Source organism: Macaca nemestrina, chromosome 12 (assembly GCF_043159975.1).
Source record: "Macaca nemestrina isolate mMacNem1 chromosome 12, mMacNem.hap1, whole genome shotgun sequence".
Classification (NCBI taxonomy): domain Eukaryota; kingdom Metazoa; phylum Chordata; class Mammalia; order Primates; family Cercopithecidae; genus Macaca; species Macaca nemestrina.
In genome coordinates, this window is record NC_092136.1 from 59,342,907 (window position 1) to 59,396,574 (window position 53,668).

The 53,668-nt window shown below is 39.4% G+C and overlaps 2 pseudogenes; one reads left to right on the plus strand and one right to left on the minus strand.

The window, feature by feature from the left end:
• Nucleotides 1-2,636: 2,636 nt before the first annotated feature.
• LOC105488786 (interferon-induced very large GTPase 1-like) lies at nucleotides 2,637-31,078 on the minus strand (annotated as a pseudogene).
• A 5,158-nt stretch (nucleotides 31,079-36,236) lies between these two features.
• On the plus strand, nucleotides 36,237-49,378 carry LOC105488698 (interferon-induced very large GTPase 1-like; annotated as a pseudogene).
• The last annotated feature ends 4,290 nt before the right edge of the window (nucleotides 49,379-53,668 follow it).

The following is a 53,668-nucleotide window of genomic DNA, read 5'->3' on the forward strand; positions in this document are numbered from 1 at the left end:
TCATATCCTTTGCCCACTTTTTGATGGGGTTGTTTGTTTTTTTCTTGTAAATTTGTTTGAGTTCTTTGTAGGTTCTGGATATTAGCCCTTTGTCAGATGAGTAGATTGCAAAAATTTTCTCCCATTCTGTAGGTTGCCTGTTCACTCTGATGGTAGTTTCTTTTGCTGTGCAGAAGCTCTTTAGTTTAATGAGATGCCATTTGTCAATTTTGGCTTTTGCTGCCGTTGCTTTTGGTGTTTTAGACATGAAGTCTTTGCCCATGCCTATGTCCTGAATGGTACTACCTAGGATTTCTTCTAGGATTTTTATGGTATTAGGTCTAACATTTAAGTCTCTAATCCATCTTGAATTAATTTTCATATAAGGAGTAAGGAAAGGATCCAGTTTCAGCTTTCTACTTACGGCTAGCCAATTTTCCCAGCACCATTTATTAAATAGGGAATCCTTTCCCCATTTCTTGTTTCTCTCAGGTTTGTCAAAGATCAGATGGCTGTAGATGTGTGGTATTATTTCTGAGGACTCTGTTCTGTTCCATTGGTCTATATCTCTGTTTTGGTACCAGTACCATGCTGTTTTGGTTACTGTAGCTTTGTAGTATAGTTTGAAGTCAGGTAGCGTGATGCCTCCAGCTTTGTTCTTTTGACTTAGGATTGTCTTGGAGATGCGGGCTCTTTTTTGGTTCCATATGAACTTTAAAGCAGTTTTTTCCAATTCTGTGAAGAAACTCGTTGGTAGCTTGATGGGGATGGCATTGAATCTATAAATAACCTTGGGCAGTATGGCCATTTTCACGATATTGATTCTTCCTATCCATGAGCATGGTATCTTGAGGAGTATCTTTGTGGCGTTCTCTGTATTTCCTGGATTTGAATGTTGGCCTGCCCTACTAGGTTGGGGGAGTTCTCCTGGATGATATCCTGCACAGTGTTTTCCAACTTGGTTCCATTTTCCCTCTCACTTTCAGGCACCCCAATCAGACGTAGATTTGGTCTTTTTACATAATCCCATACTTCTTGCAGGCTTTGTTCATTCCTTTTTCTTCTTTTTTCTTTTGGTTTCTCTTCTCGCTTCATTTCATTCATTTGAGCCTCAATCACTGACACTCTTTCTTCCAGTTGATCGAGTCAGTTACTGAAGCTTGTGCATTTGTCACGTATTTCTCGTGTCATGGTTTTCATCTCTTTCATTTCGTTTATGATCTTCTCTGCATTAATTACTCTAGCCATCAATTCTTCCACTTTTTTTTCAAGATTTTTAGTTTCTTTGCACTGGGTACGTAATTCCTCCTTTAGCTCTGAGAAGTTTGATGGACTGAAGCCTTCTTCTCTCATCTCGTCAAAGTCATTCTCCATCCAGCTTTGATCCGTTGCTGGCGATGAGCTGCGCTCCTTTGCCGGGGGAGATGCGCTCTTATTTTTTGAATTTCCAGCTTTTCTGCCCTGCTTTTTCCCCATCTTTGTGCTTTTATCTGCCTCTGGTCTTTGATGATGGTGACGTACTGATGGGGTTTTGATGTGGGTGTCCTTCCTGTTTGATAGTTTTCCTTCTAACAGTCAGGACCCTCAGCTGTAGGTCTGTTGGAGATTGCTTGAGGTCCACTCCAGACCCTGTTTGCCTGGGTATCAGCAGCAGAGGCTGCAGAAGATAGAATATTTCTAAACAGCGAGTGTACCTGTCTGATTCTTGCTTTGGAAGCTTCCTCTCAGTGGTGTACTCCACCCTGTGAGGTGTGGGGTATCAGACTGCCCCTAGTGGGGGATGTCTCCCAGTTAGGCTGCTCAGGGGTCAGGGACCCACTTGAGCAGGGAGTCTGTCCCTTCTCAGATCTCAACCTCCGTGTTGGGAGATCCACTGCTCTCTTCAAAGCTGTCAGACAGAGTCGTTTGCGTCTGCAGAGTTTTCTGCTGCTTTTGTTGTTGTATAGTTGTGCCCTGTCCCCAGAGGTGGAGTCTACAGAGATAGGCAGGTTTCCTTGAGCTGCTGTGAGCTCCACCCAGTTCGAGCTTCCCAGCGGCTATGTTTACCTACTTAAGCCTCGGCAATGGCGGGCGCCCCTCCCCCAGCCTCGCTGCTGCCTTGCCGGTAGATCACAGACTGCTGTGCTAGCAATGAGGGAGGCTCCGTGGGTGTGGGACCCTCCCGGCCAGGTGTGGGGTATGATCTCCTGGTGTGCCTGTTTGCTTAAAGCGCAGTATTGGGGTGGGAGTTACCCGATTTTCCAGGTGTTGTGTGTCTCAGTTCCCCTGGCTAGGAAAAGGGATTCCCTTCCCCCTTGCGCTTCCCAGGTGAGGCAATGCCTCGCCCTGCTTCAGCTCTCGCTGGTCGGGCTGCAGCAGCTGACCAGCACCGATCGTCCGGCACTCCCCAGTGAGATGAACCCAGTACCTCAGTTGAAAATGCAGAAATCACCGGTCTTCTGTGTCGCTCGCGCTGGGAGTTGGAGACTGGAGCTGTTCCTATTCGGCCATCTTGCTCCGCCCCCCTTTTTTTTTTTTTTTTTTTAAGATGGAGTCTCGCTCTGTCACCCAGGCTGGAGTGCTCCTCCTTCCTTCCATCATGATTGTGAGACTGCCCCCCCCCAGTCATGTGGAATAATAAGTCCAATAAACCTCTTTCTTTTGTAAATTGCCCAGTCTTGGGTGTGTCTTTATCAGCAGTGTGAAAACAGAATAATACAGTAAACTGGTACCAGTAGAGTGGGGTGTTGCTGAAAAGATACCTGAAAATGTGAAAACAATTTTGGAACGGTGTAACAGGCAGAGGTTGGAACAGTTTGGAGGGCTCAGAAGAAGGTAGAAAAATGTGGGAAAGTTTGGGACTTCCTAGAGACTTGTTGAATGGCTTTGACCAATTCTTCCTAGAGACTTGTTGAGTGGCACAATCTCGGCTCACTGCAAGCTCCACCTCCCAGGTTCATGCCATTCTCCTGTCTCAGCCTCCCGAGTAGTTGGGAATACAGGCACCCACCACCATGCCTGGCTAATTTTTTTGTATTTTTAGTAGAGATGGGGTTTCACCATGTTAGCCAGGATGGTCTCGATCTCCTGACCTCGTGATCCGCCTGCCTCAGTCTCCCAGAGTGCTGGGATTACAGGCATGAGTCACCATGCCCGTCCTACACTGACTCTTTTATTCAGACACTAGGGCTGTTTTGTGGTCATTGAGTATCACTGTTTTCTTCAAATCTTCAAGCATGTCCTTCTTTTGGATTTTGGCCCATGAGTTGGGGATTTTACCTTTACCTATCATTTTTTTCTGATATTTATATTCTAGCTTTGATCTGAAGTGAGAAAAGCCATTCCCAAGATGGCTGGGTGGAAGAATCTGGAGTGATGCTCCAAGTGGCATAATCCCCTCCTGCCTTTTGATACTTCTTATATGGGATTTTTCCACCATTGCTCAAAACCAATGAACAATCACTTGCTACAAAACTAGTAAAGCAATCAATGACAGAATGGCCTGTTTTACACCACTCCTCTCCATAGACAGCCTGAGGTCAGAGGAAGGGAACACCATGGTCTCCGTGTGTAGGAATTGTGTTTGTACAAATTGCTCCACAGCAGGGACACTGTTTCCAGCAGCCACAGAGATGTTCAGAGAGCATTTTCTCAATTTTAGAAACCATTACTTTCATACGCATACTTGAATAATGCTGCTCTATTCTCTTCATTGTGAGATCCAAAGTTGCACTCATGTCTTCTCTGAGAAACTCAGTATCTTTTATCTCCTGGTGTTTAATCCTTGTCAAGTCTCTCTGTGAAAAGATCAAGTTGTTCCCCAGGTGATCACAGAACAAATCCAACCATCCAGTGCTGCTTTTATCTTTACCTACTGATGTGAATTCATGAAGGGCAGAGAGGATGCTATTATTAATGTCAGCTAAACTTTTCTCAAAAAAATCTTCATTTTTTTTCCTGCATTGTCTAAACTGTATCTCTTTCTATTGATTTTGATGTAATTCCTTAAAAAGCTATTCTTATTATGAAAGTATTGCCAATAATGATCAAAGTTTTCTTCTTCTCCCAGAGAGATGAGAATGTGTTTCTCCAGGTTAGTTCTGTTTCCACTGAATGCAGGGCACGTAGCTCACATGCCCCCACAATTTTAATGGTTATTTTTTCCCCATATGATGGTAGAGACAGCAAGAATAAGCTTGTGCCACACAAAATCATAAGTGTTTTGCTGGCGGCTTCTTCTTGACAGGAAATCTTAAACCTCATGAAGAAATCATTTTTCTTGCTTTCTAGATAGTACAGGATCATTTGCTCTCTTGAATGCCCTGTGCATTTCTTTACAATTCTCTGTTGCTCATTAGAATAAACACAAACATAAGCTGATAATATATTTATTTTTAAATGTGTATCTTTCCAGAGTAGATGCAGATTTCACTTCTTCCTCTATTGTCTTTAGAATTTTCTGGAAATATTTTGGATTGTAATCACACTGTTTTTTCCAGATATTGTTAATAGTTTTATTAAATCTTGAAACAATGTGATCAGTAGTCATATTCACGAACTCTTTCTCAAAGATGATTAATGTCATTTACCTGTAATTTTTTTCTGATGATTAATGTCATTGAAAAAGAGATCATGAATATGACTACTGATCACATTGTTTCAAGATTAAGTTGGGGGCGGAGCAAGATGGCCAAATAAGAACAGCTCCAGTCTCCAACTCCCAGTGCGAGCGACACAGAAGACCGGTGATTTCTGCATTTTCAACTGAGGTACTGGGTTCTTCTCACTAGGGAGTGCCAGACAATCGGTGCTGGTCAGCTGCTGCAGCCCGACCAGCGAGAGCTGAAGCAGGGCGAGGCATCCCTCACCTGGGAAGTGCAAGGGGGAAGGGAATCCCTTTTCCTAGCCAGGGGAACTGAGACACACAACACCTGGAAAATCGGGTAACTCCCACCCCAATACTGAGCTTTAAGCAAACGGGCACACCAGGAGATTGTATCCCACACCTGGCCGGGAGGGTCCCACACCCACGGAGCCTCCCTCATTGCTAGCACAGCAGTCTGTGATCTACCGGCAAGGCAGCAGCCAGGCTGGGGGAGGGGCGCCCGCCATTGCTGAGGCTTAAGTAGGTAAACAAAGCTGCTGGGAAGCTCGAACTGGGTGGAGCTCACAGCAGCTCAAGGAAACCTGCCTGTCTCTGTAGACTCCACCTCTGGGGACAGGGCACAACTAAACAACAGCAAAAGCAGCAGAAACCTCTGCAAACCCAAACGACTCTGTCTGACAGCTTTGAAGAGAGCAGTGGATCTCCCAACACGGAGGTTGAGATCTGAGAAGGGACAGACTGCCTGTTCAAGTGGGTCCCTGACCCCTGGGTAGCCTAACCGGGAGACATCCCCCACTAGGGGCAGTCTGACACCCCACACCTCACAGGGTGGAGTACACCCCTGAGAGGAAGCTTCCAAAGCAAGAATCAGACAGGTACACTCGCTGTTCAGAAATATTCTATCTTCTGCAGCCTCTGCTGCTGACACCCAGGCAAACAGGGTCTGGAGTGGACCTCAGGCAATCTCTAACAGATCTACAGCTGAGGTTCCTGACTGTTAGAAGGAAAACTATCAAACAGGAAGGACACCCACATCAAAACCCCATCAGTACGTCACCATCATCAAAGACCAGAGGCAGAGAAAACCACAAAGATGGGGAAAAAGCAGGGCAGAAAAGCTGGAAATTCAAAAAATAAGAGCACATCTCCCCCGGCAAAGGAGCGCAGCTCATCGCCAGCAACGGATCAAAGCTTGACGGAGAATGACTTTGATGAGATGAGAGAAGAAGGCTTCAGTCCATCAAACTTCTCAGAGCTAAAGGAGGAATTACGTACCCAGCGCAAAGAAACTAAAAATCTTGAAAAAAAAAGTGGAAGAATTGATGGCTAGAGTAATTAATGCAGAGAAGGTCATAAACGAAATGAAAGAGATAATACGTGACAAATGCACAAGCTTCAGTAACCGACTCGATCAACTGGAAGAAAGAGTATCAGCAATTGAGGATCAAATGAACGAAATGATGTGAGAAGAGAAACCAAAAGAAAAAAGAAGAAAAAGAAATGAACAAAGCCTGCAAGAAGTATGGGATTATGTAAAAAGACCAAATCTATGTCTGATTGGGGTGCCTGAAAGTGAGGGGGAAAATGGAATCAAGTTGGAAAATACTCTTCAGGATATCATCCAGGAGAACTTCCCCAACCTAGTGGGGCAGGCCAACATTCAAATTCAGGAAATACAGAGAATGCCACAAAGATACTCCTCTAGAAGAGCAACTCCAAGACACATAATTGCCAGATTCACCAAAGTTGAAATGAAGGAAAAATTGTTAAGGGCAGCCAGAGAGAAAGGTCGGGTTACCCACAAAGGGAAGCCCATCAGACTAACAGCAGATCTCTCGGCAGAAACTCTACAAGACAGAAGAGAGTGGGGGCCAATATAAAACATTCTTAAAGAAAAGAATTTTCAGCCGGGCGCGGTGGCTCAAGCCTGTAATCCCAGCACTTTGGGAGGCTGAGACGGGCGGATCACAAGGTCAGGAGATCGAGACCATCCTGGCTAACACGGTGAAACCCCGTCTCTACTAAAAAATACAAAAAACTAGCCGGACGAGGTGGCGGGCGCCTGTGGTGCCAGCTACTCCGGAGGCTGAGGCAGGAGAATGGCATAAACCCAGGAGGCGGAGCTTGCAGTGAGCTGAGATCCGGCCACTGCACTCCAGCCTGGGTGACAGAGCCAGACTCAGTCTCAAAAAAAAAAAAAAAAAAAAGAAAAGAAAAGAATTTTCAACCCAGAATTTCATATCCAGCCAAACTAAGTTTCATAAGTGAAGGAGAAATAAAATCCTTTACAGATAAGCAAATGCTTAGAGATTTTGTCACCACTAGGCCTGCCTTACAAGAGACTCTGAAGCAAGCACTAAACATGGAAAGGAACAACCGGTACCAGCCATTGCAAAAACAAGTCAAAATGTAAAGACCATCGAGGCTAGGAAGAAACTGCATCAACTAACTAGCAAAATAACCAGTTAATATCATAATGGCAGGAGCAAGTTCACACATAACAATATTAACCTTAAATGTAAATGGACTAAATGCTCCAATTAAAAGACATAGACTGGCAAACTGGATAAAGAGTCAAGACCCATCAGTTTGCTGTATTCAGGAGACCCATCTCACATGGAGAGACATACATAGGCTCAAATAAAGGGATAGGGGAAGATTTACCAAGCAAATGGAGAACAAAAAAAAGCAGGGGTTGCAATACTAGTCTCTGATAAAATAGACTTTAAACCATCAAAGATCAAAAGAGACAAAGAAGGCCATTACATAATGGTAAAGGGATCAATTCAACAGGAAGAGCTAACTGTCCTAAATATATATGCATCCAATACAGGAGCACCCAGATTCATAAAGCAAATCCTTAGAGACTTACAAAGAGACTTAGACTCCCATACAATAATAATGGGAGACTTCAACACTCCACTGTCAACATTAGACAGATCAACGAGACAGAAAGTTAACAAGGATATCCAGGAATTGAACTCATCTCTGCAGAAAGCAGGCCTAATAGACATCTATAGAACTCTCCAACCCAAATCAACAGAATATACATACTTCTCAGCACCACATCACACTTATTCCAAAATTGACCACATAATTGGAAGTAAAGCACTCCTCAGCAAATGTACAAGAACAGAAATTATAACACACTGTCTCTCAGACCACAGTGCAATCAAACTAGAACTCAGGACTAAGAAACTCAATCAAAACCGCTCAACTACATGGAAACTGAACAACCTGCTCCTGAATGACTACTGGGTACATAACGAAATGAAGGCAGAAATAAAGATGTTCTTTGAAACCAATGAGAACAAAGATACAACATACCAGAATCTCTGGGACACATTTAAAGCAGTGTGTAGAGGGAAATTTATAGCACCAAATGCCCACAAGAGAAAGCAGGAAATATCTAAAATAGACACTCTAACATCATAATTAAAAGAACTAGAGAAGCAAGAGCAAACACATTCAAAAGCTAGCAGAAGGCAAGAAATAACTAAGATCAGAGCAGAACTGAAGGAGATAGAGACACAAAAAACCCTCCAAAAAATCAATGAATCCAGGAGTTGGTTTTTTGAAAAGATCAACAAAATTGACAGACCGCTACTAAGACTAATAAAGAAGAAAAGCGAGAAGAATCAAATAGATGCAATAAAAAATGATAAAGGGGATATCACCACCGACCCCACAGAAATACAAACTACCATCAGAGAATACTATAAACACCTCTATGCAAATAAACTAGAAAACCTAGAAGAAATGGATAATTTCCTGGACACTTACACTCTTCCAAGACTAAACCAGGAAGAAGTTGAATCCCTGAATAGACCAATAGCAGGCTCTGAAATTGAGGCAATAATTAATAGCCTACCAACGAAAAAAAGTCCAGGACCAGATGGATTCACAGCTGAATTCTACCAGAGGTACAAGGAGGAGCTGGTACCATTCCTTCTGAAACTATTCCAATCAATAGAAAAAGAGGGAATCCTCCCTAACTCATTTTATGAGGCCAACATCATCCTGATACCAAAGCCTAACAGAGACACAACAAAAAAAGAGAATTTTAGACCAATATCCCTGATGAATATTGATGCAAAAATCCTCAATAAAATACTGGCAAACCAGATTCAGCAGCACATCAAAAAGCTTATCCACCATGATGAAGTTGGCTTCATCCGTGGGATGCAAGGCTGGTTCAACATTCACAAATCAATAAACATAATCCAGCATATAAACAGAACCAAAGACAAAAACCACATGATTATCTCAATTGATGCAGAAAAGGCTTTTCACAAAATTCAACAGCCCTTCATGCTAAAAACGCTCAATAAATTTGGTATTGGTGGAACGTACCTCAAAATAATAAGAGCTATTTATGACAAACCCACAGCCAATATCATACTGAATGGGCAAAAACTGGACAAATTCCCTTTGAAAACTGGCACAACACAGGGATGCCCTCTCTCACCACTCCTATTCAACATAGTGTTGGAAGTTCTGGGTAGGGCAATCAGGCAAGAGAAAGAAATCAAGGGTATTCAGTTAGGAAAAGAAGAAGTCAAATTGTCCCTGTTTGCAGATGACATGATTGTATATTTAGAAAACCCCATTGTCTCAGCCCAAAATCTCCTTAAACTGATAAGCAACTTCAGCAAAGTCTCAGGATACAAAATTAATGTGCAAAAATCACAAGCATTCTTATACACCAGTAACAGACAAACAGAGAGCCAAATCAGGAATGAACTTCCATTCACAATCGCTTCAAAGAGAATAAAATATCTAGGAATCCAACTTACAAGGGATGTAAAGGACCTCTTCAAGGAGAACTACAAACCACTGCTCAGTGAAATAAAAGAGGACACAAACAAATGGAAGAACATACCACGCTCATGGATAGGAAGAATCAATATCGTGAAAATGGCCATACTGCCCAAGGTAATTTATAGATTCAATGCCATTCCCATCAAGCTACCAACGAGTTTCTTCACAGAATTGGAAAAAACTGCTTTAAAGTTCATATGGAACCAAAAAAGAGCCCACATCTCCAAGACAATCCTAAGTCAAAAGAACAAAGCTGGAGGCATCACACTACCTGACTTCAAACTATACTACAAGGCTACAGTAACCAAAACAGCATGGTACTGGGACCAAAACAGAGATATAGACCAATGGAACAGAACCGAGTCCTCAGAAACAATACCACACATCTACAGCCATCTGATCTTTGACAAACCGGAGATAAACAAGAAATGGGGAAAGGATTCCCTATTTAATAAATGGTGCTGGGAAAATTGGCTAGCCATAAGGAGAAAGCTGAAACTGGATCTTTTCCTTACTCCTTATATGAAAATTAATTCAAGATGGATTAGAGACTTAAATATTAGACCTAATACCATAAAAATCCTAGAAGAAATCCTAGGTAGTACCATTCAGGACATACCCATGGGCAAAGACTTCATGTCTAAAACACCAAAAGCAACGGCAGCAAAAGCCAAAATTGACAAATGGGATCTAATTAAACTAAAGAGCTTCTGCACAGCAAAAGAAACTCCCATCAGAGTGAACAGGCAACCTACAGAACGGGAGAAAATTTTTGCAATCTACTCATCTGACAAAGGGCTAATATCCAGAACCTACAAAGAACTCAAACAAATTTACAAGAAAAAAACAAACAACCCCATCAAAAAGTGGGCAAAGGATATGAACAGACATTTCTCAAAAGAAGACATTCAGACAGCCAACAGACACATGAAAAAATGCTCATCATCACTGGCCATCAGAGAAATGCAAATCAAAACCACAATGAGATACCTTCTCACACCAGTTAGAATGGCGATCATTAAAAAGTCAGGAAACAACAGGTGCTGGAGAGGATGTGGACAAATAGGAACACTTTTACACTGTTGGTGGGACTGCAAACTAGTTCAACCATTATGGAAAACAGTATGGCGATTCCTCAAAGATCTAGAACTAGATGTACCATATGACCCAGCCATCCCATTACTGGGTATATATCCAAAGGATTATAAATCATGCTGCTATAAAGACACATGCACATGTATGTTTATTGCGGCACTATTCACAATAGCAAAGACTTGGAATCAACCCAAATGTCCATCAGTGACAGACTGGATGAAGAAAATGTGGCACATATACACCATGGAATACTATGCAGCCATCAAAAAGGATGAGTTTGTGTCCTTTGTAGGGACATGGATGCAGCTGGAAACCATCATTCTTAGCAAACTATCACAAGAACAGAAAACCAAACACCGCATGTTCTCACTCATAGGTGGGAACTGAACAATGAGATCACTTGGACTCGGGAAGGGGAACATCACATACCGGGGCCTATCATGGGGAGGGGGGAGGGGGAGGGATTGCATTGGGAGTTATATCTGATGTAAATGAGGAGTTGATGGGTTGTGACGAGTTGATGGGTGCAGCACACCAACATGGCACAAGTATACATATGTAACAAACCTGCACATTATGCACATGTACCCTAGAACTTAAAGTATAATAATAATAATAAATAAATAAATAAAAGAAAAAAAGCAGGCAGGTAAACAGCCAAAAAAAAAAAAAGATTAAGTTATATTCTTATTCAATTTGACATGTTTGTCATAATTGATTTGAAACTTCTCTGCAGAATTTCTTGTCAGTATGTCCAAGACATCCATCTCATGTTTTAAATACTCTGAAAGGATGTTTTCAGAATTCAAATCAGTGTCTGGCTCTACGACTTTAGGAAGAATTGTGAACACATCACAGACCCTTTTTTCCAATATTGATTGAATTTCTCATGGAAGTCTTCCTCATTCAACTTTTTAGCCTTTACAATTAAAGCCAATTTTTTGCTCCTTTCCAATGATTTGTTTTATAATCTCCCTTTTTCTCATCCAGCTTTTCTTAAATTTTTTAAAAAACTAATAAGTTCACTGGCTTTTCTTTTGCTGTCTGAAAGAAGTTGCTTTTTAAGGATTATTAGCTTATTTTCAAAATTGAACTCATTTTTCAAAATTGAGCTTATATTTCCATTGAACTTATATTTCATTCTCTTAGTCTTCATTAAAATGTGTTTCAAGTTCTTGCTTCATGGCTTCATATTATTCTGTAACTGGAGCCTCAAATGTGCTTGTTTCGAGTGTGTGAATTTTTCTATTCTGAATCTGGTTGATCAGCTGGTTCTGTAAGCCCAGCACACGATTCTTCAGCTCCCAGGTCCAGTGGTTATACATGGTTTCCAGTTTGCTCATGACCATGACTTCTTGGACGTTTCTGAAACCAAAAATAAAGTTCTCATGTACCAAATCTCTCCACACCTTTCAGGTGTGTGCTAGACTTCATTGTGGATGTTCTCAATATTGATGGGCTTTTTAGTTGCCAAGGTGAGTTGCAATTTGATAGCCTGATTTTGGCATTTCCTTTTACATAGAATCAGTTGGAGAAATTTCTATCCAACTAGAAATATGTCAAATTAAGAACAGGAACAATGAATATCATTCTTATTACTGCTATGCAATCTGGGAATATTTATAACTTCTCTCATCTTTGTCAATATACTTTTAAGGTTCTTGGACTTCAAAAACTGCTGCCTTGCCCAATGGAAATAATATAACTTCAAAAATAATCCTGAAATTCTGAATGCTTGCCTTATTGAGAAATTATTGCATCTATCTTAAATTTACAATGGATATCTCTGTGTTTTTAAATGGTATGGACACTTAAGAATATCAAATCAGAAGTGTATTTTTTACCTTTCTTCTTAAAATGCAAAGAACAAATAAATGACTCTTACTCTCTTAGTGCTTGTGTTTAATAAAGGACTTGAGTTTTAGAAATTTTAGTCAATGGAGGGATGTAGAAAAAGAGTTAGCATCAGATGTTGCAAAAAAAAAAAAAAAAAAAAAAAGATGCTCACACACAGAAGTCACATGTTACCTTAGTGGGCTTCATTTTTCTCACTGTCAGGGCAGGAACAGATGGGAATTTTGATAAAATAATCGCTGAAACTGAGTGTTTCCTCTTTTTTCTGTAAAGCTCTGAGTTTATCGTGCTTTGGGGCCTAATCACTATTCACCCTATTTAATTAAGAAACTATGAAATGTTAATGCAATATAAAGGGCTATTATCCTCAGAGATGAAAGGCAAATAAGGGAGCTGATGTGCAGGCATCTCTGTCCATTAGAGATAAGAAAAATGAGAGCTTTGGTTTAGATGGGCAGTTGCAGAGGCAACCATGGTTTCTTCTCTATGAGACCACATAGTGTCATGGGAAGAAAGCTAGACTTAGAGTTCTCCATCTGCTCCTTACTACCTGTATGATCTTGGGTTTGCCATCTATCTCCTGAGATTATTTTTCTTTTTCCTATCTTGAAAATGGCCATTACCCAAACCATTTCTCATTAAGATGATCAACTGACATATTTTAGTTTTCCATTGCTGCATAACTAATTACCACAAACTTAGAGGTTTGAAATGGCACACATTTATTATTTTGTAGTTTCTGTAAGCCAGAAGTCTGGGCAAAGTACAGCTATGTTCTCTACTTTAGGATGTCACCAGATTGTAATCTAGCGTTGACTGAGATCATGGTCTCATCAAGGATTTGACTGGAGCTCTGGTTTGAGTGTTTGTCTATTCTAAACTAATGTTGAAATTTAGTTCCTGTTATGGGGGTGTTAGAAGACGGAGGTTTTGGGAGGTGAGAGGGCCATGAGGGTTCTTCCCTCATAGATAGAATTAACACTGTTATAAAAGGGTGATTTCAGCCCTCTTTTGCCTCTTTGCTCCTCTGCCATGTAAGGACATGGTGTTCCCAATGTAAACAAGATCCAGTTCCCATATGAACTGTGAACATATGGTGTTCACAAGAAAGCATAAACAGGCTCCCTTTTAATCAGCAGATTTAGAAACAAAAAACAAATACGAAAGTAAAACCTTAGAGCAGGAAGTTTTGCACTGCTCTAAGGATAAACTCAGTTTTCTGTCTCACATAAAGAGCCAAAGCCTGGGGTGAAGCTGTGTGTCGGCAGCCCCAGCCCCAGAAAAGGAACCTACTCTCCATGCACATCTCTCTGGAGCAACCTGAAGACAGGAGCTTGGCCTCAGGACAGGTAGGTGAAGAACAGAGGAAACAGAGCAGACAGAGGTACAGCAACAGACCCAGAAACTAAAGTAGAAAAAGAAATTGATGTAAATAAACATAGGAAGCAGTCAGACACAAGGAGATTAAGACATGCTGGGAATACAAATGTGGATTTGGCATTGTCATTAATAGAGCACACTAATGTCCAATATGAGGCATTTAAGGGAAGAGAGTGAGCCAGATGGTAGGAAAAGAAAAAAGAGTGGTTCCAAAAAGCTACAAATCTGGGAGAAGGAGTATATAATTGAAGCAGACAAAAAACATTTTGGTAACTTTTATTATCAAATAAAAACAAACAATATTTAGGTAAAGAGGGACTTTATTCAAAAGAATCATTACAACAAGAGGAAGGAGAGTATTGCAATAGGGAGAAGAATCCAACCACAAGAGCTATAAGCATCTCAAAGACCAGAGAGAAAAAGATTTCCTTTTATGGTGAAGGATCAACAAAGCTGGAAAGATACCAGTATGGGGATAGGGAAATAACCGTGAAATGTTTTACCCAAGGTCAGCTGATTCTTAGAAGAGTCATTAAGGAGGGTTGTATGCTGGATCAGAAGAAGGGTAGATCAAAACTCACGAGCTTGGAAGAGGAAGAGAAATCTAACTGATATTCGGTCAAGTTAATAATCACTTTGTTCCTACTGTCCAGTGAGGATAAACAGTTCAGCTAATCTTTTATAAAGCCGAGAATGAGAATTTAAAAAGTCTGTGTCTGGCCTATCATGAAAAAAAAAGAGACATAAGTCTCATCTAAGTCATATGGGGAAGAGTGGTTTTTTGCAATAATCCCTTTCTCAGAACACCAAAAAGTGGATGGATTTCCTTAACCATAACTGTTTTCCAGGAACAAAGGGCTCAAATAAAAAGGTTTCACATTGTTAATTTGACTCATTTGAATAATAGCAAGTATTGCAAACACAGAAAAGAGAGTTACTAACTGGACCTGGAAAATTAATGAAGCTTCACAAATAAAGAGAAACATGAATTGGGTCAGGAGTATAAAATCCTAGGGAGAGAAAGTAGGGAAGGGTTCATATAGTGAAATATGCAGAGTCAAGAAACACCTTGAGGTCCTTGAGGTGGAGGGAAGATGGCTGATGTGGCACTTAAGGGAAGAGAGTGAGCCAGATGTAGGAAAAGGGAAAAGAGTGGTTATAAAAAGGAATTACAGAGGTTAATTGCTGCCAGATTATGAGGGGTCTTAAAGGCCAGGGTCACGTAGTTTTGATTGTATCTTAAAACAGTGTAAGATTTCAAAAGTTTGTAAACAAAGAAACAAATGATTTAAATATGATTTTCAGGATGGAATGTAGAAAATAGATCACAAGAGGAGTGAGAAAATAGATTCAAGGGCTACTCTTACAGAATAGGCAAATAGGGCTCACTAATGTCCAATATGTAATGGGTATTCAACAGGAAGCAAAATTATGAGGGAAGAACTAGGAGAACCAAGCTTCCACAACATAAAAGTTTTCTGCTTCACCAGTTCACCATCAAAACTAAGTGGATTTCCTTTATCAAAAATTTTCCTAGAAGAAGATGTGACCAAAAGGCTAGAGCCAGGAATTTAGAATGAGTTTTTAATTGAATAAACCATTCTACATAGTTAATCCAACAAGTCCAAAGAACAACTCCAAATCCAAAGGAATACTAAGATATAGGGTAGGTGTCAGAGTCTGAGGCAAACTAAAATTTGGTAGAAACTAGAAAAAGCAAGAAGGGCCTAAAGCATTACATAGTTAACAGCAGAGAAAGCATCTCCTCAAAGAGGTACACTCTAACCACACAATCTAAAGTAGTCTTAAGTTACCTTTAATCCCATTACTTCCTTAATTCTTTCTTAGCACTTAAAAAAATCTGAAAATATTATCACTTATTCATACATTTACAAGTTCACGATCCTTCCTCTATTAAAATGTGAACTCTGTAAGGGTAGGGATCTAATCTATTCATCAGTCAACCCACAGCACCTAGAACTTTTCTCAACACACTGAAAGCCCTCAACAAATATGTGTGAAGGCTGGGCATGGTGGCTCATGCCTGTAATTCCAGCACTTTGGGAGGCCAAGGTGGGTGGATCACCTGAGATCAGGACTTTGAGACCAGCCTGGCCAACATGGCAAAACACCGTTTCCACTAAAACTACAAAAATTAGCCAGGTGTGGTGGCGGAACCTATAATCCCAGCTACTCGGGAGGCTGAGGCAGGAAAATCCCTTTAACTCAGGAGGCGGAGGTTGCAGTGAGCCAAGATCAAGATCATGCCACTTCGCTCCAGCCTGGACAAAAGAGTAAAACTCCGTCTCAAAAAAAAAAAAGTGTAAAACAAATTCTGGGATTTTTAGCTTATCTTTGATAAATCTCTAATTCATGTTACTTTGTGATCAATTTCACTTAAAGGAATTTTTCATGATGGATACAAGAAAGGAGAGGCCGTCAACAAAGACAGGTCCTTAGAATTAACAGGATGGAAATATTGTAGAGACATCTAACTTGGTAATTTGAATGTGATCATCAGGCTTATAGAGAACTTTTAAAGAAAAAGATGTAGGTAGAAGTGAGACTAAACGATGAGAAGTAGATGGAATGAATTCATCAATTCATTTCATCAACAAACATTTATTGAGCCAGATATGCTGAATTGAAATACTTTTTTGAGAAATCTAGAAACAATGAAAATATAAAGAAAGTAAAAATTTATAGAACAGGCAGGAACCAGTTTGCATTTAAGTAGTATGGGAAGCCTTGAGCATGTTTTCTTGTCCAGAGTGAAGCAACCAAGAAAGTAAGATGCTCAAAATACCTTAGACTCAAGAGATAGAAAGCAAGACCCTAGAGGAGGTAAGTAGGAGCAGGATTTCAAGGACAGAGTTAGTTGGTATTGCACAGAGATTAAGGACACTTCTTCCTTGGAGATCAGAGAAAACAAAAACACAAGGATGGCTACTACAGTCTTAAGTTTGAAGGTGAAACGTTTGAATGTGAGAAAGGCCTTACCAGATGGCTTCTCTAGAATTAGGAAGTGAGGCCATCAAAGGGGACAGAACGCTTAACATGCTCTGTTTAATATAAATCTTTTTGTCACCCTTAGCTTCTTCTCTAGGCTGCAGGTTTTAGGCTCAAAGACTCTCCCATGCATTTTCTTATTTCTCTCTCCAACCCTATTGTCTAGCAAAGTGCCTGGCACTAAGGAAGAGATAGATAATATGATTCAATATGAAACCATGAAGAGGTGATGGCTGATTGTGAGGACTGAAAGAAAGAGAGGTGTCTTTGGAGTCTGAAACGCTGGGAAGATGGGAGTATTATAAATTATTTTTGCCAGTTTTCTTTCTTTATGTGGAAGTGTACAGTGCTATTCTTTTGTATTTGACTTCTTTCTCACAACTTAATATTGTGAGATTAACCCATATTGTTGTGCAGAGCTGTGGTATTTGTTTTCATTGTTGTATAACATTCTATTGTATGAATATGCCAAACTTTATTTACCCACCTGGATGTGGATGGATATTTGGTTTATTTCCAGTTGTGGCTTTTGTGAATAGTGCTGCCATGAACATTCTCATAGATGTGTCTTGGTGCAAATGTGCACATATTGGCATTTATCTAGAGATAGAAATCTTGGATTATTTCTGCCACTTTATATGCTATGATTTCTTGATTGGATTCTTTTCCCTACCTTTGTTGTACTTATTAAAACCAATTCCATTTCATTGTAATCGCCTAAGGGAATCACCTTGCCACTACCTAGACAGAGCTGATTCATCAAGACAGGGGAATTGAAATAGAGAAAGAGTAATTCACACAGAGCTAGCTGTGTGGGAGACCGGAGTTTTATTATTACTCGAATCAGTCTCCCCAAGCATTCGGGGAGCAGGGTTTTTAAGGACAACTTGGCGCGTTGGGGGAGGCCAGTGAGCCAAGAGTGCTGACTGGTCAGGGACAAAATCATAGGGAGTTGAAGCTGTCTTCTTGCACTGAGTTGGTTCCTGGGTGGGGGTCCACAAGATCAGATGAGCCAGTTTATCAATCTGGGTGGTGCCAGCTGATCCATCAAGTACAGGATCTACAAAATCTCTCAAGCAATGATCTTAGGAGCAGTTTAGAGAGGCTCAAAATCTTGTAGCCTCCAGCTGCATGACTCCTAAACCATAATTTCTAATCCTGTGGCTAATGTTAGTCCTACAATGGCAATTTAGTCCCCAGGCAAGAAGGAAGTCTGCCCTGGGAAAGGGCTGCCACTGTCTCTGTTTAAACTACAAACTAAGTTTCTCCCAAAGCTAGTTTAGCCCACACCCAGGAATGAACAAGGACAACTTGGAGGTTAGAGGCAAGATGGAGTTAGTTAAGTTAGATCTCTTTCACTGTCTCAGTCACAATTTTGCAAAGACGGCTTCATCATTATTCCATTAGTTGGGATATAATCACTCTTTTGTGTGAGTGTCATGACTGCACTCCATCATTATCTGAGACATTCAAAAATAATTTTCTATTAATTTTGCATAAATTCACTGTCACCACGACCACCACATACACTCTGTCCTCATCCACAAAACATTATCTTTCCTATATTGAACCAGCTAGAATTTTAATTAGAAACTGTTCCTAATTTTTACATTATACAACCACAAGTATTTTGCTAATAGTTTTACTTGTTCCTTTACTACTTTGATTGGTATATAATGTTAGGTTCTGGTCATATTATTTAGAATATGATATTACAAATTTATATTATAATCATATCCTAAAATATCATATTATAAAAGAATACTTCCCAGAACTGCAATATGACCTGATTCTTTGCATTGAAAGTGTACATCAAATGTTGAAAAGAATAATTATAATAATAAAATTATAATTTCATTATTTAAAAATTTTGTTTTTATAGCTTAGTAATAATTTATAATAATTTATAATTCTATCATTTTATTGTATATTATTATAATTGTAATAATTATATTATTCCTTGTGTTCAACATTTGATATGTACTTTCAATAATTTTACAATATTTCAAGCATTATAATAATTATTATAAATTATTTTATTATTTATTAGTACTTTGATTTACTCTGTTCAACAGTTAATGTATACTTTCAATATCATCAGATCATACTGCAGCTCTGGGAAGTGTTCCTCTATTGTTTCTTTGATCATTTTTCTCCTCTATTCTTTCTAATCTCTCCTTCTCAAAATTATGTTAGAGTCAGTTAGCATTGGCAGCACTTCTGGATCTATGTTCCATGTCTCTTTAGAGCTCACCCTTTTCCCATTTCTTTATCATTTGAGGTTAAATTCTGAAACAACCCTCAGTTGAACATTCTAGCATAGCAGTACAGTCTTCAGGTGTGTTCATGCAAACATTCAGTCAGAAAGAATACTTTAGTTGGAAACCAGGATGCAAAAACTCTCAAATGAGTTGTTTCTATATCCAGGCCATCCAAAATGGCAAAATTAATTTTTTACACTCCCACATTTTCTCCACTGAAATTATCTCTAGGATAGTGTTTTTTTCTTCTCTCTCTTTCTTTTTTTTTTTTTTTTTTTTTTTTTTTTTGGAGACAGAGTCTTACTCTGTTGCCCAGGCTAGAGTGCCATGGTGTGATCTCTGCTCACTGCAACCTCCGCCTCCTGGGTTCAAGTGATTCTCCTGCCTCAGCCTCCCAAGTTGCTGGGATTACAGGTGCCCACCACCACACCCAGCTAATTTTTGTATTTTTAGTAGAGACGGGGTTTCACCATGTTGGCCAGGCTGGTCTCGAACTCTGGACCTCAGGTGATCCACCCGCCTCAGTCTCTCAAAGTGCTGGGATTACAGACATGAGCCACCATGCCCAGCCAGGATAGTGTTTTTTCAAAATGGGATTGAATACTTAACATTTGGAAGCATGTATTAAATGAACTTTGGAGTGTTTTAGAAAATGATAGTTTCTGAACAATAACTAGGCTTCACATGTCAAAACTTCTGTGACTGGGACTGGGAATTTTTTTAATGTCCCCAGCTGATTTTGTTTAAATAAAGATTTGAGAACTGATTTGAAATATTAACTCATACTTCTTACTCTAAATTAGCTTAAAACCAAGCCTGTTTGATGCACCAATATGTCAGGTAAATCAGGCATAGAAGTCAAGACATTAAAAGCCTTCACACCTCCACTAGTTTGCTGCAGCATTTTCCTTTCCTTGAATGAATTCCTGCCTTCTCTGAATCTATATCCACAATAGACCAAAGCTGTATTATTGGATAGGAGGAAAAATTATTGTCCAAATTGTTGTCTAAATTTTTCCAGCATCCAAAAGTATGGGTAAATAATCTACCTCTAGCACACAAGTCCTTCTTTGTGGGTAACAGTAGAGCTGACAACAACTAAGGTAGATTTTCCTCCTCCTCTTCCATCTTCCCATCACTCACATACCTACTTCTTTCTCATTTGCATGACCCTAGCACCTGTTCTGAGGCATACAAGGCTACAAAGAAGGACTTGTTACCTTTGGAGACTATTAGAACAAGTTCCTAATACAAAAGACTCAGATATGCACACCATTTTATAGGTGTATATTTTAGACAGTAAGTCCGTGAAATGAGAAAACATGATCTTGAAAAATATGTAATTCTGTTACTTGTTATTACATCCTTCCTGGAACTGAAAAAGTTGACTTTTCATGTAACTGCAAAGGATTTCCTCCCAGATACTCTGGACAAAGGAACGGATTCCTTCTTCATTCCCTAACTATAAAGATAATTACCTTCTGAAAAAAAAAAAAAATACCAAAGTGTGTTCTGAAACTACCTACACCTAGTCAATGCTTTTGCATTAATCCTCAGTAAAGATCAACTTAGTAAGCTTCATAACTACCAGGGACTCAGTCTTTGGTGAGAACTAAATATATGAATTAATTTCCACGTTGCTCTAGAGAAAAATATCTTTTTCTGGAGTTTTACTTGTTCCTTAACTAATTTGGTTGAAGGATATCTTTCTCTAGAGCAATGTGGAAATTAATTCATATATTTAGATATTAATTCATATATTAATTCATATATTTAGATATATTTAGTTCAAAGGTGAAATCTTTTTCTGTTTTGCCTGATGATCAAAAGTGATATCCTGGCTGGGCACGGTGGCTCACGCCTGTAATCTCAGTCCTTTGGGAGGCCAAGGTGGGTGGGTCACCTGAGGTCAGGAGTTCAAGACCAGCCTGGCCAACATGGTGAAACCCCATCTCTACTAAAAATACAAAAAATTAGCTGAGCATGGTTGTGCATACCTGTAGTTCCACCTACTTGAGAGGCTGAGGCAGGAGAATCGCTTGAACCCGGGAGACGGAGGTTGCATTGAGCCAAGATCATGCCATTGCACTCCAGCCTTGGTGACAACAGTGAAACTCCATCTCAAAAACAAAACAAAACAAAAAAAGTCGTGTCCTTTAGGATACAAACTGATGTTCCCAAGTTACTAATGGATCATATCAAAAGTCTGCCAGCTCCCATCAGGGAAAGTCATCTTGAAAACTCCCTTCCGACCCATTTCACTCTTACACATTGCCTCGCAGAGCTTACTGATGCAGAGTGCAGAGTGAGGAGAGTCTGATGGTGTAGTGGGACCTACATTGACTCCCCACCTCCTAGAGCCACACAATGTTTGTCCAAATATGCACCAGATTGTCCAGTAGAGACAATTATCATTGAAACTTCTTCCTGCCTCCCTACATGTCCTGGTCTATCCTGTTGAAATGACAACTCTGAGAATTCTAGCTTAATAGAAACCTTAGAAGGAAAAAGCAACTACAGTTTGTATCCCATTTTTTGGTTCCCTCCTAACCTATTTGGTGGCCAATGGCTATAGGATTTCAAAGGCTAGAGAGTCCCTAGGTCACAACCTCCATCTCCTTGAGGAAAGAATGCCCCTTCTTGGTGAAAAGAACAAAACAAAACAAAATCCAGGACTTGCTAAAAACATTAGCAGAAAAGAGACACAGCATCTCCTGTTACCTTCAGTCTACACCAAAATAATGATAGTCAGTCTCCACATTAAAGCAATTCCCACGCCCGATATTTCTTATTAACTCATAGTAGAAATACCAGAAGATGGGAAGATTCTTCTGAAAGTTACCCAACAGAATCAGATTCCCTGGCTGCAGCTGTGGTATGTAGCTTCCAGTTACAGTACAAAGGAAAAAGGCTTGGCCTTAATTCAGGCCCTGTGTCTTGATCATTACTTTCTTTTTCAATGTCACCTTTCGTATCTTCATCGTAACTTGACAGAGTAATACAAAAGATTGTATTCATGCTCCCTCTAGTAGCTGATCTGCCATTCTACTTTAAATCTTTGTAGTCACCCGGAGATTGGAGAGAGACCTCTCTATCTGAGGAGCTTCTCTATTTCCTATGTTTCTGTCCCCAGTCCTATAGGATTCTCTGGTCCTTGGGCCTTGTTCATCCTATTCAAGCAGCCTAACTTTTTTTCTACTATACCTGCTAGCTTCTTAGTTACTTCAGTTCCTTGACCAATCTTTTTTTTTTTTTTTTTTTTTTTTTTTTGAGACTGAGTCTCGCTCTGTTGCCCAGGCTGCTTTGCAGTGGTACAATCTCAGCTCACCGCAACCTCCGCCCCTTGGGTTCAAGCAATTCTCATGTCTCAGCCTCCCAAGTAGCTGAGGTTACAGATGCCCACCACCACCCCCAGCTAATTTTTTGTATTTTTAGTAGAAATGGTGTTTCACCATGTTGGCCAGGCTGGTTTCGAACTGCTGGCCTCAAGTGATCCTCCCGCCTCAGCCTCCCAATGTGCTGGGATTACAGGTGTGGGCCACCATGCCCAGCAAACTTTGACCAAACTTAGCCAGGAATCATCCCAACAATTTTGCCTTCATCAGATAGAAAGAGATGAAAGCACCAAATGAATTCTATGTCCTGAATAGCCCAGCTACAATTGCTAAGCCTCCTAATCTCCAATTTCTTTCTGCCTTCTCGACATGAAATTAGGTGTATAGAGAATATCTTAAAGGTTATCGATATCCCCAAATAACAGCCATACCTTCCTGTTTCCATAAGATACACTCCCTAAGGCTACACTTCTCTCTGTTTCTCTTTGTGTTTTAACTTATCACGGTGAAAAATTCCTGAAACCCAATATAAACATGTATTCATTATAAATTCTCTGGGTTAGCTCTTCTAGGTCCTCAATCATGGCTCCTCTCTATATATTTCCATCAACTCTAAGAAATTCTGTAATCTCTAGGAGAATGAGATGCTCTCTTGGCTTGACAGTGGTAACCTCATTTAGGTCCTCCTTCTCTTCCATGAGAACTTATGTCTTTGAGTCCCACATCCCTCTGGGATGGACACTGTAGTTTCAGCAGGGATTTTCAAAAAATTAAAGTAATTTTTTGAAGTAATTAACATTTATTGAGCCCCTACTTTAGGTCAAACACTGGGATAAGCACTTTTTTTGTTTTGTTAGTTGGCAGACAGACAAGGTAGGCTCCATGATTCATGCCTTGTATAATGTCTCCTCTTCTTTTGAGTAATATGGCAGAGGTGAAGGGGTTTTTCAGAGGCAAGTAAAGTCCTAAACTGATTTTGAGTTAACCGAAAGGAAGATTATCTTGAGTAGGCCTGACTTAATCAGGTAAAGCCCTTAAAAAAGGACTGAGTCCTTCCTTAGGGCAGATACTTCTCTCTCCAGTTGCCTTGAAAGGTAAGCCGTCGTGTTGTGAGAGGAGCTATGGAGAGGGCTATGTAGTAAGAAACTATAGGCAGCCTCCAGGAGTTGAGAGCAGCCCTGGATGACAGCCAACAAGAAAATGGGAACCTCAGTCCAACAACCACAACTAATTGAATTCTGCCAACATATAAGCCTGGAAGTAGTTTTTCTCCAGTCAAGTCTCTGCATGAGAATACAGCTCAGTTGACACCTGGATTGCAGCCTTGTGAGACCCCAAGCAGAGGACTCAGCTAAGTCATGCCGGAGCCTCTGACAGTAACTATGATACAGATGTATTGTTTTAAGATACTAAGGTTGTGGTAATTTGTTACACAGCAATATAAAAATAATAGAGATTTCTAGTTTCTAGAAGTTGAGTGGTGCTATAACAAATACCTAAAAAACATGGAAACAGCTTTGGAATTGGGAAGTGGGAGCAGGCTAGAATAATTTTGAGGAACGTGATAGAAAAAGTCTAAATTTCCCTGGATGGACTATTAGTAGAGATCTAGAATTTAAGGATACTGCAGGGAAGGCTCAGAAGAAAGTAAAGAACATGCTATTGGAGTCAGGAGGAAAAGGATCCTTCTTACATAGTGGCAGAATGGCCTAGCAAAATTATGTCCTGGAGTTACATACAAATCAGAGCCTGTAAGTAACAAATTTGGTTATAAAGAGACTTCCAGGCAAAGTGTTGAAGATTTCTCCTGATTTCTTCTTTCAGCTTGTAATAAAATGTGAGATGTGAAAGATAAATTTGAGAAAAGAATTATTAGATAAAAAGAAACCAGAACTACATAATTTTTAAATTATCAGCCTCTCCAAAAGGCAAAACACACTACAATTAAGAGACTCCATCATGAATCTCTGCTGGGTATCACTGTATAATCCTTTGCTGAAAAATCAGAAATATAAAAAGTTTAGATTAATCAGGCACACAAAGTGCTCTTTTAAGAGAATCACTTTGCCTCCCAGACATCAATCAAACCAAAGTCCTCTAGTCGGAAGCTTCAGGACACTGTCCCTTCCCCTTCTCAGCAGAAGGCCGAAGTATGGAAGGGTTTAACTGAAAATGGTCTATAAATGTGGTTTTTTTCCTAATAAACTCTGCTGTAATACATCAAAGACCCACACGTTCTTGAAAACTTAATTCAGCAGAAACACTGCAACTTAAACTGAAAGACAAAAAGAGTACAAAATGAAAGGAGGCTGCTATATGACTCCCCACAAAAAAAAAATCCTACTAGCAGGAAGAAGGCTAATAAAACTACTCAGTTGTGAACACATGCTACCTTTCATGAAAAAGGAAGGATGACTCAGAGGGCAGAATTAAGAACCCAGAGAGTAAAACTATTAACCATAGAAAATTACATTCATATCTTGAAACGTAATGAAGGAACGCCAACTATAGCTTTCCCAGCTGGATTTCAAGACTATTATGAAAAGGTGACTCACTTTTAAACTTTTATTTTCCCCTTTTTTGAACTAAAGTGCCTATAGCTTTGATCCTATGTCTGTCCCATCATTGTATGTTAGGTATATGGGAGACAGATAACTTGGATCTTTAGTTTCACCAGTCTGTAGACATAGACCAACAGTTCCCCAGAAGGTATACTTAACAGATTACACCTAGGAGTTTAATCCATGCCTGGACTTAATTTAGATAATAAAATTTTGGAGGTCAAATAATTCATAGTGGGATGACACTCTCAGAACTGGGAAGGGTGTATTAGTCTGTTTTTACATTGCTCTAAAGAAATACCCAAGACATGGTAATTTATACAGAAAAAGGGTTTAATTGACTCCAGAGTTCTGCATGGCTGGGGAAGCCTCAGGAAACTTACAATCATGGCAGAAGGGGAAACAGGCACATCTTACATGGCAGCAGGAGAGAGAAAAACAGGGGAAACTGCCACTTATAAAACCATCAGATCTCATGAGAACTCACTCACAATCATGAGAACAGCATGAGGGAAACCACCTCCATGATCCAATCACCTCCCACCGGCTCCCTCCCTTGACAAGCAGATGAGGACAATAAGTTCTTCCATGCTGGCTTTGAAAAGGCAAGTCACCATATTTAGAGAAGGCCTATGGAGAAGAGCATGTGGCAAAGAACTATGGGCAGCCTCTGAGAGCTGAGAATGGCCTCTAGACAAGAAAGTAGGAACCTCAATCCTATAATTATAAGACGAATTCTGCCAACAACCTTAGAAAGCTTGGAGACAGATCTTTACCCAGCTGTCTTAGTCCATTTGTGCTGTTATAATAGAATACCTGAGACTGGGTAATTTATAAAGAATAGAAATTAATTTTCTTACAGTTTTGCAGGCTGGGAAGTCCAAGATAAAACACCAGCATCTGGCAATGGCCTTCTTGCAACATCCTCCAACAGAGAGGAACAACATGTCCTCACATGGCAGAGGAGCACTGAGGAAAAAGAGGACAAAATTCACTCTTTCATAAGAGCATTAACCCCACATATGAGGGCAGAGCCCTCATGACCCTTTTGCTTCCCAAAATTCTCATATTCTAATACCACCACAGTGGGAACCTAATTTCAACATGAGTTTTGGAGCAGACAAACATTCAAACCATAGCACCACTCAAACCTTTGATGAGACCACATCCTCAGCAAACACCTAGATTAAAATCTTGTGAGATCTTAGAGCAGAGAACGTAACTGCACTATGCCTGGACTTCTGACTTATAGAAACTGTGAGATAATAAACGTGTGTCTTTAAACCCCCAAATTTATGGTAATTTGCTACACAGCAATAGAAAACTAAAACATGTCATTTGATCATCTTAATAAAAAATGGTTTTGATAATGGCCATTTTATTACAGAAAAAAGATAAATAATCACAGATAGTAAGTAACAAACTCAAGATCACACAGGTGGTAAAGAGCAGACAGAGAACTGTAAATCTGGTTTCCTTCCCATGACATTATGTGGTCTCGCAGAGAATAAACCATGGTTGCCTCTGCAACTGCCCATCTAACCCAAAGCTCTCATTTTCCTTGTCCATTATGGGCAAAGCCACCTGAACAACAGCTCTTGTTTGCCTTTCACCTCTGAGGATAATAGCCCTTTATGTTGAATTATCATTTCACAGTTTCTCAATTAAATGAAGTGAATAGTAGTCATGCCCAGAAACAGAGTAAACTCAAAACTTTGTGGGAAAAAGAAGAGACATTCCATTTCAGTAACTTTTTCACCAAAATCCCCATCTGCTCCTTCCCTGACAGTGAGAAAAACAAAACCCACTAAGGCAACATGTGATAAGCATATTTTTGCAGTATCTGAGGCTATTTCTTCTTCTTTGTCTCTCCATTAACTTAAATTCTTAAAACTCTCAGGTGCTTTATTAAACACAAAAGCTAACAAAGTCCTTCATTTGTTCTTTTCATTTTAAGAAGAAACGTCATAATACACTTCTGATCTGATATTCTAATAGTACCCATACCATTTAAGAACAGAGTGATATCCATTCTAAATTTAATATAGATGTAATAAATGCTCAAGTAAGACAAGCACTCAGAATTTCAGGCTTATTTTTGAAGTTGTGCTATTTCCATTGGGCATGGCAACAATTTCTGAAGTCCAAGATAGTTTTTTGTTTGTTTGTTTGTTTGTTTGTTTGTTTGTTTTGAGACAGAGTCTCTCTCTGTAGCCCTGGCTGAAGTACAGTGGTGCAATCTCAGCTCACTGCAGCCTGCGCCTCCCGAGTTCAAGCAATTCTCCTGCCTCAGCCTCCCTAGTAGCTGGGATTACAGGCATGTGCCACTACACCCAGCTAATTTTTGTATTTTTAGTAGAGACAGGCTTTCACAATATTGGCCAGGTTGGTCTTGAACCCCTGACCTCAAGTGATCCACCCACCTCTGCCTCCCAAAGTGCTGGGATTACAGGCATGAGCCACCAAGCCCAGCCAAGTCCAAGAGACTTTTAAGACTCCTTTGTTCAAATAAGTCTTCCAAGGAGATATGTATATTAAGAGAGACAAAAAGAAGTTAGCAGTTATAGAGACATTCAGAGATTGCATAGTAGTAATAAGAGTAATATTCATTGTTACTGCTCTTAATTTGACATATTTCTACTTCGACAGAAGTTTATCTGTAAATACAAGGAAGTAAGGAAATCTTCTCCCTATATCTTCCTAAGATTCCATTCTGCTAGAGGTTTTTCATTGAGAAGACTCAACTTTTTCAGACACAACTCTGGTATTGTGTTATGAAAAAAAGAGCAGGCCTAGTTTACTAAGAGAAAAAGTAGAGAAAGAATTGAACAGAATTTTTCCTTAATGATAATGGAACATGTATTCATGTGATATTTTCTCTATATTTCCTATATAGCTCAGAAAGGAGTCCAGTTTTTAGCAGAACACAACAGGGTCCCTACAAAGAAAGCTTTTTCTGCAGCTGAGGATACACTAACTTTAGGAAAGATCAGAGAAATGCCTGACAGGAAGAGATCGGCAATCCTAGCTGTCACTGACTCTCCATCTGACTTCGCCTCTCTGCCCCACAGTTCCAAATGTCATTTTGTCCAAGCTGGAGATGGCTTCCTGGATCATTGGGCTCTTGTTTTCCTCCAGGAAAAGATTTATGTAGACAACTTCCTTTAGTTTATTCAGAATAAAGCTGGAATTTTCCCAAATCAACTAGAAAACAGGCAGTAAAGGAAAGAAACATGGAAGCCTAAAAATAGGAAAGTTTTCAGAACATCCATTATTAGGTCAGTTCTTAAAAGTGCTCAGTCATCACGAGTACTGTGTTCCATCTTCAGGACTCAAAACTGAAGAAGACATAATCTCTGTTTCTGGGGATTACAGTCAGTGAGCCAAGGGGAAACAGAGAAGACTATGAAGGATTACAATCAAGAGTGTGTGGTAAATGTTTTAACAACCAGCTCTTCAGAAAATAAAATTCCTGTTTTGTAGCATTTGCCTGTTTCTATTACATAAATATCCTTTCTATGTCTGCTTTCAAATGACCAACTCCAGTTTAAAATTGTGAGACATGCAAAGTAACACATCATTATATAACATACCCTCTCCCTCTTCTTTACACACACACACATATATGCAATGAAAAAAACATAGACTTGGATTCAGCAACATAGATTATAGTAAAATAATCAGAAAGTGATGGGTTTTGAGTTTTACTGCCCTTGTTTTTATATACTTTATTTAATTATAAATCTATATAATTTTTATTGAAGTGAAATTAACATAACATAAAATTAACCACTTTAAATTGTACAGTTCAGTGGAATTTAGAACATTCACAAGGTTGTGAAACAACCACCTTGATCATATTCCAAAATATTTTTATCACCTCAAAGGAAACCTCATACTCACTAAGCAGTCACTCCCCAGTTCCACCTCACCTAGCCCTTGCCAACAACCAATCTTCCATTAGTCTCTATGGATTTATCTCTTTTGAATATTTCATATACAGGGAGTCACATAATATTTGAACTTTTTGATCTGGCTTAAGCATAAGGTTTTCAAGTTTCATCTACTTAGCATTTCAAAGTTTATCACTTAGCATAAGGTTTTCAAGGTTTATCTACATTGTAGCAAATACCAATACTCCCTTCATTTTATGGTTGAACAGTATTCCATTGTCTGGATATACTACATTTTGTTTATCCATCATCATATGATAGACATTTGGGTTACTTCCAACCTTTTTTTGGCTACTGTAAAAAAGACTACTGTGAACATTCATGTAGAAGCATTTGTTTGAATACCTATTTTCAATTAATTAGAGTATATAGTAGAATTGTTGGGCCACATGGTAACTAAAATTAAACTTTTTAAGGAACCAAAAGACTGTTTCCTATTACAGCAGCATCATTTAGCATTCCTACCAACAACATATGGAAGATTCACTTTCTGGATATCATGTCATCACTTGTTATTTTTCTTCATTATTATTATGATACTTATCCTAATAGGTGTGGAGTGGCATTTTAGTGTAATACAGATGTCCTTTTTCCATAACTAATGATATTAAGCATCTTTTGATGTGCTTACATTTTCCTTGAGGAACTTTCTATTCAAGTACCATGCCATTTTTATACTTGGGTTGCTTGCCTTTTTGTTGTTGAGTTATAAGGGTTCTTTATATTTTCTGGATATTAAATTTATCAGATATACAACTTGCAAATATTTTCTCCCATTCTTTGGATTGACTTTATATTTTCTTTTTCTCTTTTTTTTACTGATTCATAAGAATTGTACATTTTGGGGTATACATGATAGTTTGATACATACATACAATGTGTATTGATCAAATTAGGAAAATTGAGATATCTATCACCATTAGCATTTATCTTTTATGTTGTGAACATTCCAATTCTTCTCTCTTAGCTATTTTAAAATATATAATACATTATTGTTAACTATTGTCACTCTACTGTACTACCAACATGAGATCTTATTCCCTCTTTCTAACTGTATTTTTTGTATCCATTAACCAATCCCTCATCATTCCCCTTACCACCCGTCCAATTCTTAAATCTAAGACCTAAAACTATGAAACTCCTAGAAGAAAACACTGGGGAAACTCTTTAAGACATTTTTTTATATTTGTATGCTTTTAGCCTCAATTTCATTTATTCTTGCTCTGATCTTTATTTCTTTCCTTCTACTATTTTTAGCTTTGGTTTATTCTTGCTTTTCTAGTTTCCTGAGGTGCATCATTAGGTTGTTTATTTGAAATCTTTCCATTTTTTTTTTATGTAGGCATTTACTGCTATAAACTTCCCTCTTAGTACTTCTTTTGCTGTAGCCCATTGATTTTAGTATGTTGTCTTTTCACTTTCATTTATTTCAAGAAATTATTTAAATTCCTTCTTAATTTCTTCATTAGCCAATAGTTAGTCAGGAACACATAACTTCCATGTGTTTGTATAGTTTCCAAGGTGCCTCTTACTGATTTCCAGTTTTATTCACTGTGGTCAGAAAATACACTTAGTATGATCTTGATTTCTTTGAATTTGTTGAGATTGGTTTTGTGTCATTGCTTATGGTCTGTCCTAGAAAATATTCCACGTGCCAATGAGAGGAATATGTATTCTGTGGAAGTTTGGTGAAATGTTCTATAGATGTCATTTAGGTCTAATGTGTAGGTTAACTCTACTTTTTCTTTGTTGATTTTCTGTCTGGATGATCTGTCCATTACTGAGAGTACGGTGTTGAAGACCCCCACTATTATTATATTGCAGTCTATCTCTCCCTTTAGATCTATTAATGTTTGCTTTATATACTAAGGAGCTTCAGTGTTAGGTACATATAGGTTTATAATTGTTGTATCTCTGATATAGTGTAAATGTTTGTCCCCTCCATATCTCATCTTGAAATGTGATCTCAAGTATTGGAGGTGGGCATAGTGAGGAATGTTTAGTTCATGGGAGAAGATCCTTTATGAATGTTTTGGTGTCCTCCTCAGTGTAATGAGTGAGTTCTCACTCTAGTAGTTTATGCAAGAGCTGGTTGTTTAAAAGAGCCTGGCATCTCACTCCTGCTCTCCCTCTCATTATGTGACATGCCTGCTCCCCCTTCAGATTCTACCATGATGGAAGCTTCCTGAGGCCTCACCAGAAGCAGATGGTGGCGATATGCTTCTTGTACAGTCTGCAAAACCATGAGCCCAAATAAACTTGTCTTCTTTAAAAATTACTCAGCCTCAGGTATTTCTGTATACCAATGCAAAAAGGGTTAATACAATTTTCTTGTTGAATTGACCATTTTATCATCATATAGTGACTTTCTTTGTCTTTTGTTATAGTCTTTCATTTGAAGTCTATTTTAGCTGATGTAAGTATAGCTACTCTTGACCTTTTCCTGTTTCCAGTTGTATGGAATATATTTTTCCCCTCCTTTACTATCAGTCTATGTGTGACTTTACAAGTGAAGTGAGTATATTGAAGCCAGCATATGGTTGGGTCTTGTTTATTTATAAATTCACCCAATCAATACCTATTAACTGGAGAACTGGGATTATTTACATTCAGTGTTAATTTTGATAAATAATTTTGATAAATTACTACTGCCATTGTGTTGCTTGTTTTCGTTTGTTTTGAGAGTCCTCTCTTTCTTTTTTACTTTCTTACTGTCTTCTTTTGTTGTTAGTAATTTTCTCTGGTGGTATGTTTTAATTTGTTGTTTTTTATTTTTAGTGAACTTATTATAGCCTGTTGTGCTGTGGTTAACATCAGGGTTACAGAAAATTTCTTATAGATATAAAAAATTATTTTTAAAAGATGACAACTTAGACTACATATAAAAGAATATAAACAGGCCAGGTGCCGTGGCTCACGCCTGTAATCCCAGCACTTTAGGAGGCCGAGGCAGGCGGATCACAAGGTCAGGAGTTGGAGACCATGGTGAAACCCTGTCTCTATTAAAAATACAAAAAAAAAATTAGCCAGGAGCGGTGGCGGGCGCCTGTGGTCCCAACTACTCAGGAGGCTGAGGCAGGAGAATGGCGTGAACCCAGAAGGCGGAGCTTGCAATGAGTCGAGATTGAGCCACTGCACTCCAGCCTGGGCAACAGAGCGAGATTCTGTCTCAAAAAAACAGAATATAAACAAATCAAAAAATCCAACGAATTCTACATTTTAACTCCATGTCCCCATATTTTGACTTTTGGTTGTCTCAATTTACATATTTTAATATCATCTATCTTTTACTAGGTTGCTATACCTGTATTTTTCCTCTGGTCTTTGATTCAGGATCTATAATTTTTGATAGATTTGGGCTTTTGTGCTTCATACTAGCATGTTAAGTGAATTGCACATTACAATTATAGTAATGGAGTATTCTTGGTTTGTCCATTTACTTAATTTTCCCAGTGAATTTTATATCTTGAAAAGTTTATCTTTCCACATTAGTGTTTTTTCTTTCAGATTGAATAACTCCCTTAAGTATTACTTGCAAGAGAGGTCTGATGGTGGTGAATTCTCCCAGATTTTGTTTGTCTAGGAAAGACTTCCTCTCTCCTTCATATTTAAAGGGTATTTTACTGGATTTAGAATTCCTGGGTAGCAGTTTTCTGTCTTTGAGCATTTGAAAATGTCACTCCATGCCCTCCTGACCTATACAGTATCCAGCAAGAACTCTGTTGCCAGATGAACTGGACCTTCTTCATATGTTATTTGTTTTTGCTTTTTTTTCTGCTTTTACAATCCTTTCTTTGTCTTTGACTTCTTCAAAGTCATATATCTTCAGGTAGTCTTATTTGGATTGAACGTTTGATGTTCTCAGACCTTCCTGTACCAGAATATTTATATCTTTCTCAAGTTTCAGAAAGTTTTCTCTCTGTATATATATTTATACATATATATATATATTTTGAGGCAGGGTCTCACTCTGTCACCCAGGCTGCAGTACAGTGGCATGATCATGCTCACTGCAACTTCCATCTCCCGGGCTCAAGAGATCCTCCCATCTCAGCTTCCCAAGTAACTGAGACCACAGGCACATACCACCACGCCCAGCTAATTCTTGAATTTTTCTGTAGAGACAGGGCCTTGCCATGCTGCCCAGGCTGGCTTCAAACTCCTGGGCTCAAGCAATCTACGCACCTCAGCCTCCCAAATTGCTGGGATTACCAGGTGTGAGCCACCATGCCCATCCTGTTTTTGGTTTTTGGGTTTTTTAAAAAAGCCTTCTACCGCTTACTCTCTTACTCTGCTCAGCTCCCTCTTGAACAGCAACAATTCTTACATTTGGTCTCTTAAGGTAATTTTCTATATCTTGTGCCTAGGTGGTCTTTGTTCCTTTCATTATTTTTCCTCATCAGACTATCTACTTTCAAATAGCCAGTCTTTGAGCTCACTGATTCCTTCATCTGCTTAGTTCATTCTGGTGCTGAGAGCCTCTAAAGGGTTCTTTGCTGTAGCAAACGTATGTCTCAGTTCCAATATTTTTGTTTGGTTTTTTAAATTATTGTTTCAATCACTTTGTTACATTTTCTGACATGCTTCTGAACTGCTTTACCTTAGAGATAATTGAGTTTCTTTTGGGCAGAGAGTTCACAGATCACTATCTCATTAGATTCAGTCATTGGATTTTTGCTTAGTCTTTCTGAGGAGGTAATGGCTCCCTGATTGTTGTTGTTTCTTGTGGGCTTGTATCAATGTCTTTGCATTGAAGGAGAAGTTATTTATTCCAGTTTTCTCTCTTTGGTTTGTTCTGGTTTTTATTTAATATATTTATTTAGTAAATATTTACCACTAGATTGCTGCCTCCTTTTTAAGTCTAGGTGGTGCCTTAAGCCTAAGTTCACCTTGGCTCTGGTAAATGTTATAGCACTGCCTGTCTTGAATGGGGGAGGTCTCAAAAGGATTATCCCAGCAATGTGGGAAGGCTGGCCAATGGTTCATGCCCAGGGGACCTATGGAACATACCTCCTACAATGTTCTGCTGCTAAACAGCCACTCTGATTTGGCTTCTCCTTTGGCCAAGTTACAGAGCAGAATTGCCTAGGATGTGGATGATATTCTCACTTCCTCCCCTTGTCTTTGCTTGTACTCAAGGATATTTATCCCTTTAGGTAGTCATGGTGCTTCCTGTGGGTTAAGGCAAAGACAGGTCAACTTGCAGGGAACTCAAGAAAGTGGGAAAGCTAACTGACCACCTCAATTTCACCTTTTCCAGTGTAGAAACTTTGAGTTGGGGGTCGGGAGAGATTTTCTATGTTCTTAGTACCAAAGAGAATAATGTGTAGGGTCATTACAGATGTGGAAATTTGATTCTCATACCATCTGCTCAGAGTTTTTCCACTTCTGTGTGATCCTGGGAACTGCCTCATCCTCATATTTGAGCTCTGGGTTATTGATGGTAAAAATTTCCATGCTATGTATTTACTTTTGGTTTTCTGAGTGGGAAGAGGAAAACCAGCTTGCCCCATGCCATAATTTTGCACCTGTAAGTCTTTAATTTTTGTTTTAAATGTCCCTTTTCCATGATCATTCTTTAAGAATATTTCACTGTAAATAAAATTTTTGTCTGACATTTTCTTTCAGTGAAATAAATATTCAATTCTACTCTCTTTTGGCTTCCACTATAGCTGTTGAGAAATCAGCTCTCTGTTAGGTTTTTAAAAGTAAACTCTTTTTCTAGTTGTATTTGTACTTTCTACATGTATTTGTTGTTTTGTTGTTGTTCTTGTTATTTTCTGCAGTTTTATTCTGATACATCTGAGTGTAAAGTTATTTTACTTTAATTTTTTGCTTAGTGTTTGCAAAGGTCTTAAACTTTGTCTTTAATTTATAATGGAAATTTTTCATTCATTATTGCTTCAGATTATTTACCTCTTCTGTCAGATATTTTTTACCAGGTAAATTACTTAAGCCTTTAAAAAATTGTCTTATGCGTGTCTCTACTTATTTCAGATGTCTTTCATTGGAAAGAATGGCTTGAGCTGCTGAGTTTACTATTAATTAAAGTGCAGATTTAAATTGTAGAGACACTGAGGAAGAAGAAATGCACAAGACAAAAATTACTGCAAGATGGTGTTTTATTCTATTTTGTGTTGCTATAGCAGAATACTTGAGACATGGTAACTAATAATAAGCAAATTTATGGCTCAAAGTTCTGGAGGCTGGGAAGTCCAAGGTCAAGGTGTCAGCATCTTGCAAGGACCTTCTTGCTCTGTCATCACATGGCAGAAGCACAAGAGGCAAAAGGGGACAAAATTCAACCTTTCATGACAGCATTAACCCCACCTGTGATGGCATAGCCCTCATGGCCTAATCACCTCTCAATGCTAATCACCTCTCCTGCCTCTTAATACTATTACAATGGCAATTAAATTTCAACATAAGCTTTGGAGACAGCAAACATTCAAACCATGGAAGGTGGAATGGCTATTATAGCCATCCAATATACATGGTGAAGACAAAATCTAAGGGAGAGTTGATAGGGTGTCAAAAAGAAGTGAAATTAAATAGAGGTTTAAGAGGACAAATGGAAAAGATATTATGTACTAAATTCATGTTATGAAGAAGAAGGATGAACAAGATGCCCATTGGCATGCCATTCAGTAGGACAAGAATTACAGGATGAAGGGAAATTGAATAAAGTATGAAATTGAAACATGTAAAATCTCATCTCATCTGCTGGTCAAGGATATATACTGAAGGTAGTAAGGGGAAAAACATAACATTAATTAAACATTAAATACAAGAGAGCATTTGGGTCTACAGACACAGATGAAGGTGGCATCAACAGAGAGACAGCTACTAATGTAAGAGAAGGATGATATTAACTAGGGAAAATTAAGAGTAAGAAGGGAGTGACAAGCATAAACCAGGTTAGTAGCACATTTAAAAGGGCAGGAAAGCAAATAAATAGTATGAAATGCCCTAGGAAGAAGTGACACAGATACAGGAAGGAAACCAGGCAACACAGATTTCATGGAAACTAGTAAAGAAAAGATGATCTGTTGGTACCATCATTCTTTAAAAAAGAAAAAAAAAACAGCAAGCTACCAAACTCAAGCATATTTTCAAACTCCATCTCTCATCTTAATGTTTTGCATGCAATTGATTCTATGTAAAAGGAAGTGTCAAAATAAGTCTAGTAAGTTGCAAACCACAAAGGCAATCCATATTGAGAATACCTAATGATGGCTTGCACACAAAAAAGGGTATTAAAAAAATTTTGTTAAAACAATTAAATGAGGAATGAGAAAGCCTTGTAGATGTGCATACTAGTATACTTACACTTTTGGCCATGTGGCTGACACTTCCTAAGGTCAGAACAGTCAGCTAACTGAGTGTCTGTTTTGTATGCAGCCATGGCCACAGGAGAACACACCCCTGATGAACCTCTGCTCAGAGGCAAAAGGAGCAAGATCTCTAAAAGATGCTGAGAGAAGTGGGCCTGGATGTTGAGTATTGGTTACCCAAGCTGCAGAAACACCTGGATGTGACCTGTGTCCAGACCTTACAACACCTAGAAAAAAACAACTTCCAGAAGCTGAAATCCCAGACACAACATCCATGGGAGAAAAGAGCCTTGGAGAAGCTGCTTACCCTGTCACACCCAAAAAGTCTTTCAGCATTACAGGAGTCTCAGGTGGAGAGGGCAAAGAGAAAGCAGAAGCAGGCAGAATAGGCACTGCAGGAGCTGAGGGACTTGCTGACAGAAGGGAAGCAGACACAGGAAGAGGCAGTGAGGACAAGAGAAGCAGAGCTGAGACAAGTGATGGACATCCCTGAAGAGTATTGGCCATCCCCTGAAGAGCCTGTAAGGGAAGTCATGGAAAACCTGCAGAGTCAACTCAACCTCGTGGAGTGGACACTGTGCCACAGGCAAAATCTCCCAGATAGAGATGTGGTGAGATGGGCATCTGGAGGGCTGACCCTCCAGGGAATTTACAAAGCCAACCACCAAAGGGACCTGACAAAGAAGAGAGAGGAGTTGCTCAGTGTCCCCAAAGAGTTCTTACTTTCTGATCCTCAGCAAGGAACACAAATGAAAACAAAGGAATTCACATCTCCTCAGGCTGAATTCATGTTTACCCAGATGGTAGAGAAGCTGGGCTTTAGTTTAACTACTTCAGCCAAGGACAGAAGTTGGGGGTTTAGTCTAGAAGCTGGTTTGGATCACAGCAAACATTCAGAATCCAAGGAAACCCAACAATCAAGTTCTAAGCATTCTTATTTCTGCTCAACCAAGTTCAGCTACATCCCCCTGGCCTCCTGCCACTTTCCCACTGATCAGCTGCAGTTATCCAAGCCTGCTCTCCAGGAATTGAAATGTATTGAAGACCTTCTGAGTCAGACAGCAAACCCAGACAGATTCTCCTTGCTGAGGCACAGGATTGTAAACTTCTTCCACAGGTTTGGCTCTCATGTTAACCAAGGCCCTCTGCACCTGGGAGGAATCTACTGGTGGAAGACCATTTCAGAGGGTTATTGCAGGGAGCAGTTGGCAGAAGTGACGCAGTAGTCTGCAGAGGCCCTGGACATTTTCATAAGGGACAGCTACAGTGGCTTTGGAGTGAAAGTTGCTGCAGATGTGAATGTTTCAGACTCTCATTCGAAAAGAGCCACTCAGACCAAAACTTCCCAAAATCTCCAAACCGAGGTCCAATTATCTGTGGCCTAAACAGGTGGTCCACCAGAAGCAGATGGCCTTGTCCAGTGGAAAGCTGGCCTCATGGCCAGCAATCAAACCTGGTGTGTCATTGACCACAGGCTTCAGTTGGTGCCAATTCGGGACATTATCCTCTCCAGCCACAGAAGCAATTTTAAGGATCATCTTCAAGTGGCTAACTTCCTGAAAGACAGCTACACTGCTCTGACTAGCATCACTGCCGAGATCCAGGAAGGGGAAGAGTTACTGAGTGCTGGGAAGGAGGCCAGGGTTTTTCTAGAGGATGTAAAATCTTGAGAGGTATCTGATCCTGAAGAGCAACTTATAAAACTGATAAATTTCATGAAAATGTTGAGTCAATAACTAAAAAGTTATGACACAAGACACTTGGATCAATATATGTCTCACAGATTGGGATCTGCAGAATTTTCTAGTAAACACTGTCAATTTTTGCAAAAACTCTTCCATTTATAAAACTAAACATATTAAATCTCATTTGCGCAGCCTTCTGGATCCTCACATCTACAGAGTGACAAACTTTCCTCAGGCTTACGTCATCATGCAGTGGATCTTCCAGTCAGATTCAGAGCAAGAGTAGGTGAATATATCCCAGTTTTCTCAATTAATTGAGATCTTTTTTTTTTAATTTATTTATTATTATTATACTTTAAGTTGTAGGGTACATGTGCATAACGTGCAGGTTTGTTACATATGTATGCTTGTGCCATGTTGCTGTGCTGCACCCATCAACTCGTCATTTACATCAGGTATAACTCCCAATGCAATCCCTCCCCCCTCCCCCCTCCCCATGATAGGCCCCTGTGTGTGATGTTCCCCTTCCTGAGTCCGAGTGATCTCATTGTTCAGTTCCCACCTATGAGTGAGAACATGCGGTGTTTGGTTTTCTGTTCTTGTGATAGTTTGCTAAGAATGATGGATTCCAGCTGCATCCAAGTCCCTACAAAGGACTCAAACTCATCCCTTTTTATGGCTACATAGTATTCCATGGTGTATATGTGCCACATTTTCTTAATCCAATCTGTCACTGATGGACATTTGGGTTGATTCCAAGTCTTTGCTATTGTGAATAGTGCTGCAATAAACATACGTGTGCATGTGTCTTTATAGCAGCATAATTCATAATCCTTTGGGTATATACCCAGTAATGGGATGCCTGGGTCATATGGTACATCTAGTTCTAGATCCTTGAGGAATCGCCATACTGTTTTCCATAATGCTTGAACTAGTTTACAATCCCACCAACAGTGTAAAAGTGTTCCTATTTCTCCACATCCTCTCCAGCACCTGTTGTTTCCTGACTTTTTAATGATTGCCATTCTAACTGGTGTGAGATGGTATCTCATTGTGGTTTTGATTTGCATTTCTCTGATGGCCAGTGATGATGAGCATTTTTTCATGGGTCTGTTGGCTGTATGAATGTCTTCTTTTGAGAAATGTCTGTTCATATCCTTTGCCCACTTTTGGATGGGGTTGTTTGTTTTTTTCTTGTAAATTTGTTTGAGTTCTTTGTAGGTTCTGGATATTAGCCCTTTGTCAGATGAGTAGATTGCAAAAATTTTCTCCCATTCTGTAGGTTGCCTGTTCACTCTGATGGTAGTTTCTTTTGCTGTGCAGAAGCTCTTTAGTTTAATAAGATCCCATTTGTCAATTTTGGCTTTTGCTGCCGTTGCTTTTGGTGTTTTAGACATGAAGTCTTTGCCCATGCCTATGTCCTGAATGGTACTACCTAGGTTTTCCTCTAGGATTTTTATGGTATTAGGTCTAACATTTAAGTCTCTAATCCATCTTGAATTAATTTTCGTATAAGGAGTAAGGAAAAGATCCAGTTTCAGCTTTCTACTTATGGCTAGCCAATTTTCCCAGCACCATTTATTACATAGGGAATCCTTTCCCCATTTCTTGTTTCTCTCAGGTTTGTCAAAGATCAGATGGCTGTAGATGTGTGGTATTATTTCTGAGGACTCGGTTCTGTTCCATTGGTCTATATCTCTGTTTTGGTACCAGTGCCATGCTGTTTTGGTTACTGTCGCCTTGTAGTATAGTTTGAAGTCAGGTAGCGTGATGCCTCCAGCTTTGTTCTTTTGACTTAGGATTGTCTTGGAGATGCGGGCTCTTTTTTGGTTCCATATGAACTTTAAAGCAGTTTTTTCCAATTCTGTGAAGAAACTCATTGGTAGCTTGATGGGGATGGCATTGAATCTATAAATTACCTTGGGCAGTATGGCCATTTTCACGATATTGATTCTTCCTATCCATGAGCATGGTATGTTCTTCCATTTGTTTGTGTCCTCTTTTATTTCACTGAGCAGTGGTTTGTAGTTCTCCTTGAAGGGGTCCTTTACATCCCTTGTAAGTTGGATTCCTAGGTATTTGATTCTCTTTGAAGCAATTGTGAATGGAAGTTCATTCCTGATTTGGCTCTCTGTTTGTCTGTTACTGGTGTATAAGAATGCTTGTGATTTTTGCACATTAATTTTGTATCCTGAGACTTTGCTGAACTTTCTTATCAGCTTAAGGAGATCTTTGTGGCGTTCTCTGTATTTCCTGGATTTGAATGTTGGCCTGCCCTACTAGGTTGGGGAAGTTCTCCTGAATGATATCCTGAAGAGTGTTTTCCAACTTGGTTCCATTTTCCTCCTCACTTTCAGGCACCCCAATCAGACATAGATTTGGTCTTTTTACATAATCCCATACTTCTTGCAGGCTTTGTTCATTTCTTTTTCTTCTTTTTTCTTTAGGTTTCTCTTCTCGCTTCATTTCATTCACTTGATCCTCAATCGCTGATACTCTTTCTTCCAGTTGATCGAGTCGGTTACATAAGCTTGTGCATTTGTCACGTATTTCTCGTGTCATGGTTTTCATCTCTTTCATTTCGTTTATGACCTTCTCTGCATTAATTACTCTAGCCATCAATTCTTCCACTTTTTTTTTCAAGATTTTTAGTTTCTTTGCTCTGGGTACGTAATTCCTCCTTTAGCTCTGAGAAATTTGATGGACTGAAGCCTTCTTCTCTCATCTCGTCAAAGTCATTCTCCGTCCAGCTTTGATCCGTTGCTGGCGATGAGCTGGGCTCCTTTGCCGGGGGAGATGCGCTCTTATTTTTTGAATTTCCAGCTTTTCTGCCCTGCTTTTTCCCCATCTTTGTGCTTTTATCTGCCTCTGGTCTTTGATGATGGTGATGTACTGATGGGGTTTTGGTGTAGGTGTCCTTCCTGTTTGATAGTTTTCCTTCTAACAGTCAGGACCCTCAGCTGTAGGTCTGTTGGAGATTGCTTGAGGTCCACTCCAGACCCTGTTTGCCTGGGTATCAGCAGCAGAGGCTGCAGAAGATAGAATATTTCTGAACAGCGAGTGTACCTGTCTGATTCTTGCTTTGGAAGCTTCCTCTCAGGGGTGTACTCCTCCCTGTGAGGTGTGGGGTGTCAGACTGTCCCTAGTGGGGGATGTCTCCCAGTTAGGCTACTCAGGGGTCAGGGACCCACTTGAGCAGGGAGTCTGTCCCTTCTCAGATCTCAACCTCCGTGTTGGGAGATCCACTGCTCTCTTCAAAGCTGTCAGACAGAGTCGTTTGCGTCTGCAGAGGTTTCGGCTGTGTTTGTTATTGCCCTGTCCCCAGAGGTGGAGTCTACAGAGACAGGCAGGTTTCCTTGAGCTGCTGTGAGCCCCACCCAGTTCGAGCTTCCCAGCAGCTTTGTTTACCTACTTAAGCCTCAGCAATGGCGGGGGCCCCTCCCTCAGCCTCGCTGCTGCCTTGCCGGTAATTCACAGACTGCTGTGCTAGCAATGAGGGAGGCTCCGTGGGTGTGGGACCCTCCCGGCCAGGTGTGGGATATGATCTCCTGGTGTGCCTGTTTGCTTAAAGCGCAGTATTGGGGTGGGAGTTACCCGATTTTCCAGGTGTTGTGTGTCTCAGTTCCCCTGGCTAGGAAAAGGGATTCCCTTCCCCCTTGCGCTTCCCAGGTGAGGCAATGCCTCGCCCTGCTTCAGCTCTCGCTGGTCGGGCTGCAGCAGCTGACCAGCACCGATCGTCCGGCACTCCCCAGTGAGATGAACCCAGTACCTCAGTTGAAAATGCAGAAATCACCGGTCTTCTGTGTCGCTCGCGCTGGGAGTTGGAGACTGGAACTGTTCCTATTCGGCCATCTTCTGCCACATTTTCTTAATCCAGTCTGTCACTGATGGACAATTGGGTTGATTCCAAGTCTTTGCTATTGTGAATAGTGCTGCAGTAAACATACGTGTGCATGTGTCTTTATAGCAGCATGATTTATAATCCTTTGGGTATATACCCAGTAATGGGATGGCTAGGTCATATGGTACATCTAGTTCTAGATCCTTGAGGAATCGCCATACTGTTTTCCATAATGGTTGAACTTGTTTACAATCCCACCAACAGTGTAAAAGTGTTCCTATTTCTCCACATCCTCTCCAGCACCTGTTGTTTCCTGACTTTAATGATCGCCATTCTAACTGGTGTGAGAAGGTATCTCATTGTGGTTTTGATTTGCATTTCTCTGATGGCCAGTGATGATGAGCATTTTTTCATGTGTCTGTTGGCTGTATGAATGTCTTCTTTTGAGAAATGTCTGTTCATATCCTTTGCCCACTTTTGGATGGGGTTGTTTGTTTTTTTCTTGTAAATTTGTTTGAGTTCTTTGTAGGTTCTGGATATTAGCCCTTTGTCAGATGAGTAGATTGCAAAAATTTTCTCCCATTCTGTAGGTTGCCTGTTCACTCTGATGGTAGTTTCTTTTGCTGTGCAGAAGCTCTTTAGTTTAATTAGATCCCATGTCAAAAGAACAAAGCTGGAGGCATCACGCTACCTGACTTCAAACTATACTACAAGGCTACAATAACCAAAACAGCATGTTACTGGTACCAAAACAGAGATATAGACCAATGGAACAGAACCGAGTCCTCAGAAATAATACCACACATCTACAGCCATCTGATTTTTGACAAACCTGAGAGAAACAGGAAATGGGGAAAGGATTCCCTATTTAATAAATGGTGCTGGGAAAATTGGCTAGCCATAAGTAGAAAGCTGAAACTGGATCCTTTCCTTACTCCTTATACGAAAATTAATTCAAGATGGATTAGAGACCTAAATGTTAGACCTAAAACCATAAAAACCCTAGAAGAAAACCTAGGTAGTACCATTCAGGACATAGGCATGGGCAAAGACTTCATGTCTAAAACACCAAAAGCAACGGCAGCAAAAGCCAAAATTAATGGGGATTATGAAGAAGAAGTCACCATCTCTTCTTTGCAAATGGAAGAGGTGAGCAAGCAAAGTCTCTTCTATGGAAAGAAACAGCCTCATGAACCACATGACAATGAAAATAGCAAATGGGAGATGATAAAAAAAAAAAAAAGGAGCCTTCCTAGACTTACTCCAGGGTCTAGGTCTAGAACAGTACTACCCCAAAAAATTGAGCAAAGCTAATTTCCATCTAGTCTATAAGACTTCTGTGTACAACACCCAGCCCAGCTCTGAACAGGAGCTTCCCTTCTATTTCCTGCAGAAACTACTGATGATGAATTATGAGCTGAGATACCTAGTCTTCAAAGATGGTAGAAACACAGAACACCAAGTACATCCAAATGCCTCAGATCAGGAAGATGAAGCTTTTGATCCATATGAAAACATTTTTGAAGACAGTGATAGTCCCACTAAATCTTCATCCACTAAGCCTAGCTCCCATATTCACCCAATGGATATTCAGATGACAATTTTTCACTGTGCAGATGATTTTGCCAGACAATATATTTTGGCCAAACTTTCCACTTGTCAGCTTTCCCTCCCCCTTTTGCTGCCTAATCCCTGTACTTCTCAGATTGAATTCTCTCTCTGGTCTCTCTGTCAAATTACAAGAAGTTGGCGAGAAGCAAGGAAATCACCAAAAGGGAAGAACCATTATAAGAATCAGCAGATGTGTTGTGTCTCTACCTCAATTGTGTCCTTCATAAGAGTTGGAAATAGCCTCTCTGCTTCCAAATCTCAGATTATGAACTGTCTTCTCAGTAAACGGAAACATGATGTGTTTTTTCACTGACACTGCAGAGGGAGCAGGAAAGATTGCCTCTTGATGGGGGATGTGGTAGAAATCTACTGGTTCTGTCCAGGAGGGGAAGATGAGGACAGATTTGACAACGATGTGACCTTCACCAATCTTCATGGAGATGCAAAGGAACATGAGCAGCAGCTCAACTTCCTGAAGGAGGTGTCTACTGTCATTGTGGTCCTCATGTCAGCCACTGACGACAATGAAGGAAACTGAAAAATTGTCCATAACTTGTGGCAGGCATCGAGGCCATTGATCTGATTGCTCGATGACAAAGAAGCAACCATGACCAGTAATTCTGGCCAAAGAATGAGAATGGGTATCAAGGATAGGAATGAGGCAGAATTAATGGAGGAACTCACAGCTACAGTCAGACATTGGGAAAGAAATTTTGAAAATAAGCTAATAGCCCTTAAAAAAAAACTTATTTCAGATAGCAAAAGACAAGCCAATGAACTCATTCGTTTTAAAAACAAAAGTCAAGAAAGACTGAATAAGATAAACACAGATTTTGAAAAAGAAGTATTGGAAAGGAGCCGAAAGTTCGCTTTAACTGTAAAGGGTAAAGAATTGAGTGAGGAAGAGTTACATGAGAAATTCAATCAACTTTGGAAAAACTGGGTCTGTGATGTATCCACAACTCTCCGCAAGTCACAGAGTCTGACATTGATTTGGATTCTGAAAACATCCTTTGGGAGTATTTCAAAAACAAGACGAATGACGTGGGCTTACTGACGAGAAATTCTGCAGAGAAATTTCAAATCAATTATGATAAACATATCAAAGTGAATAAGAAATATAATAGTATCCCAACGACATTAACAGTCTTTGAGAAAGAGTTCATTAATATGACTACTGACCACATTGTTTCGAGATTTAATAAAATTATTAACAACATGTGGAAGCAACAGTGTGGTTACAACCCAAGTTATTTCCATGAGATTCTAAAGACAATAGAAGAGGAAGTGAAATCTGCATCTACTCAGAAAAGATACACATTTACAAATACATTTATCATTGACTTATGTGTGTGTTTATTTCAAAGAGCAACAGAGAATTTTAAGGAAATACACAGGGCATTCAAGAGAGCAAATGATCCTGTGAACTATCTTGAAAGTAAGAAAGATGACTTCTTCACGAGTTTTAAGATCTGTCAAGGAGCAACCTCCATCAAACTATTTGTTGATGTTCTGTGGTATAAGCTCACTCCTACAGTCTCCACTACCATATGGGAGGAAATGACGATTAAAATTGTGGGGGACATGAGCGCTACCTGCCCTGCATTCAATGGAAACAGGACTAACCTGGAGAAACACATTCGCATCTCTCTGGCAGAAAAAGAAAACTTTGATAATTACTGGGAATACCTTCATAATTCAGAATTGTTTTTTAGGAGTTACATCAAAAATCATATTAAAAGATATTGTTCAGACAATGGAGGTGAAAAAATGAAGACTTTTTTTGAAAAAAGCTCAATTGATATCAAGAATACCATCCTCTGTGCCATCCATGAATCCACATCAGTAGCTAAAGATAAAAGCAGCACTGCTTCTGGGTGGTTGGATTTATTCTGTGATTGCCTGGGGTGTAACTTGATCTTTCCATGAAAAGACTTGATAAGCATTGAACACCAGGAGATAAAACATACTGAGTTTCTTAAAGAAACCATGAGTGCAGCTTTGGATCTCACAATGAAGAAAATAGAACAGAATTATTCAAGTATGCCTATAGAAGCAATGCTTTCTAAAATTGAGAAAATGCTCTCTGAACATCTCTGTGGCTGCTGGAAGCAGTGTCCCTGCTGTGGAGCAATTTGTACAAACACAATTCCTACACACGAAGGAGACCATAGTGTACCCTTCCACCGTCCTCAGGCTGTCAATGGGGAGGAATGGTATGAAACAGATGATTTTGTCATTGATTGCTGTACTAGTTTGGTTGCAAGTGATTGTTGGTTTTGCAGGATGGCAGGAATTTCCCATTTAAGAACTATTGACAAGCAGGAGGGGATTATGCCACGTGGAGCATCACCCCAGATACCTCCATCCAGCTGTACTGGAAATGGTTTGTCTCTCACTTCAGATCGAACCTAGAAGAAAAATATCAGAAAAAAATTGAAGTAAAGGTAAAATCCCTAATGCCTGGGCCAAAATCACAAAGCAGGATATGCTTGAAGATTTGAAAAAACAATAATACTCAATGACCACAAAAGAGCCCCAGTGTCTGAAGAAAAGAGGCAGTGTACCTGAACAATCCAAAAACAACTACTCCTTAAAATTAAAACCTTCACCATTTCCATTTTTAAAATGAAGTGTGTAAAAAGCAATCAGTTAACACACTAAGAGATGAAAATTTCCAGTAAAAGGAGTTCATTTCTCTCTGCCTCAATTCCTCTAGTTTAAAAACAACTTACTAAAATCTGTTAATATATGATGAAATCAAATAACATTCATTTTAGAAACTTATTTCGTATTTTAAACTATTAGTCTAGATACTGCTTTTTTATTTTAAAATATTTAAGTCTCAGAGTAAGTCATTTTAACAGAGGAAAATCAAAATCATTTCAGGCTGCAACAAATTTCTATAGAATAACTGTATCAGTATTTCAACCAATATACATGTCTTGACTGTAAGCTATAAACTGGCTCACTACAACCCCCACCTCCCAGGTTCAAGTCATTCTCCTGCCTCAGCCTCCTGAGTAGCTGGAACTACAGGCACATACCATCACTCCTGTCTAATTTTTTTTGTATTTTTAGTAGAGACTGGGTTTCACTATGTTGCCCAGGCTGGTCCTGACCTCACACTTGAGGGTGATCCACCCACCTCAGCCTCCCAAAATATGGGGATTACAAGCATGAGCCATTGCATCCAGCCGGACTTTTCAAGTTTTAAGTGGATTTTTTTCACTCTCTAAAGTTTTAAGGAAAAGTTATTAATATTTAAATGTAAAAACACTCATGGAACCTTCATGAGTCCCAAGCATAGCAATATTTAGGCATATTCTGTTCTAGGAAAGAACAAATCAGAGACTTGACCAAGATAGGGATGTCATCAATTCAGGAAACGTTATCAAGCAAATATGGAAAGTAGAAATCAAATAACTGTTTTTCTCACTTAACTTTCACCCTGTTCTTCCCTGGTATATTGGCAATTCCCTGTGCATGCTAAGAAAAAAAAAACACAGTCACAAAGCTTTGTTATTAAAAGCTTGGTGTTATGTACAAGTCTGAGAATTGGCTTTTGGGAAAAAATTTATGATGACCAGATAAAATGTACCACTTTAATGAAGTCTGTGGACAAGGTTCAATTAGATTGGTTATTTTAAATGATTCATTGATTATTTTAAACTGATTACTTAAAGAAAAATATCAAAAAGTATACAGTTTTAAGGCCAGGCACAGTGGCTCATGCCTGTAATCCAAGCACTTTGGGAGGCAGGGTGGGCGGATCACCTGATGTCAGGAGTTTGGGACCAGCCTGGCCAACATGGCAAAACTCCGTGTCTACTAAAAATACAAAAATTAGCCAAGCATGGTGGCGGGCACCTGTAATCCCAGCTAGTTGGGAACCTGAAGCAGGACAATGGCTTGAACCCAGGAGGCAGAGTTTGCAGTGAGCCAAGAACATACCACTGCACTCCAGCCTAGGTGATACAACGAGACTCCGTGTTAAAAAAAAAAAAAAAAAAGTATACAGTTTTTACAAATCTCCTAATACACTTAATTGGGTTCTAATATTTCAATGAGGAATTTATTTTTATACATATCGGGTATATTTGTGACTCTTCACACCATTTGAGCCATAAATTCATAATTAGAATAAAAATGAAGAGCACTCTGAATCCAACCAGAGCCTGAGAAGAGAAGGAAATCACCCTTCTGCAAACCTACACCTTATGCTAAGTTCTCAAAGCTGATGATCTAAAGGAATCCTGGTGCAAAGAAGAAAATTTCTTCATGTTGGACACAAATGCACCCATTGGCTTCCATTTACAGGGGTACTCTATCTTCCATAAACAATGAAAATAGACAGCCCAGGGAACAGTAGCCAAGTGACTTGGATCTTCAGAGCATAGAGATAGGAATGTTAACTCTATCTCCTTTGCCCTCTCAAAGGGCTTCAAGCATATTCTCAATGTCAGGTCAAATGACTCATCGCTCCAGAAAAAGTTTGAGGACAGAAAAATTACACAGGAAACATGTTCTTGGAGAGTATAGTTTTTCTTTTATTCTATGGAAAATAATGTTAGTGAGAGTTGGAAGGATCTCCCAAAACAATAAAATTGGAATATGATGGAAGCAGAACCCCTGTCCCGCATTATGCCTGTCTTTCACATCACTGTACCCTTAAAAACTGCTCAGTGTTCAATTACCATTTTCAGAATGCTTTTTATGTTTGTTTGGTGAATTCATAAAAGTCTTTAATGTGAAATAAGCCAAGCACAGAAAGATAAATAACGCAATTTCAGCTGGGTGTGGTGGCTCACGCCTGTAATCCTGACATTTGGGGAGGCCGAGGCGGGCGGATCGCCTGAGGTCAGTAGTTTGAGACCACCCTGGTCAACATGGTGAAACCCCGTCTCTACTAAAAATACAAAAAATAATTAGACGGGTGTGTTGGCAGGCACCTGTAATTCTAGCCACTTGGGAGGCTGAGGCAAGGGAATTGCTTGAACTAGGGAGGCAGAGGTTGCAGTGAGCCGAGATCATGCCATTGTAATCCAGCCTGGGTGACTGAGCAAGACTCAGTCTCAGAAGAAAAATTTTAAAAAAGATGAATAATGCATGTTAATCCTCATAGGTCAGAACTAAAAGAGTTGCTCTCATAGAAGTAAACAGAATAGTGGTTACTGGAGGCTGGGAAAGGAAAGGCTGTAAAAGGGATAGGGAGAGGTTGGTTAAAGAATACAAAATTACACCCAGATAGGAGGAATAAGTTCTAGGGTTCTATAGTTCTGGAGGGTGACTATAGTTAACAATAATTCACTGTATATTTTCAAATAGTGAGAAGAAAAGATTTTAATGTTCTTGACATAAAGAAATTATAAATGTTTAAGGTGACAGATATGATAATTACCCTGATCTAATCATTACACATTATATACATGTACCAAAATCTCACTCTGCACATACACCATGGAATACCATGCAGACATAAAAAACAAGAAGATTATGTCTTTTGCAGGAACATAGATGGAACTGGAGACCATTGTCCTTAGCAAACGAATGCAGGAACAGAAAAATAAATACTGCACATTCTCACTTTAAGTGGGAGCTAAATGATGAGAATTCATGGACACAGAGAGGGGAACAACGGACACTGGGGTCTACCTGAGAGTGGAGGGTGGGAGAAGAGAGAGGACTGGAAAGATGAAGAAGCAGGTATAAGCCAAACGTTGAGAGTTAAAGAATGCCAGAATGCCAGCGTGCAGTTATTCTCACCCAGACTTAGTACCTGGGTGATGAAATAATCTGTACAACAAACCCGCATGATATGAGTTTACCTATATAACAAATCTGCACATGTAAACATAAAGCTAAATAGAAGTTTTTAAAAATCTCACTCTGTACTGCATAAACATGTACAAATATTATGTGTGAATTCAACATTTTTAACATCTTTTTTTTCTTTTTTTTATTACTATACTTTAAGTTCTAGGGTACATGTGCATAACATGCAGGTTTATTACATATGTATACTTGTGCCATGTTGGTGTGCTGCACCCATCAAATCGTCAGAACCCATCAACTCGTCAGAACCCATCAACTCGTCATTTACATCAGGTATAACTCCCAATGCAATTCCTCCCCTCTTCCCCCTCCCCATGATAGGCCCGGGTGTATGATGTTCCCCTTCCTGAGTCCAAGTGATCCCATTGTTCAGTTCCCACCTATGAGTGAGAACATGCGGTGTTTGGTTTTCTGTTGTTGCAATAGTATGCTGAGAATGATGGTTTCCAGCTGCATCCATGTCCCTACAAAGGACACAAACTCATCCTTTTTTATGGCTGCATAGTATTCTATGGTGTATATGTGCCACATTTTCTTCATCCAGTCTGTCACTGATGGACATTTGGGTTGATTCCAAGTCTTTGCTATTTTGAATAGTGCCGCCATAAACATATGTGTGCATGTGTCTTTATAGCAGCATGATTTATAATCCTTTGGGTATATACCCAGTAATGGGATGGCTGGGTCATATGGTACTTCTAGTTCTAGATCCTTGAGGAATCGTCATACTGTTTTCCATAATGGTTGAACTAGTTTGCACTCCCACAAACAGTGTAAAAGTGTTCCTATTTCTCCACATCCTCTCCAGCACCTGTTGTTTCCTGACTTTTTAATGATTGCCATTCTAACTGGTGTGAGATGGTATCTCATTGTGCTTTTGATTTGCATTTCTCTGATGGACAGTGATGATGCATTTTTTCATGTGTCTGTTGGTTGTATGAATGTCTTCTTTTGAGAAATGTCTGTTCATATCCTTTGCCCACTTTTGGATGGGGTTGTTTGTTTTTTTCTTGTAAATTTGTTTGAGTTCTTTGTAGGTTCTGGATATTAGCCCTTTGTCAGATGAGTAGATTGCAAAAATTTTCTCCCATTCTGTAGGTTGCCTGTTCACTCTGATGGTAGTTTCTTTTGCTGTGCAGAAGCTCTTTAGTTTAATTAGATCCCATTTGTCAATTTTGGCTTTTGTTGCCATTGCTTTTGGTGTTTTAGACATGAAGTTCTTGCCCATGCCTATGTCCTGAATGGTACTACCTAGGTTTTCCTCTAGGATTTTTATGGTATTAGGTCTAACATTTAAGTCTCTAATCCATCTTGAATTAATTTTCATATAAGGAGTAAGGAAAGGATCCAGTTTCGGCTTTCTACTTATGGCTAGCCAATTTTCCCAGCACCATTTATTAAATAGGGAATCCTTTCCCCATTTCCTGTTTCTCTCAGGTTTGTCAAAGATCAGATGGCTGTAGATGTGTGGTATTATTTCTGAGGACTCTCTTTTGTTCCATTGGTCTATATCTCTGTTTTGGTACCAGTACCATGCTGTTTTGGTTATTGTAGCCTTGTAGTATAGTTTGCAGTCAGGTAGTGTGATGCCTCCAGCTTTGTTCTTTTGACTTAGAATTGTCTTGGAGATGTGGGCTCTTTTTTGGTTCCATATGAACTTTAAAGCAGTTTTTTCCAATTCTGTGAAGAAACTCATTGGTAGCTTGATGGGGATGGCATTGAATCTATAAAAAACCTTGGGCAGTATGGCCATTTTCACGATATTGATTCTTCCTATCCATGAGCATGGTATGTTCTTCCATTTGTTTGTGTCCTCTTTTATTTCATTGAGCAGTGGTTTGTAGTTCTCCTTGAAGAGGTCCTTTACATCCCTTGTAAGTTGGATTCCTAGGTATTTCATTCTCTTTGAAGCAATTGTGAATGGAAGTTCATTCCTGATTTGGCTCTCTGTTTGTCTGTTACTGGTGTATAAGAATGCTTGTGATTTTTGCACATTAATTTTGTATCCTGAGACTTTGCTGAAGTTGCTTATCAGCTTAAGGAGATTTTGGGCTGAGACAATGGGGTTTTCTAAATATACAATCATGTCATCTGCAAACAGGGACAATTTGACTTCTTCTTTACCTAACTGAATACCCTTGATTTCTTTCTCTTGCCTGATTGCCCTAGCCAGAACTTCCAACAGTATGTTGAATAGGAGTGGTGAGAGAGGGCATCCCTGTCTTGTGCCAGTTTTCAAAGGGAATTTGTCCAGTTTTTGCCTATTCAGTATGATATTGGCTGTAAGTTTGTCATAAATAGCTCTTATTATTTTGAGATATGTTCCATCAATACAGAATTTATTGAGCGTTTTTAACATGAAGGGCTGTTGAATTTTGTCAAAAGCCTTTTCTGCATCTATTGAGATAATCATGTGGTTCTTGTCTTTGGTTCTGTTTATATGCTGCATTACGTTTATTGATTTGTGTACGTTGAACCAGCCTTGCATCCCAGGGATGAAGCCAACTTCATCATGGTGGATAAGCTTTTTGATGTGCTGCTGAACCTGGTTTGCCAGTATTTTATTGAGGATTTTTGCATCGATGTTCATCAGGGATATTGGTCTAAAATTCTCTTTTTTTGTTGTGTCTCTGCCAGGCTTTGGTATCAGGATGATGTTGGCCTCATAAAATGAGTTAGGGAGGATTCCCTCTTTTTCTATTGATTGGAATAGTTTCAGAAGGAATGGTACCAGCTCCTCCTCATACCTCTGGTAGAATTCAGCTGTGAATCCATCTGGTCCTGGACTTTTTTTCATTGCTAGGCTATTAATTATTGCCTCAATTTCAGAGTCTGCTCTTGGTCTATTCAGGAATTCAGCTTCTTCCTGGTTTAGTCTTGGGAGAGTGTAAGTGTCCAGGAAATTATCCATTTCTTCTAGATTTTCTAGTTTATATGCGTAGAGGTGTTTATAGTATTCTCTGATGGTAGTTTGTATTTTTGTGGGGTCGGTGGTGATATCCCCTTTATCATTTTTTATTGTGTCTATTTGATTCTTCTCTCTTTTCTCCTTTATTAGTCTTGCTAGCGGTCATCAATTTTGTTGATCTTTTCGAAAAACCAACTCCTGGATTCATTGATTTTTTGGAGGGTTTTTTGTGTCTCTCTCTCCTTCAGTTCTGCTCTGATCTTAGTTATTTCTTGCCTTCTGCTAGCTTTTGAATGTGTTTGCTCTTGCTTCTCTAGTTCTTTTAATTGTGATGTTAGAGTGTCAATTTTAGATCTTTCCAGCTTTCTCTTGTGGGCATTTAGTGCTCTTAATTTCCCTCTACACACTGCTTTAAATGTGTCCCAGAGATTCTGGTATGTTGTATCTTTGTTCTCATTGGTTTCAAAGAACATCTTTATTTCTGCCTTCATTTCGTTATGTACCCAGTAGTCATTCAGGAGCAGGTTATTTAGTTTCCATGTAGTTGAGCGGTTTTGATTGAGTTTCTTTGTCCTGAGTTCTAGTTTGATTGCACTGTGGTCTGAGAGACAGTTTGTTATAATTTCTCTTCTTTTACATTTGCTGAGGAGTGCTTTACTTCCAATTATGTGGTCAATTTTGTAACAAGTGTGATGTGGTGCTGAGTAGAATGTATATTCTGTTGATTTGGGGTGGAGAGTTCTGTAGATGTCTATTAGGTCTGCTTGCTGCAGAAATGAGTTCAATTCCTGGATATCCTTGTTAACTTTCTGTCTCGTTGATCTGTCTAATGTTGACAGTGGGGTGTTGAAGTCTCCCATTATTATTGTATGGGAGTCTAAGTCTCTTTGTAAGTCTCTAAGGACTTGCTTTATGAATCTGGGTGCTCCTGTATTGGGTGCATATATATTTAGGATAGTTAGCTCTTCTTGTTGAATGATCCCTTTACTATTATGTAATGGCCTTCTTTGTCTCTTTTGATCTTTGATGGTTTAAAGTCTGTTTTATCAGAGACTAGTATTGCAACCCCTGCTTTTTTTTGTTCTCCATTTGCTTGGTAAATCTTCCTCCATCTGTTTATTTTGAGTCTATGTATGTCTCTGCATGTGAGATGGGTCTCCTGAATACAGCAAACTGATGGGTCTTGACTCTTTATCCAGTTTGCCAGTCTTTGTCTTTTAATTGGACCATTTAGTCCATTTACATTTAAGGTTAAATGTAAATGTTTTTATGTGTGAACTTGATCCTGCCATTATGATATTAACTGGTTATTTTGCTCGTTAATTGATGTAGTTTCTTCCTAGCCTCGATGGTCTTTACATTTTGGCATGTTTTTGCAATGGCTGGTACCGGTTGTTCCTTTCCATGTTTAGTGCTTCCTTCAGGGTCTCTTGTAAGGCAGGACTAGTGGTGACAAAATCTCAAGCATTTGCTTATCTGTAAAGGATTTTATTTCTCCTTCACTTATGAAACCTAGTTTGGCTGGATATGAAATTCTGGGTTGAAAATTCTTTTCTTTAAGAATGTTTTATATTGGCCCCCACTCTCTTCTGGCTTGTAGAGTTTCTGCCAAGAGATCTGC